A 72,089-nucleotide genomic window follows, 5' to 3' on the forward strand; every position below is an offset into this window, starting at 1 on the left:
AGAGGAGATAGGGGATGTACTCCATGGTTTAAGGGAAGATAGGGGATGGACTCCTAAACCGGATATTATTTGGGAGGAGATAGGGGATGGACTCCATTGATACAGCAAACATGTGTATCTATTGAATTATTGATACAGCAAATCTGTGTATCATTTGTGAAGTATGGAAGTGTTTTATGTGTTATTGATACAGCAAATATGTGTATCTATTGAGGCTTATGGAAGTGTTTTGATATGAGTTGTTATCTCATTTGCATTGTTGAAATGGAAGAATTATTTATATGAGATGTAATCTCATTTAAAGTATATGGCCAGGTTCTGAGCCAGGGTTATGAATTGAGAAATTGGATAAGAAAAGGAAAAATGGAATGAAACATGGACACCTTTGTCATGTAATTGAAATGGGTTATGAATTGTTTCATGTGAGTTAAACATTTATCAAATGTCAATGTTTTAGTTATTGCTCATATTATGTTTAGCATATCTTTACTGGGCGTTGGCTCACCCTATATGGGACATCATTTTCAGGTTCAGGTATTATGCCGCCTCCGAGATCATAGCTTGGATGGTTGTGAGAGTTAAAGACTCTTTTATTTATTTTTGTGTATTACACGTATATCAAGCCAAGGGCTTAATTTGTGTAGAGTTAGTACTCTCCTTTTTGTAACCAAGTGTTAACTTGGAAAGTTGTAAGCCTATAGGGCATTTACTTTTGTTGTCAACATGTAATACTTTTTGTAATGAATACTCTGATAAAATGAAATTATGCTTTATTCTCTTATGTCTAAGCATGTCAAGATTGTTTGATTTATGTGTTTATTTTGAGGGCGTTACACCCCATATCTCACTTACTTTAAAATCTACACTTTATATTCCACTTTCAAAATGAATTTCAAAATAAATTTTCATTCTTTGTAATATTTTTAAATCTTTATTACTACTTTTTAATGATAACCATGGAAAAATACACACGTTCTTGGTCGGCATCTCATCAATCATCATATTATGGCATTAGAAAAAGATGAGTTAATAGTAGCAATCCAAATGCAAATGAAATATAATATTAAATTTATTTAAACTAATAAGTATATTTCAATAACATGAATCATGCCTCAATTGCTACTCTCTTCCCTTCGTATTCTTTGCCAAGCCCACCAAACACCTTTACTTGAATAACATTACCATAACCTAACCAGTCCATTTCAATAGTGATGAATATGCGAAAATAATAAAAAATGAATAAATTGCAATATCTTCTCTCGTATACAAAAAATGAAATATAGCGAATGCCCATGGGCTTATATCAATGAACAACGATCAATTAAATAAATGAAAGGTATTAACCCTATTTACAACACATTGGCATTCCGTCTATAATCATAAGGCTCCCTGTCCAACAAATAAAAGACTTTAAGTCTTGGGCAAGTTTTCACTCCATACCTGAAAAATTATTAACAACGTGGGATGAACATAAATATCCAGTAGAGATCCCAATGATCCTAGACAATAAACATATAGACATCTATGATTATGAATGCTCCACGTATATACACACATAGGTAACGTGGCATTTCATATCCTAAAATATACTTACAGAATCATATTTTTCCCAAAAGATCTTCTTTAATAGTACAAGAAACAACCATTTCTTATTTTTCTATTCTTTCTGTTTTAATTCAAAAGAATCTTGCAATAACTTTTGTTTTTCAAAAATAAGTTTACGCATTCAAAACAGACTCTCATGCATACCAACGATTCCTATATTGAATCTCAACCGTTTATAACATTACCATAGTTTGATAAATCGATTAGGCAAGTGAACTCGTTATATCAAGATACTATAGTTACAAGGACAGCTACCATGTTCTATGGCCTTAAGCACAAGGGCAAATAGAGCTCTCATAACAATATATATATAGATATTTACATAAATGTAAACGATAGATACATCAATACTGTATTTTCATATTTTACCGGTCACAAGCATAGAAAGCCAGTGGTGCACTCTTTGCATCATAACACATATATGAAAGTAAACTAAACAAAACTATCACATAACACAACTCGGTTTCATCAAGTCATAACCACCACAACATGCTTTATCAGGTGTGAGTCAGAAGAGTGCGAAACATATCTCAAAGTGCTACGCTCTACCGAACCTCAAGCCGAAAGGGAGCCGAATCTCAGCACACTTTACCGGGTGCAAACTGGAAGGGAGTGAAACCTCTATCAATGTGCCACGCTTTACCAGGTGCTAACCAAAAGGAAACAGACCCTATTTATAGCACTTTCTTCATCCAACTCAATAAATAACAAATTATTCTAATTTACTTAATCAATTCAATAACACACAACATGCATACTCTATTCAACAATATCAACACCATCCTTCACCGATGACCAAGAACAAAACATCCAAAACAATAGAGACCCATTCTCATAATTGGTTTCACAATTTCCAATTAGCAATAATTACAACATGAGGCAATTCCATAAATACAATTTCGTCCTCTTGGTTTAGATTTTATTAACATTCATACGTTACATAACTTCTATCATTTAAATCTAATTAATTCAATTTCTAATTCATACCGTTTCCAAAAATCATACCTAAATTTCCTTCCATCTCCTTCCATTCCATTTTCATGATTTAGTTCAAAATGTTTAAATTGGGCTCAACAAATAGTAAATTTATCACAAGTATAATTATTCACTTATTTTAAAATCATCAACCCTTCTTACTTTCCATTTTCAATTATTATTTCACAAAAGTAAATAAATCTCTCATTTTGATTTCAAAATCAATTTTGTCCCTCCAATATACACAACATTCGCCAACACCCTTTTTATTTCTTTGAAAACTTGATTTCACAACAATTGCTACAACTCAACAATTTTAAAACCATTGACAATTATTAACTCAAATTAAATTTAAAATAGCCTTCTTTATTTTCTTTCGCACTCATTTTTTACATTTTTAATACACAATATTCAACATGGTTTAATAATTAACAAGTCTTCAATCCTCACCTTGTTCTCATGATCATTAAACAAACACTTAGGGATTTTTACTCTAATCCCCCTTACACATATTCCAGTAACATACACTCTCATAAATCCACAATAAAACACGAAATTAATTTCAATCATGAAATCTTAACTCTTATCATATGCTTTTTTAAAAACTCTTAACAAACTCAAGTTTTTAATGCAATAAAAACTACCACACGTCTATCCATAATGTGGTATTGAAAATGAGTAAAGAATCCCCTACCTCAAAGAGAGAAGATGAGAAAAGCCCCACAACTAATTTCATCAGAATTCGATCTCCACCGGTCAAAAAAAAGCCCTAAACACGCTCATCATTTTGGTATAAGGAACTAGTATCAAGAACTAGATAGATTTGCTTGGATTTGAAGAAGTGTGAGTTTGGTAGAGGTTTTCTAGAGAGAGGGAGAGAAAAGAGAAGAGAAGAGAGCTTAGAGAGAGAGAGAGAGTGACAAAAGAAATGAAAGGAAAGGGGAATTGATCAACCAAGAAGGAGAAGAGGCACATAAATTGAAATTTTGAGCATCTGGCCTCATGTGTGGCACCCCTTCTGCACATGCGGAAATCCCTTATTGTACATGCAATTAAAACAAGCCCCCTAAAACTCTTAGCTTTCCTTCTTCGCACGTGCAACCTCACTCATCTCACGTGTAGCTCCCATTCTGCACGTGAGGCTCTAGCTTCCCGTATGTATGGGATCACTTGTTCTAGTATAAGGCTTCTCGAGGTGATTATACACTTTTGTTTTTCGTCCTTACGCCCGAAACTCAAGAACTTTAACTCGACCTTACATTAAGAAGATTAAAGAAGTTCGAATTCCTAAACACCGATGCAACACAAATGCTCAAGGTTCTAAAAAAGAAAACTATAAGTCCAAAAGACACGTTCAAGGTAGGTTTGAGACTTGAGACATCACACTCAATCCCTGTTTGCACAAATACCCAACCTTTTCCCTCTCACCATACTCCTCCGACACCCTCTTTCTCCCTCACCCACCCACGTTTCACCCTTTGCACACTACCCCACCATAGTCATTCTTACATTCTTTTTCCTTCCTCACACCTAACCCTCCTACTAACTACCCTCTCTAGCCATCTTGTTATTGGTCTCACTTCCCTTCTCCAACTTGTACATCGTTGCTCACCAACCGCCTTCGCTCACCTTTTTCCAACTCTAAACTACATTTTCTTCACGACAACCTACATGTTGCCTTCTAGCCTGTTTTCAACATTCCGCCACTGCCTTACTTTTTACTCCACATCGACCCATTGAGAGAAATTCATAAAGCAAACAGAGGTAGAGTGAAGTTCAAAAAGTAAAGGATACATACAAGAGTTAGAGAGTTTTCGTCAGAGAGAGTAAACTGCTGAAGAGAGGCACTAAAGAAGAACTTTAGGGTTTGTGACTTATGAGTGTCTAATACGTAAGAGAAAAATGAGGGGAAGCTATTAGTTGAGTTTTAATGCAAAATTATGTAGTTTTGTCTAATAGAATAGTTATCATTCATCTGCAATAAAATAATTCGTATATGTATTATTAAATTAAGGGGGTTTTTTCAAACATAAATTATAGGATTTGTAATAAATGTCAAGAAAAAAAAAACACAGAGTTTAGTATAAAACACTGTGAATATTTTTAGCAATAGCGGGATTCATACAAAACACCAACAAAGAAACGCCGAGAAAACTCTATTTTCTTGTAGTGACTCCCTGTAGCTTGCTTTTCGTGCTCCTTTTGGATACGATAGCCCACATCATGATTAGTAGAGGCCAATCTTTGATCGGGTGCTCAATTCACATTCCCTTCTCATACCTAAGTTCCCGAGCTGAGACACTTTTGATGATGACGGATAAGTGGCCTTTGGCACAAGTCTCAGGTTTCCTAAATTTTCTAAAAACATTTGGGTGGCGACTCTATAATCTGGCAAAATAGTCCATTTTTGGCATTTTTTATTCAAAATTGATTTTCTAAAAGATTTGCCAGATTTGGACTTATTTGTGTTTATCTATTTCACATTGCACTTGTGGAATCAGATTCAGAACCATAGGAGTCTGAACTGTAGGGCTATCGCATCCGAAAGGAGCACGAAAATCAAGTTATAATTTTTGGTGACTCTGTTGGGGATTTAAAGAACTTGACTTAAACTTCATGATGTGAATTTTTATCTACACTTACATGTTCTTTGCATTACATCTGCATGGTTCTACAAGTCATTGTGTTTTCCATCTGCTATTCTTGGACGGTTTGTCGGAGGCTCGCCCAAAAAACTTGCCAAAAGGCTAACCGATCGTGGGCTTTGCCATGTTGAAAACACAACCCTTGGATCTGGACTACCGCTGTACCGCTTGATCCTCCTTTCATTTCTCGGTGTTAGGTGTAAGAGGTATATTAGGTGGTCTTGCTAAGGTACCCTTTTGACCAATAGGCCTAGCTGCATATAGTAAAGCCATAGTGACTGTTCCAAACTAGGACATGATGCTCACCAGTGTGCAGGATTTTTTGTGAAACCGCTTGAGGGAAGTAGTGAATCCTAATTTATGACAAAAACTAGGATAGGGTAACCCTACCCCCTCATAGGGTTGTTTTGGCTCTCTTTTAACTGGTATGCGCTTTACAATGAAACTATACAGGAATGTTCATATTAGTGGCAAGAGTTGGTATCTATTTTGGGGGCAGAATTCAGTGTGGAGTACAGTCCTACAGCTTTGATCATGTCTGTATTGATAACATCTTAGCTGAGATGCTATGCGGTTTTTGATTACTGTTTTCTTTTCTTTATTTCTTTTGCTAGGTAGTTTAAAACCATATCTTTAGAACGTTCTGATATCCCCAAGTACTCTGGACCCACATCAGAAGACTTTGCAAGGTTAGAGATCTTGTTCAGGGACAGCCTATGTTTGTCTCACTATCACCAGTTGCAAGGCGAAGGAGGATCAAACAAAATTCACTAGTCCAGTTCTTACAGCAATCATCTCTCAGCTCACCTATATTTAGTCCGATTCAAGAACAGTCATCTACTTCCAATCCAGCTCAAGAACAGTCACATATTCCAATGGCAGTATCCCTTGAAAAATATAAAGGAATTAATATTCCATCTGCAACAAACTGTTGAGACACTATAGCATGATGCGACCCGTCAAGATGAGGTCATAACTAGGTAATAACAACAGCAACCAGCTGCTGCCTTTGCATCTCATGTACCCGCTATGACTATTCTTGTGCCTGGTGCTATTGTTAACATTGCCACTGCTCTAAATCTACAAACCGAAGGTGTTCTGATTTTTCCAGTCCAAGCAGAACCCATCCCAACAAAAGCTTCCAGAGCCCCAGTCTATCAAACCGAGGCACTATTCGAAATTTGAGGTTAACCCGACTGCATTCAAAATCAACAAACTGGAGAAGTTGTTTTAAAATACGCAAGGGGTTAACTCTATTCCTAACATAGAGAATGGGTACACCGAATTTGCGATTACATTACCAGAGCGGTTTAAAATGCCGCACATTGATCACTTTGATGGTTCCAGGGATCCGATGGTTCACTTACGGCTGTTTTAAGATATCTTGCGACTGATGGGTTTGACTAGATTGCAAAAGCTATCTCTCTTTGGTCGCACTATGTCAGGTATAGCGGCCATCTGGTTTGCCAAGTTGGAAGATTCTACAAAGCAGAACTAGGAGGAATTAGTCGAGTCCTTCATTGCTCAGTACTCTTACAATACGCAAATCGAGGTCATAACTCATGATCTTAAGGTGACGCATTAAGAGCCAAATAAAGGTTTCTCTGAGTTAGTGGCAAGATGGAGGGCTAAAGTGTCCATGATGACTACTCGACCTTCAGAAAAGGACCAGATCAGAATGGTTGTCCAGAACCTGCATGGTAAGCTGTTGCAGAAAATGACTGTTCTCCCCCTATTTACCTTCAAAGAGCTTCATGAGATGGGGGTTCAAATTGAAGAAACCGTGAAACAAGAGATTATTACTAATAATAAGGAGCCAGCTAAGAGGCCATTTGTTTGTAGTTTCAATGCTGCCAGTGGTAACACAACTGCAAGGCCACCCGATGTAAATGTTATCACCACAACAAAAACTACCGGCCCTTTGCTAACATGGGAGCACAAACATGTTAGCGACCACAAACACCATCCAACCCTACCCGACCGCCGGGTAGCACTTACCACCCTCTATACACGACCCTATCCAAAGCCATGCAGGTGCTGCTCAAGAAAGGGCACCTAAGTATAGACTAATTTGCAAAATTTGAAATAGATAAACGTAAATAAGTGCAAATTTGGAAAATCTTTTGGAAAATCGATTTTGAATCAAAAATGCCAAAAATGGATTGCTTTGCCAGATTACAGAGTCACCACCTAAATGTTTTTGAGAAATTTAAGAAACCTGAGACTCGTGCCAAAGACCACTTATCCGTCATCACCAAAGTGTCTCGGCTCGGGAACTTAGGTATAAGAAGGGAAGATTATGAATTGAGCACCCCATTCACCCGATCAAAGATCGGCATCTACTAATCATGATGTGATTCTTATTTACATTATATGCTCTTGTTCTGATTATTAGACTAATTTTACTATGTGTTACACACCAGTATAAACTAATTTGGAAAATTTGGGACGCTTTAATTTCATGTGTTGGTTTGAAAAATGTTTTGAATATGTACCACTCGAAAAAGTGATCTCATATGTATATTAATCAAATCATCCCAACTTAAGCAATTAGCCTTCATCCACAGGAATCCAAATAGGTATATCACTTAAGCACTTAGCCTCATGGTATTTATACTCGATATGGCAACAATCATACGCATGCAATATGCTAAAGCAATAAATGCTCACTTAGTACTCTAAGGCAAGCCAAAAGAGATAAAACAATTAGAAAAATGTATGCTCTAATATGTAAGTGACTAATGCAACACATATAAAAATGCAACTAATAGGTTCGGTTGTCTAATATGTCATGTAAATCACTTTGATAGCATGCAGTGGCGCACGTATTCAAGGAAGTAATAAATGAAAATGCCGTTAGAATGATGAACCGAACCTTATGCATGTGAGACAAAAGGATACTTTGTACATGGAAAATGCTAATTAAAACATGATGCTCTATGCTATCCATCATAAACGATTAAATAAACGGGAGAAAGAAATTGAGGTTGAAAGACATACACATTATTATAAATTTGCCCTCGCGCAAGAGGATCCGAATAAATGCCATACTTTAAGCTAATTATTACAACACCGAAATAATTAGTTACACTAACTAATTACTACAATTTGAATAATCTAATTAATGAGTTACAACACGAAATTAACTAAGCTATTACAAGTTCAAAGGAATTAACTAATTAACTAAGAGCTATGTAAGCTAATTAAAAACGAGTAGGGGTTAAGGAACCACAAGTGCCAATGAGAACATCCTCCTGGAAACACCGCTGTTTTGCTGCCAGAACTGTTCTGTCTGCAGAAAATACTTCTATTTTTGCCTCAGCTTCTACTCTATTTTGCAGGAAAATGACACTGCCTGGCTGAAAAGAGGTAGCCAGCCGGCCAAAAAAAGTGGTCGGTCGGATTCAAATGGTGGCCAGTTGGCCACTATTGTTGGTACTGCCCTGATGCAGCAGAAAAGGAACAGAACAGAAACAGAGTGTTTCTAGGGGATGTTTATCCTCTCTACCTCTCCCTATCATGAAATTGATCAAAGGAGGGATATAATCGATTCACAAATCATCAATAGTTATAAAATTGTTGCATAATGATCCATGACTCAATTTGACAAAGGCTCAATAAGTGAAAATAAGAGACCAACCAAACCTCCTGCCTATCATGGAATTGATCAAGAGAAGTGGTTGACATTGATTTTTGAACCATTATCATCACAAAAGAGTATGAAGTGGCTCAAAACTCAATGGGTTCAATTAACGTCCGATTGAACCCAAACCATATTATCATCTTGTATTATGTTAGTTCCAATTTTATTGCCTCTTTTTCTTACCTTTCCATTATTTAGTCATTTTAGTTCAAAAATGAGAATTAAGTCCACTAATGGAGAGAAATGTCAAATAATAAGTTGTTTTAGGCATGAGAGAGATGTCATGCCTTGGTAATAAACCTTCGAAGAGATTAAACCATTAAGCATGGAAGAGTCTCTTTCTCAAGCTTAAACAACACATGGTTGAAACAACTCTCAAAATAAAATAAAAAAAAACCAAGAAATGAGGGAGGTTGCAGAGGTGATTATGTATGAGCACAAGTATGAAAAGCATGAAATAAATGCTATCAACTCAAATAGGTTGGCGGCTAAGGCCTAAACCACCAAAACCTTTGAGGACAATTACACTACAAGCATGCTATACAAAAGCATAAACCAAATGAACAACCTAAAACAGTCCTAAAATAGCTAAAAGTAGTGCTGGAAATAGCATGGAAAAGCTTTAAAAAGTTAGCTAAAATAATGGAGAAATTGAGCTAGTAAACAGGCATAAGGAGGGGTGGCTGTCACGACCCAAACCCGGTACCCAAAAGCTTGGCGTCGTAACAAGATAAAAAATGAAATAATTCAAGAAATTTTATAGTCGTAGCGCAAACGGAAAAATTAAATAAAATAAATGGGTACCAACTGTTTATTTAAAAGGAAACAAAACATAGTCATTTGAACTTCATTGTATTACAAGAGTCTGATAATAAAAAGATAGAAATCTTAAAAAAAACAAAACACAGTGATTCATTTCCCATCTTGATCCTGCTAAACCTCGTCATCTGAAAGGGGTAGCAGCTATAAGCACATAGCAGAGTGAGAAATATTATATTGTGAGTGTAGGGGCACAAAATGGCTATGGATATTTATTTAAGCTAAAACATTAACATAATTTGAGTTGAATACACAAATTAATTAAGTGCCAGAAACTGAAATAATTAACTATAACCACGGTACATAAACAGAACAGAACAGGGGTCACTAAGTGACAATCACTATAGGGGTCAATGGATCCATGACAAATAGGGGACCACAAAGTGGTCAAACAAGGGCCAATGGTTATTTAAGTCCCCCAAGGTGTGGGACTCCCATGGTGGTACTTACAAAACATAATTGTTTATAAGGTTATAGTCAAATATTCTTTAAAATATAAACAAACATATCCATGGATTTCCTTTTAAGCAAATAGGGTTCAGAAAATAATCCACGTAAGTGAAATATTAATATAGTTTATAATGCTTTATAAAACATAACTTGTATAAAATAACTATGGTAAGTCAAAACATAAGTAAAATACATTTTGGTGACTCAAGGTATAATATAACTCATCTTAAATTAATTTCTTTATTCTTTCTTTCCACCACTCAAGATCCTCACCCGTGCTGTCCTCTTTTCTACTTTTTATTTCTTTTTTTCCGTTGCCTTAAATATGCCATTCTTCCCTATTTATAGGAAAGTAATTCGTGGGTAACAAGTTACGGAAAGTTCCGTATATTTGACGCGTGTAAATCTTGCTGATCATCCTGATTCACTCCGGTCCACCCTTATCTATTTATTTATTAACTTGTTTGATTTTATCTCTTTACTTTGACCATTGACTATTCTGCTCTCTTAGGACTTAGGACTTATTTTGACCATTTTACTAATTCAAAAGTTATTACCTTCTTTGGTAATTCATGATGACTCCAAAAATTATATATGACTATAAGTTAGGTTCATGTCTAAAAACCTCACTACCCAACTATAAATCACCACTTATCACTTACTAAAATATTTAATGTGTAGTGTTTCACAACGTATTTCTTTAATAATAAAATTCCCAATTTCCTAAATTATGCATTTATTTATTATTATTTATTTAGTTATTATTATTGTCATTACATGTATATATATATATATATATATTTGTTTATTATTATTTATATATATTTTTATTTTTATTTTTGAGTTCTATTTATTGTAAGGTGTCACAGTGGCTAACCCCTCAATTTTTGGGACCTAAAAACAACATTTTTAGCCTTTGAAAACCTCTGAAAATCAATAGTAAAAAGTTGAGAAAAATATGGGAAACACAAGGGCAAAAGCTTGGAAAATAAGGTTCAAGAAGGGTGATTAACCCCTCTACATTTAATAGCTTTAAACCACAAGTTTCAGCCATAAAAAACAGTTGAAAAACAGTCTAAAAACAGCAAATAAAGATAGGAAAGAAGTGGTGTAAAGAGCTAGGAGTTATACCTCTTGAAGAGAAGTAACACTTTGAGTTTCAAACCAACAAATTCCCACCCTCAAGAGTTGAAATTCAAGCTCAATAACCTCAGCAAAGAGCCCTAAAAATTTGGTTTAGGGAGCCTAGGTAAGGTGTATATAGGTTGCAAGGTAGAGAGAGAGGAATATTTTTCAAGAATTTTGCTCCACAAAATTTTTCTAACCTAAATTCTAGAGGGGTGGTCAAGTATATATAGAAAAATATGTTACTATCTCAGAAATATCAGTATATAGATAGCTGGTGCAGTGTATGCACTTTTGGGGACAACTAGTATAGCTGGCAGCAAAAATATCTATTTTACCGGAACAACTGGTTGGCCGGCCACTAGGGAGATGGCCGACCACTCATTTCTGGCCAGCAAACCACTAGTTAGCCTGCAAGCCTCTAAGTGGTCAGGCTTGGAAAAATATTGTTTTGGTCCAAAAGTGGTGCAAGGTTTGTAGGGTTCAAAGACTCAAAATTAGGGTTTTCTATTGAGGAAATCAAGCGTTTGTCCAACGTACAAATTCATCATTGGGTGAGCAATTGAAGGTGTCCAAGTCGTAAGGGCTGTCAAAAATGGGGTGTCTACACTCCCTCGCATATCTTGCAACCTCCAACGCTTCATAGTGTACTTGGTTAAATATGCTAATCGAACTAAATGCACCAGCAAACAATGAAGAAAAGCTTTAAGGTCTGTTCATCATGCAATTCCATTAATCTCCAAGCCTATTGTAGCACATCAGAAATTGGCTTCACTTGAAGCACAAACAATAGTGGACATGCATTCCATACAAGAGCAGAAAAATCACAATTATGAAAGCAGTGGGCAGTCATTTCCGAACCCAACTGGCACCTAGGACACAAGTCGACCTCCACAACTTGAGAGATTGGACCTGACTAGCAAAATATTGAGGCATAGTTTCCACACAAAATTCTTGATCTTGTTAGGTAGATGAAGCTTCCAAAATCGAGACCAAAACCACTTTTTATTCAACCCACCATCAAAAGATTCCGAGTGAGAAGCTAACTCTATGGCAAGATGACATGTCAATTGAACAGTGAAGAACCCCATGATTGGTAAAATGCCATACTATCACATTTGGGGGTAAACTAGGGCAGAAAAGGATAGCTATAATAACTTCAGCATCCAATAGGGAAAATGTAGCACAAATGAGGTCTGCATGCCACCCTCTCTCCCCTCTTGATCACTATCAATTAGATTGCTAACCTTCAAAGTTATAAATAGTTTATAAAATTTACTATACAAAAAAGTTAGTTTCACTTGTTTATTTATTTATTTATTTTTCTTCCTCTTTCTCCAACCTTTTTTGCCTCCACGCATTACTCATCACTGTAGGTTACAATTCCCGATGACCTCATTCGCAAATCACCTCTAGACGCAACCTTCTTCGAATAACCACTTATCACTGACACCAACCATCTCCCACTGGCAATACCCATACCTTTTGTTGAAAACCACCTTAGGCAGCCGACCGACCACCATCTTCAATCATCGACAATCACTTTCGGCCATCACTTCATGTGGCTAGCAACCACCTCTAACACCATCTCTTGAGGTCGATGACCACCTTTGACCACGTTTCTCCAACCATTGATCATTTTTTTTTAAAATAATAATAATTAACATATTTGTGTATCAAATAAAATATGTTATTATTTTCATTTTTATAAAAAATATACATAAATATGTTTTGTATTTTTTAAAAATTAAAAATAGTAAATTGTGAACGTTGTCAAACATCACCTTAATGTACCAATTTTACCCTCTTCAATGTCAAAGAAGATCTTGAAGCTAGTTGAAAACTATGCCTTTTTTCGAAGGTGAGTGCATAATAAGATTTTGTTGAGGAGACTAGGGCAACTGCACCAAGGAAAAAAAAGAAAACAAAAAGTAAATTACATTTTTTAACTCCTAGTTTGATTTAAATTTTACTTGGGATTTTTATTTATAAATCCTATTGTGGGAACTTGTTTGTTGTGAGATCTTGTGGAATTTCTTATAGACTTAGAAGTCCTATTTAAATAGGAATGTATTCTATGGGATCCTATTAGGTGTAAATCAGTGTTAGTAGTGGACTATTGTACCCCTAGTTTGTTTCCATTTTCTACGTTAGATTGTGTGCCTATACATATGTTAAGATTTGTGGTTGTCATACTTTAATATGAATAAAGTCTAATGTTCCGCTTCCAAAGTGTCCATACAGGTGTGACATTGGGTAAACATCTAGTCACCAATACATGTGTTTAGATTTGTAGCTATCACATTTCAATATGAATAAAGTCCAATATTCCGCTTGCACAATGTGTCTATACAGGTGTTATAACATCTTGAATTCTGCAAGTTCGCTAGAGCGGTGGAGTTTATCGCTTGAGCGGTGAATTGAGGTTCTTAGTATTCTTGTTCGCAAATTGAGTGTTGAGGGAGACCGCTTAAGTGGTCTATTTATCGCTTGAGCGGAGATGCATAGCCACCAATACTTTTCATTTTAGACTTGCAATCTTCTGGAAGCTCAAGCTTACTGCTCGAGCGGTCTGTTCGGAGTAGCCAACTTAAAAATCAACTTTAACCCATTTCTTTTCCATTTTTTCATCTTCTCTCTCTCTCTCTCTCTTTATCACCCATTTCTGAAACCCTAGTCCCAAAAATATTTGATTTCTCTTATTTCTACTAAAGATTCATCTTAGATCTTTTAAGAAAAGTGAAGAGACTGGATTAAATGACTAAAGCTTGATGAAGAAGATGCTTCACTTTGAAGAGACCGAATGAAATTTTGAAAATTAGAATCCACTTTAATAATCTGATTAGTGCGTCATCAATTAATGGAATTTTTTTTTTATTATAAAATTTATTGAGTTAGAATTATCTCAAGTTTACATTTCAATTTGAGAGAATTTTAGGGATACATGCAACCTACCGCAGATATCATTTTGATAATTTAAATTATTCATTTTGTATGATCCTCAATGTATATCATTTATGCAAAAATTTAGGATCATAACATTTTTATTTTATTTTATTGTATTTATCTCTAAAAATATAGACAATAAATATATTTTTGAAAATAGAGTATTCATTTTTTGGAAAAGAAATATGATAGAATAAAAATATTACAATTATTGAATTGATACAAATTTTTTCATGAATAATATATGCGAAGAACTCTACAAAATGAATTATTGGAATTATCAAAACAGGACTCATAATAGCCCCATGATCCCTCAAATTCACTAAAATTAAGATGCAAAACTGGATTTATTAATGTATAATATTAATGTTAGGATAATAAAACAATTTTAATCCCTAAATTATGCATTATTTTTTATTTTGGTCCCTTAAGTTTCAATTTTAATATTTTGGTACTCAAAATTGTCAATTTGAATACATTTGATCTTAAGTTTAATGTCCATCTATATTGGTAACATGAATATGGATAAAATACAGTTTTGATTCTTAAAATATGCATTTATTATCATTTAGTCCCTCAAGTTTTAAATTTTGTCATTTTGACCCTCAAAATTGTCAATTTAATACAATTTAGTCCTAACTTAAATTGATAATTTTGAGAACTAACAATGACAAAATTTAAAAATTTGAGGGATTAAAATGACAAAAAATACATATTTTAAGATCAAAAACTATCTTTTATCTAAAGATAAAATGTATTTATGTTATCAATATAAACGGAAGTTAGAGATATAGCTAAATTGATAACATTAAAAATCAAAATAGTAAAATTAAAACTTGATAGACTAAAATAAAAATCAAAATAGTAAAATTAAAACTTGATAGACTAATCCTTAGGCCAAGTTTGACATATCTGAAAAAAGATAAAAAGTCAAAAAGTCACTATCCTATTTAAGTCACATCATCTTATTTAAATCATATCACGTCTTTATCACATCATTTCAAACACCGAATCTGCTACAGAGCTCGAATTACTCAGGCTCGAAGTTGGCTCGAATTTTAAACGGCGTCGTTTTTGTATTTATTTATTTTTTTTAGCAGAAGGAAGAAGACGAAGAAGGGGAGGGGGAGGGGGAGGGGGAGGGGAGGGGAGGAGGGGGAAGAAGGACTAGAGGGGGCCTAAAAAATGGAGGAGGAGGGGGTGGACGCGATCGGCGGAGGCGAGGGACGGACCTGCGACGACGACCTGCTGCCTACGACGACGAGCTGCCTGTGACGACGAGCTGCTGCCAGCGACGACAACGAGCTGCTGCCAGTGACGACGACGAGCTGCCTGCGACGACTCTCGCCTCTGTTTCTCGCCTCCTCTGTAACAGAAGAAGGAAGAAAAAGAATGAAAAAAAAAAAATCGATTTCGAGCCAGATTCGAGCCACACATTTCGAGCACTCAAACATTTTTGTTTCAAACACAATTTATATTTCATAAAAAGTTAAAAAGTACATTTATTTAAAACATTCCAGACAATGTTACAAATACCCGCGAGGTTATTTAAAAATAAATAAATAAATAAATAAATAATAAAATTGTAAAGTTCTATGTCATTTTCTTTTCCCAATGAATTTCAGGTAATTGGATTCCTTATCTCAGTTTCTTTCAGCTGTCCCTCCCCCGTTTATCCCTCCCTGGTCTTCTTCTTCAACTTCATCCAATTTCAAACCCTAGTCTCTCTCTCTCTCTCTCTCTCTCTCTCTCTTCTCAGATTTTCAACAGATGCGAACCTTGCCTATTGAATTCGTATAGCTATGGCGTTGTCTAAAGAAATGACTTGAATCGGAGTTTCTTCACTTTGATCTCTTCATATTTTCATTCCGTTCAAGGTAATTTATCTGCTGCATTAACATTTGTGCTTCGCTAATTTTCAAGTTTATAGTCTTGACCATCGATTTCGAGCTAGTTTGTTTGGTTGATCTGGAAACTTACCTGAACTCTGATTTTTCTTATGCATGGTTTTGTTTAATTGAAATTTGTTCGAGATTTTTAGCTGATTTATGTTTATTAAATGCTTAACGTCTGAACGTATGTATGAATGTATGTATGCATATTGGATTTGAATTGAAATCTGCTATGTTTAGCTGATGAGAAAATGTGGGGAAATTGAGGGGAACTTGTTTTAGATCTTGGATTATTGTAATTGAGATTTTTGAGAACCGGAATGTATATGGATTCTTGTTCATGAGCCGTTTGCTTACGGAGAAAGTGTGAGGACAGAGGTTAGGTTCTTCATAATTATTGATTTGAGCAATTGGGAATCTGTATTTACTGTCTGTTTGCTTCTTGAGAAAATGTAGGGATAAAAAAAAAAGAAAAGAAAATTGAAGAATGTGGATTTTATATATATATATATATATATATGCATATATTTTTAAATTTCTGTAGAGAATATGTGAGCCTACTAAACAATTGACTTACTTGCATTTAAGTTGAAGTTTTAGATTCACAGTGGTAGATTCAGCTTGTGTGACTTTGAGCCTGACAATAAACTATTGACAATTAAAAAGCTATAGGTCTAAAAAAAAAGGGTAATACTACAATACACACCTCTCAAAAAGGGTGTACCATATGCAAGTTATGACATTTTGTGGTGTTGATATCATGAAGTGTTATAACCAAATCACTATTTGTCATAACTTAAATGCATCATAACACAACACCTTTGAGGCATAACCAAAGACCTCTTTGATCATAATTAAAATTACAATCACAATAGGTTATAATTGAGTCATAACCTATGTTACCTAGAAGTAGATCGTTCCGGTACAGGGAACGGAAGTGGGAACATGGTACATCACATGTTCTAAAATGTGGTACGATACTGGTAGACTTGTGTATATTATACTTGCAAATTTAAGGTACTTTTAAAGTAATTTTCTTTTAACTAGTAAGCATCTAATAAAATTTAGTTTTTCTTCTTCATGTAGCAAAACATTTTTATGAGTACTATGACCCATTTTTATGTTTTGTTTTGTCAAAACTTAACTTACTTTAGATTTTAATTCATTATATTTTATTTTTTCCTCCTAAGGAAACATTTAAGGAAATTTATTGAAAAACCTTTTGGGATTGTTTCAGATCGCTAAATTTACCGTTTTGGAACGCAAGTGTATCATATTTTGGAACGTGTGTATCAATACATAACTCGCTAAGGTATTAGCGTTTTCTCGTAACATAAGTTATAACTAACATCACAATGTGTCATAACGGTTTATAACCAAATACTACTTGAGGCATAACCAAAGACCACTTTGGTCATAACCAAAATAACATCCACAAGAGGTCGTAGTTAAGTTATAACCAACACCACAATAAATCATAATTAACACTACAAAGAACACAAAGGTCATAATTGGAGGCATATGGTATATACTTTCTTTACGGTGTGTATTATGGAATTTCCCTCTAAAAAAATCACAAGTCCCAAATTAAGAAGCAAAATTCTTAAGAAATTATAGAAATAAAAGATGCTTGTAATGATTAGATTATGTTTTATGGCAATAATGATATAGAATTAATTCCAGATAAAAGACAGCTGCTATAGAATGCTCACTGTAAAATCAATGACAAAAGAGTTTTTATTGCTAATATGAATGAAATCTCATCCATATAGCAAAGTCTCCATTAAACCAAAAGCCCAATCAACAAAATCAATCAAAATCCACATAAACATTTACAAGGGACTTCAATCTAGATTAATTAATGGAGAAGAGGAAAGAGAGAGGGAAAAAAAAAAAAAACACCACCTCAATTTGATTTCCTCGTTTTTCCTAATTTTGTAAGCCCTAAATCTGAAGCACAATCCTAAAGAGACAAAAAGAGAGATAAAAGAGGGTTCCAAGATTGTAGTGTTCCAATGTAGCTTCAAGTGCTCTGCAGAAACATGGAGGCTAGTTTGGCAAAGATGCGACGATGATCTCCGGTTAAAAGAATAGGCAGTTTGGCCGAGGCTTAAGAGAGAGAATGAAAGTAACAAAAGAATGAAATTGTGGCTGACTATCAGCAGTAAAGAGCATATATCCAATGGTACAAGCTAAACTGCATATATCCAATGTTAAAAAACAAAAAATAAAAACAAAAAACAAAAAGAAAAAAATAGAAGTTATTTTTACCTACTATTTTGGCACAATCAAGTACCAAATCCAACTAATTTTCAACTATTGAAGTGATAGATGTAGTGAATTAAATTCATTACTCATAAAAGATGTAATAAATGATATTCCTATAGAGTTGTAGGTCTTGATATGATAAATTGTGAATAACTAACTTATGTAATTATAATTGTAACTTTTAATATTATTGAATTTTTGTAATTTCATAGATTTTCTATATTTTAAAATTTTGGGTAGTCTTAATTTATGTAAATTGTGAAAAAACAATTCAGTTTTGATAAATTAGTAGATTTGTTGCATACGTGATTTTGTCCTGAATTTGGGTTCTTCCATGCACTAACACCATTCGTGCTTTTACACTGTCACTCGAAGAGAGATGGCTGTGAGACCCCCTCAAGTTTTGTAATTTGAAGGAGGTTAGGGTTGGCAGCTCAATTCAATCTTTGACATCCTTTGTTGCATTTGGCACCAGGTGATTCAACTTGGCCACTAAAGAAAGCGAAGGCTGGGCTAGAGGCTTGGTCAACTTACTGCTTACTACCATGGCATAGAAAGGGGAAGGGCTTTTTCAGCAGGCTAATAAATGAATGTGAATAGCACCATGAGAAAAGAATCCGAAACGTAGAAGAAGAAAGAAAGGAAAATAAAATAGAAGTTACTAATTTGAAATCCAATAATGAAAGATTTCATTGCAATGCGAGAAAAGCCCTATATAATTGGATAGGGGTGGGGCATATTTGACTAGGAAGCAAGCAAAGCTAGTCCCTTACGGGAATTGAACCCGTGTCTTCGACATGAAAAGACGATGTTCTAACCACTGGGCTTGTTCTGGGATGAGACAGAACTAGACAGAACTAGTCTCAAAAAGTTAGGGGAATCTTTTAGATCATTAACATATCTGCTTGGGGAGCATAGGCATGATAGCGGAACCAAATGTTGAGGTTTCAAAGCAAAGGCGGGCTTCGGGCGGGCATATTTATGTGATCAAAGGCGGGGGCACAAGGGTCCTGGTACTATCCAAACCTATTTATGAGTTCTTGTCTTGCTCTCGCCAACCCCTGGTCGCTAATGTTGTCATTTCCTATGACAAGGCAGTATGGTACATGCTATGAAGCACGGGTACCTAAAAAATGTTACCATACTCATATCGGGTACTAGTACTCGTACCAATGGGATGTATGCTTTTCGGATACTCGAAATACGTACCGGGTACTTCTTGTACATTCTTTGACAGTTGGGTACTCCGTGGGGATTTCATGGGTACGGAATAGGTATATCGAGGGTACACCAAGCTATGGGACATTGGTAGAGATACGTTTAATATTAGAGAGTTCGGATTTACTTGAAATTACAAATCCTTTACTTGATGTGCCATAGATAAAAGATGTATTATTCAATAATGAAGTTGATGGAAGTGAAAATTGAAGTTTTAAGTTTTCAAATTTTACTTAGCTCACTTATGGAATGGAACTTTGTTTTGTAATTTCTTCTATTTGATGGCATTAAAACAACTTATAGACTTTGCTTTGGTATTGGTATTGTCGAACTATGATTTCTCTTTTGGTTTTATAATTTTTTCTTTTAGTTTTGATGTTGAACTTTGATTTGTAAATTGAATCTCAAACTATAAATTAAAAAAATAAAAAATTTATTGACATACTCCAGCTGTGCCTGTATCCTATTTTTTTAGATCTTGTATTATCGGCATACTCATAACGTACCAGTATCCGTACCCGCACCCGCACCCGCACCCGCACCCGTGCTTCACGGGGTACATGGAATGCCCCTAGTACGAGAGGACTGAGCTGGACCAACCTATGGTGTACAGGTTGTTATGCCAATAGTAGCACCAAGCAGCTAAGTTGGGATGGAAGAGCTGTTGAGCTGCGGGAAATCCTACGAAATATTTGTCACACGACGTGCCAACTTGATCCTCTTCCCCATGGTGCGAATGCCATGCATTAGTTTTACCTTCACATTGACAACAAGTCTATCTTATATGATCAAGGCTAGAAGCTGAAGTCGACTTGAATGATGCTTCACTTTGAAACATGCTCAACTAAGCCTAAAAATAAAATTACCGATTCAACCTTGGAGTGAATATGCCAATACAAAAACATAACCAAGGGGAACTAGACAAAGGACAATTTTCTGCACAAGTTCTAAACTTTCCTCCAATAACCAAATGGAGAACAAAAAAGTGAAGAAAATGTTTTTTTCCACTTCCTTTTCCTCTCCTTCCTTGCTATGGATGATACACCATGTTTTTGTCATAAATGCCAAGTTCTGGATTATGTTATTTAGATCAGGAATTGCTAGGAACCAGCGTCTATTGTTTAACAATGCTGATCAAAGATGCAATGCTCCTGATAGTTCTGTGCCATGTTAATATCCTACAGATGTTTTAATTGCTTTCTCTTGTCGAGTGTTCGAAGAAACTATTCAGAATTTTAATAATTAATTTTTAAAACTTTGTGAATCTCAGTGTGAATATCTATTTTTAAAAATTGAATCCATCTAAATTGGATTTAGTAAAGTATTGTTTATTCTTCTGGTACAGTGTGTTGATCAAGATGACGCCTGTTTGCCCCTTTGTCAAGGCTGCTCCTCCTGATGATGCCTCTTTGAAAAAGGTTGGTGACAACCAAAATAAAATTCAGTCAGGCCAAGAGGGCAAGGCTAAACAAGAGTCTGGGGAATCCACTAGCATTTCTCCGAAGTGCCCCTTTGGATATGATTCTCAAACATTTAAGCTAGGCCCCTTCAGCTGCATGATATGCCAAGCACTTCTCTTTGAAAGTTGCAAATGTGTGCCTTGTTCCCATGTATACTGCAAGTAAGTAAGCAGATAACGGAAATCAATTTTTATAATTTTTTTCCCTCATAATTCTGTTAGGCACATACTCTTTATTCTCCAGTGTTGCTGATACTGCAAATGGTTTGCTACTTTTTGAAAACCAGAGCATGTATATCACGCTTTAAAGATTGTCCTCTGTGTGGTGCTGATATTGAGAAGATCGAAGCTGACACAAATCTTCAGAATGTAGTTGATCGCTTCATTGAAGGTCATGCGAGGATAAAGAGGTCACAGGTTAATACAGATGAAGAGGAAGCTGTAGGTGAGAGGAAAACAGTGATATATGAGGATGTGTCTCTGGAGAGAGGTGCTTTCTTGGTGCAACAAGCCATGAGGGTAAGTATGTCGAACAATTGGTGATTGTTATGTACTTTCAGTGTACTTTCTTTGTGTGGCCGCACTAGTTTTGCTATTGCTTTCTTCTGTTTGGGCTGTCCAATTAGTAGTTGAATTTCCTCGACTATGTTACTTGATTGTTGGCTTGTTTCATGTAGGCATTTCGGGCCCATAATGTAGAAAGTGCCAAATCAAGACTCAGTCTATGTGCAGAAGACATTCGAGAACAGTTGGAAAGAATGGGAAACACATCAGAGTTGTGCTCACAGCTAGGTGCAGTTCTGGGTATGCTTGGTGACTGCTGGTCTGTCCTATTTCTTATTCCTTCTTCTTAGTAATGTAATATATATATATATATATAGGTATGCATTTGATTATTGAAAATTTGTGGTTTTTTTGATTGACATCAAGTGTATGAAAAATTAACTTGATACAGAAATGAAAAATGTACATGCTTTTGATAATATTTTGGTTTTGTCAAACAGAACTCAGCTGTGATAAAATTTGGCATGGTTTATAAAATTTCAGGAGCTACATAATCAGCTATCTTTGAAAGTTGTCAATTTATTTCTATCAAGAAATTTTATCTCTGAATGAGGCTTTTTTAAAACTCTTCGGTTGAATTGGCAAGGCTTAGGTAGTTCTTAAGGTGAAGCTAACTCAGGAAGTGTGTCCAAGAATATCAAAGATGAAATGCTGATGTTGGATGAATGTGAGGACTGTCCTACTAATACTTAGCTCAACTATGGTGTATTGAAGTGGAAATTTGGCCTTTGGTGGAGGTGGTGGTGGTGTCAAGGAACAGGTGTTAGGTGATGAGGACCCCCTCTCTATAATATCCACCGTTCTTGTGCGTGATATTAGACAATCGGTGAGCCCCTCCAACCTACTTCCTTCTGTCAATTTGGTCTACCATCAACTTGTCAATTTTTTTGGGGGGGGTCTAACCGTTACCTCTCAATTAGTGAGTATTGCATAGAGAGGGTTTGATGAAGAGAGTGAAATGGGGTAGAGAGAAAAAAAAAAAATGAGAAAGGGAGAGAAGGGTGAGAAAGGAAGAGAGGATGGCCACATGTAGAGAGTGAAAAGAAAACGGAGGAGAGAGAAAAGAGATGGAGGGTGTCGTCTAGTGTTGAAGGGCAACTTTGTCCGTATTGTGAAATTTGTGTGAATCCAACCTTTTTATTTGTGGCATTTGGAGCCACCCAAAAAAATTTAATCTTCGAACTTTAGTTGTACATAAGAACAATTTATGTTTGTTGTTGAACAAAATGATATAGCCTAGTGAATCCCACATCTGTTTGATATTAATGGGCCAAACCAAGAAAAAAATTTCATTAGAGAGAGAAAGTCCCAAAATGGGATACAAGAGCTCTCAAGTTCTGAAATATTCAATATCAAAATATCATAAACTAAATAGTAGATAGGCCTAACCACCTATTTATAAGATAAAGACCCAACAAACTCTAACTAACTCTTATGGTGCTAAACATATCAAGCATACTAGTTCTAACTGTATTAGACTTCCTCTCTAAAGAAGATAACTACAACACATTGACTCAAGACAACAAAATCAACAAATGGCTCAAAACAATTGACCTATGGAAGTATGATGGATATGCAATGGCAAACAAGACTAAGTAGTTGCAAGTCCTTATTGAAGATCATTCTAGCAAACGAGTTCTTGTTTATGGACATCAACCAACTAAAGCCATATTGAGGGGTGAATAGGCCACCCATGTAGCATGCCGTTTTGGAAGCAAGATGTCATCAAAATAACGCTTTTCGCATGGGCCTAAAATAAATGCAACCCTCCTCCACGAAGCCGGGCCGGGTACCAAATCAACACAGATTGGCATTTCTCAGAAGCAAAGTTCATTCAACACCCATGAAACTTCAATGCCATGACTCTCAACCATAATTTTCTTGGAATCTAGAAAAGGGATAGAAGGTGGGATTGCAACCACTTCTTTCATGGGAAGCAAAGTAAGAGCAAAACTTGCTTCATCTACAAAACTTTCTTTATCTTTAAAGACACCTTCACTCTCTACAAGAAAGTCATCTTCATCATTATTGTAGTCAAAAAATGGAACTCCTTCATATTCACAAACATCAACTTCCTCTTCATATTCACAAACATCAACTTCTTCATTAGCCAGCACTTCACTGTTGTCGTCAAAGACAGCAACATCTTTGATCATAGTCTTGTTCCACATCTTGATCAAAGATGGGAAATCTTCGTCACAAATGGAAAGAGCTTGAACACAATCTTGATTTGTGTCAAGTAGGGGTATGCTTGACCCTATAACTACTCGAGATGCATAACTTAAGGTGTTTAGGACCCCATGGCTATTCGAGGTGTTATCAAAATATGGAATCTTGCCAAGTTAGGGGCCTTCGCTAGCACATGGTTGGGCATGTGTGTAGTTGTGGAATCAATGGGCTTACGAGGGTGCTATGACTTGCATGAGTCATTTAATTGTTTATTGGGCAAAATCTATTTTACCCCCCTTGTGATTTTTCCTTGGAGCACTTTATTTTTAAAAATAACCATGTTCCCCTCATGTGATTTTGGACTAACGTGCAATACTAACACCATTAATGGAAAATGTAAAATGACCTTAATATTTCTTTGTTTTCCTCTTTGGTCTTTTAGCTTCACCTTCTCTCTCTTGTTATACAACTTAGTTTAACTTAAGCACATATTAACAAATTAAACTACATATAATCACCTAAATTCTCAAACTTAATTTCTAACTTTTTAACTTCATTTATAATTTAATTTCACACTACATTTTATACATATACACAAATATATATATATATATATATATTACACACCCCATTTTGGGGTGTATACCATATGTCCCAGTTATGATGTTTGTGGTATTTGGTTATGACCTATTGAGGTGTTTGTTACAATTTGTTTATGACTCACTATGGTGTTAGGTATGACTCTTTATGATGTTAATTATGACTTATTGTGATTATTATTTTGGTTATAATCCAAAGGGTCTTTAGTTATACATTATGTGGTGGTTGGTTATGACTCATTATTATTTTTAGTTATGGCTGAAAATGATTTAGTTATGACATTCGTGTTAATCAACACTACAAATGTCATAACTTGCATATGGTACACATGGTGTGTACCCTAGAATTTCCCTACATACATACATACATTATATATATATATAGCCAGAGAGGAATCAAAGAATTTTTAGGAATATGGTGAAAATTGAAGAATAAAATTCTACAGAAATCACAATGAGAGGAATCAAATGGGGTTTTCTAGAGCAATGGCATTGTGGAATTCCATCCAACTGGAAGTGTTATCCAATGTTACTTGGTCCATCAGTCTTTACCTCTGGATCATCTTGAATTTCCGAAGAAATCATCTTGCTTTGTCCATTGACGAAGCACTCTTTCTATCACATATACCATGCTTTCCTCTTCTTTGTTCTGTTGTTCAAAAGTAGTACTGCAAGAAATATGGCTTCTATGAGATGATACCAGTAGTCACAAATGATGTTGCTTTCTCTGCAAATGATGGTACATGTAGTTTCTACAAGATGATACCGTGAGAAATATTGCAATTCACAATTGTTTCTGCTGTGTGGTTAGCTATTGTAGTTTGTGTGTTCATAGGGAGTGGTGGGTGAGGTGAGAACAATGGTGGGATGGAGAAGGAGGGGTGGTGGTAGAGGAGGCAAGTAGCTGCAGGTAGTGGTGGGGAGGTGGCTCGTGGTGGGAGGTGGTGGCTGCTTTTAGAGTATTTTAGGACTACGGTTACTTTTTTTGAAAGAAGATAGTTAGGGTTAGGGTTTCTGGAAAGAAGATGAAGACAAGGGTGTGTTTGTCCTTTCATCGTATTTTGACTTTTAACTAATTTTTTCCCCACCATATCAAGTCTCATTGTAGGCGTGTGTGGTGGCCCAAATTCTGTCAACTTGGATGGAATTAACAGCATAGAGGTAAAATGCAAAATAGACAACCACACGATGGGTAAATGGCTATTTTTAAAAGATAAAGCGGATAAAATGGATTTTTCCCTTATTTATTCTTTTATGTTCTTTCTACCTGGCTACTTCTAGTTGGCCAAATTTTACGGAGATCCGCTCAGTCAAAATACAATGCTAATTTCCCTGGTGCCAGATCAATTCTTTGTATACTCATTCCCACTTTCATGAAATTTCATGTCTTATGACCTCTTATATCTGCGGGATAATGTTTTTCTTGGCATACAAGTTGCAACTACCTTATTGATGTTTTCAAAACATGAAAGATCTTTATTTTTTACGTTATTTTTGAGAAAAGCCTGTTTATTGCAGTCGAGCACTGGGAGATGCTGGCTCTGCTGTTACTTATTTTGAAGAGAGTGCTGACTTCCTTAAGAAAGTTCCAACTGACGATTTGGAGGTAATTGCCTCACCTCCTATAAAATTTATAATGAACATCGACTGCTACATTTCTTTATTTGGAGTCTATTATTCTACGACGTTTATGATGTTGTGTTATAAGTATGGCATATAAGCATGCTTTTATATAATATTCCTGTCCTTAATCTCGTGGAACTTTTGCAGATCATACATACACTTTCTGTTTCACTTAATAAAGTTGGAGATCTTAAATATTATGATGGAGATTTGCAAGCTGCAAGATCTTACTATTTTCAGTCTTTGAATGTTCGTCGTGATGCAATCAAGAATCATACCAGTTCACCATCTCAGGTCAGTAGCCATCTTTTGGCCAGGGGATACATATTGTTTATATATTGTTCAATAAGTATGAAGATTATTTAGATCCTTTTCTGTAACCACTTAATGACTTTGATATATGTATCATTATACTAAACTAGTATGTAGGCATGCATGATTAAGGGCTTTGATTAATTTGTATTCCCATTCGCATACTTCTTTCTTTCACTGAGTTGTTACTGAGAATCTTTATATCTATACTATACTACTATAGAAAAGTCAGAAGCCTTTTAGATCAATTCAAACTTCTATAAACAAGTACCATTGCACATTACTTAAATATCCATCCTACGTGAATATGGGTACGGGTGTCAAGTGTAGTATGCATCTATCTGTTAGATAGAGTCGAGTGTAGTGAATAGACATATGAATCTCCTTAATTTGACTAACTAAATGGCCGTTGAAGAGTCGAGTGGAGAAGAAGGAATCATGTAGCCAACCCTATTTGATGGGACTTAAGGCTTGGTTTAGTTTAGTTTGGTTTGGTTTGGTTATTATTATCTTTTATTTTCTCGGGTAAAATGGTGTTTACAAGGTGACAGAGCATTTCATGCATAATATTGGAGTTTAGTGCATAATCATATGAAAAGCTTGAACTACAAGATATGCTTGCTGGGTGAATATTTAACTACTCAATACAGAAACATATTTCATATCCTTGCCCAAGTGTGAGTGTTATGTTAGATATAGTTACCCCGCACATTTAGAAGAGTTGACGTATAATAGTTGAAAAGTGTTGGGAATTAATACACCTAACTTGGATCAGTAAGACATGAAACGCAAATAGGAATAAAACAAGAATCTAAAATAAGCACACAAGAACACAAATATTTATATCCTTCATCCCAGAATAGGCTACGTCCATGGTCATAGTTTCACTTTGATTTGGAAAGAGTTACAATACAATATAGGGAGATGTGACACTTCAACTATAAATACATAATTAGGGTAGCATGGAAGAACTGTGAAATACCAAAAATACACTTGCATATAGTTGTAACTGCAGTCAGGTGGTTAATGTTCAGTACTGTCCATGCTACCTAACAAAAAGGAAGCTTTCAATCATTCAATGATTATTATTTAGGCTTTGATGTAATTTTATGGCCACTAGTAAGGAGGCTTTTAAGAAGTGTAAAATCTTACAGAACAATTGATGGAGAGGTTTGGGGAAGGGAAGGGGAAGGGAAGGTTGAGGAAGGGCTTAACTCCAAGTACAACTCCCCTTCCTGCTCATTTGAATGTTCAATGAATAGGAGTGAAAGTTCTTGGAGGGGTTGTGGAAGCCCTTAAAATTGCGAAACTACCATTGACTGCCAATCTTCCTATATATATATATATATACAATATGAAATATGAATGTATTTGTTCAATAGCATGCCAGATCTAATAGACACAACAGAGACACAATATTAACCCAAAACTTGATTAAAAAATATCCAAGTTACGCCACTTGTGATATTGCTATTTTGTTGTTAGATTATCAGCCATGCTTTTGGTGAAAAATATTTGGGTAGTTTGATAAGCAACTTCGATGTGGTTGAAGTTTATCAGTGAATTCTTAGTTTATTTTTATCAATGACATTTGTATTAATACCACTAAGTGGAAAAATCAACATTGAAATTGGTGCAATAGTGGTTTAGTATCTAGTTGCAAGTGACTAAATGATGATTTCCTAGTGTTTTGTTTCACCCGTTTTTTAAAAGCATTGGAAGATAGAATTATATATGGATAGATAGATAGATACATAGATTTAGGAGTGGATGACATGTATAATACTTAAAATGTCCTGTTTTTCTGTGTAAAGCAAAGTCTTTAAAGGCGAAAGCGCAAGGCGTTTTATATAAAATGTAGCATAGAAAAACTATAAAAAATAAGGACTAACAAATAAAATTTATAAAAATTATTCTAGGCATAAATACAAAAAGTAAACAAAAAAAGAAGAGTAATAGTAGTACACACTGTATGGCACACAATAGTAGTACACTAGTACTGTTGTACAGAAAGAAAAAAAAAAGTAGTACCGTGATAAAGAAATAGAAGAAAAAAGAACAGGGATAGAACGATAAAGAGAGAATGAGACAGTCGACATTCAGTCAAAGGCCCAAAATTGAGAAAGAGAGACAAGAGAGATCGAGAGAGAAGAAGAAAAAGAGATCGAGAGTGAGAACCACCCGAAAACCCTAGATTGTTGAAGAAGACAACCATCGTCTCAGTTGAACTCGAAGCAGCAATACTTTGGAGAAGGTCAATCGTCAAGCAGAGATACTTACGTCTCTGTCGACTATGCATGAAAAGCGCAGTAAGTGCACCTGATGCGAACACCTCAAACTTGGGGCTTGCGCTTCATTGGTGCTGTGCCTGAAAAACAAAGCACTGGTGCATTTTTGTCTTGCCTCGCCCCAATGCGCTCCTCAGGTATGCCTTTAAAAACACTGAACATGAAAATTATCATGGGAATAGCTTTCCTTTCGTTTTATGCTAACTGTAGCCCATTTTCTGATTTCTTCGCATATTTTTTCTAAAGAAACCAAGAGAAATGAGATCTTATAAATTTTCTCTATGGCTCAGTATGCCTTCCTTGTGGTTTTTCCCAGGTTATCCATAGAAACACCATGTAATGTCATGAGTACTGATCAATAACTTTACAAATGCAAATTTATTTATTTATTTTTATTTTTTTGTGTTACAAAAAAAACTTCTAGATTCACACTTTTATTTCATCTAATAGTGTCCTGTTACTTGTGATTCCAGATTCTTGATATGGCTGTTTCTCTTGCCAAAGTTGCTGATGTGGATCGGAATATTGGAAATGAGGATGTGGCAATTGATGGATTTCAAGAAGCCATTAAATTGTTGGATTCTTTGATATTAAAATCTGAAGAAGTTGGTCTTGAACAACGGGTAAGATTTTTGAATGGTTGCCCTCATTTTTATAACTATTGTTGACCTTGAGAAAGTGTTTTGACACATTGTTTCGGCATGCAGCGCCTTTCTGTGTTGGAATTCCTCAAGAACCAACTTGCTGAGAAACAACCTGATTCAACTCCCCGAGATCATGTTTCTTCCTAGATAAATAAAAGTTCCAAGTAAAAATAACAGTCTTCCTGTACCTATTGGAGCACATTCATGTATTAGGCTCAAGTTTACTGAAGGCGATTTTCCCACAACGAAGTAACACTTGTATACGGATAAAGAATAAGTGTTGGCGCTAATTTTTATTCATGTTCTGTCACATATGACCATCTTGGTGCTGCCATATGTACCTATGCATTACCTTCATGAGACATGAAGCAAGTGGTGGGAACACGAATGGTTTCATGTTCCTGGATGTGTGGTGTTGTTTACTTCAGCGGAGGTACTACTACTGGCTACTGCATCTTTAAGACTGTAAATTCTTCCTTGTGCTTCTTATCGATAAATTCAGGATCCATCTTTTGATGTTGCCTTTTAGTCAAAACGATATATAATGGAGATTGTAAATATGTTGCATGGAAAATTACACTTTTAAACCACAGGTACAATGTTTGCTGATAGATTTCAGTAAATGGGGGAGTTAAGTTCATGCTGCAGCCATGTGGAATCTGGTGGTCTTCCTAGTTGTTTTAGAGAAGCCATCTTTTTCAGCAAAGATCCTTACAGATTTCAATTACAACAATGATACATCCCACTAATTTGGGACCACTAATAGACCACTAATGAGGTGGAAATTCAAAAAAAAAAAAAAAAAAAAATTTAAGGCCAAAACATCACATCAGTCAGTAGGATCCACTCTCTAGAGCTCATTTAGTGTTCCCAATTTAGAGCTCTCAAACATTTTTCTTTCAATTAATGTTTAGACTTAAGTGAATAACTCTTCTGGGTTTTGAATGAACTTAGGTGCATATATGTTGCAGTCATCGGTACTTGGTGGTGATCGGGCAATTTTGTTGGGAAATAACTTCATAGGATCTTGTTAGGTTAAGCTTGGGTACATTACACTTTGTAGCCCTACACTTCATGCTTAATCTCACGTTGCTTCTCTCTCTCTCCCTCTCTCTCTCTCTCTCTACATTACAAAATTTTGATGGAAAATAATCATTGTGTGACAAGTGTCCTAAGTTTGACATTGTCACGTGACAATTTTGGTGAATTTCTTTAACAGATCTGGAGGGAGGTACAAAGAGACTAGTGTAAGAATTTACCTGTTACAATTGAAAGGCAACAAAGCAAAGTAGAATTGGTATAAAGTGTAATTTAAATTTTGGAAGTCAGAAAATAGGGAGTTTCAAAATTTATCCCCCAAAAAAATGTTGGGCACCCTAACTTTTATTTTCCTTTTTTAATATTATATTTATTTTAATTTCATTTTCTCTAGTTAAACTACCGAAAGTGATAAGATCTAGTTTTTGTTTTTGTTTTTTGGTGTTTGGAACTTAAAATATTTTCTACAACAAAAATTTTAATAAATCTTAATAAAGAACCAATTATAGAGTAATTTTAAAAAATAAAAAGAATAAAACAAAATGATATTCGTACATAATTTTCATGCAAAATTGAACGCGCTTTTATTTTTTATTTTTAAATTCTGAAGTGGGATATAAATTCATTTCACTTTACAATTATTTTGTTTCTTTCAATCAGTAAGAATGTGACACATTATTACATATAAATTTTTGGTATACAAATTTTTTATTTTTATTTTTATCATTATTAAATAATAAAATAAGATAAGGATTGAATATAACAAAATAATAATTTCTAAACCTAATTCTGATAAATTGCTCAATCACAATATATATATATATATATATGTAGAGAGAGAGAGAGAGAGAGAGAGAGAAAAAAAAAAAACGTTCAATGTATATGTAAGTAGTACAACTTGATATGTACTTTGAACAATATTAACTATGATGAGAAACAAAAAAAAATAATAACTTCAAAAATTTTAAAATGTAAATCATTTTGCGTTTTATAATGAAAAATATTTTACTTACTTTTTTGGTCAACCAAACAATATAAAATAGAGCCTAAGTGTAGAATATTGTAAAACATTTCATATTCAATACAAGCAAAATTAGGAAAATTTACTTATAAATCCCGTCTCGAGGAATGGTGATCCATTTAGTTCTAAGGATTTTTTTATAAACCAATTAATTCTATTGATTTTGAAAAACTAGATTTAATATAATATTTGAAAATTAGATTTACAATTATACTCTTATTTCTATTTTTTATTTTTATTTTTATTTTTTTGCACTAGAAAGTGTACACAATCTATGGAAATCGAATTTGGGATAAATTTTTATATGAGAATCTTTTTTATTTAAAAAATATTTTAAAAAGAGTACAAAAATGACTTAAAATATAGAATTTTTCAAACATTCCAAAAGGATGTGAGATTCTTTAAACATTTCAAAAGAAGTGCAAAAACTCATTAGCAAGTTTTGGACAAATGTACAATTTCAAACTGTAGTACTCAAATGTAACACTTTAAAAAAATTCTTATTGTATTTTTTTCAAACGTAACACTTCAACATAAAATTTCAAAAAAAACTCCTTAGTATAACACTCTAATGTAACACAGAAAAAAAAAAACTTCTTAGTATATTTTTTACAAACATAACACTCAAACAGAAATGATGTGGGATTCTTCAAACTATTCCAAAAGGATGTTGAATTCCTCAAACCATTCCAAAAGGAGTATAAAAATTCTTTAGTAAGTTTTGGATAAATGTATAATTTCAAACTGTAAGTGTTACGTTTGGAAAAAAATATGCCAATGAATTTTTTAGTGTTTTTTGTATATGTTACATTGGAGTGTTACGTTTGGGATTACATTGATTGAAGTGTTACGTTTAGAAAAGGTACATTAAAAGTTTTTTTTTTTTTTTTTGTGTGCATATGTGTGTGTTTGTTACATTGGAATATTACATTTTGAAAAAGTACCCTAAGAAATTTTTTTTAGTGTTACGTTATTATATTTGAGAAAAATACACTAATGAACTTTTTAGTGTTACATTAGAGTATTACGTTTTGTTCGTAATGTGAGATTTGTTCTAGAAGTTAGGAAAATTCAAAACTTTTATAGTGTGAATTGTCTAAATGTGTAATTTTACATTTGGAGAAACCCACTTTTATCCTTAAGAAATTAAACTCAAACATGTAAGTGATTACCTTTTTGTGTAATTTTCACTTTAATGGGACATTTGGATTCATAAAAATAAAATAAAAATAAAAATAAAATTTAAATAATTCACAAAATTATATTTTGAGATTTATTAGTGTTTCACCTGCAAAACTAATGCATAATTTAAGAGAATCTTTGCTAGTGTTCGAGAAATAAGATTCCAAAGGTAGCATTAAAATAAGGAAGCATTGTTTTTTCATTCACTTCCAAAACCATAATTCTTAATAGCACAACCCTTCATAGAAGAATGAGTCGCATAAACAACCCTAAACAAAATAGATTGATATTAATTTCTCACATGGACAATTTTATGTAAAGAATATTTCTATTTTAATTGATATTGAATGAAAGAAAACATTTCTCCAACTCATGCAGAATATCAAAATCATTGTTAAAAGAATATATTCAAAGAAATGTAAGTATTCATCATCTGGTGTATCATGTAAGGATAAATCATTCTAGAATTCATATAACAATTTTCGTGGGATTCTATCTCCATTCTACTTTTTTGTAACTCTCGAATTTGTTTTCTCCTTTCGGACTATCGAATCAGTATCCATAGTCAGAGGATTTTAACCACCAGGCCAAGGATAACAAAAAAAAGTCACGCTCTGAATTTACAAGATCTCACCTCATAAGAAGAGGACATAACTAGAATGATGGAATCAAAGTACATAAAAGAGAATCCAAAAGGGAATGGTTTACTCAAGATGTGATATGACTACAAAGAAAGGAATTATAAATCCACTCTCCACCTATGTACATGGCACTCAATACATGAGATTATAATATTTATATGCACCCTATATTCATCTACTACATGGCATGAATATATAATATGAGATTTTATCTGAGTAAAATGAAATTTATACAAAAAAAAAAAAAAAAATACCCCATGAGCTTGTTGGAACAATCTTCTGTGCAAATAAAATAAATTGAAACTAAATCAAACAAAATAAAATAAAAACTTACAAATTTTATTTTGTCGAACCGAAAGAAAATAAAAGACAAAGTCAAGTGTGTGACACTTTGTCCTTAAGACAGATTCGCCCCGCTATGGTGCTTACGGTTGAGTGGCGTCTATCTCCCAAGATACAATGATCTTCACAAATTTGTAGTAGCACTCCAAACAAATTTGTTTGGCGAACTAGAACATTGTGTTCTAATACTCTCTTTAATTTTCTCTAAAACTAGAATGTAGATTATAAATGCAAAGGAGAGAAATAGGACAGCAGATATATAATTTGCAGACTGATTTTTGGATGCTATAACACTGCTGGAATGTTGGTATTTATAGGCACAACAAGTCCTGTTCGAACAGGTGTGAATCTGTCCAACAGATTCAGTTTTGAAAGTGAACAGATGCAACCTATTTTGAATTCAAACAGATTCTGTCTGTTGCTTCTTGGAACAGTTTTTTCAAACAGTTTGAAAATATATCCGTTGCTAGACATGTTTTAAACTATTGAAACATTTTTAAAAACTGTTGGAATAGTTTTGGAAGAGGTACAACTTTAGGAAAACAAAAAAAAAATTGAATTTAAATTTCAAAATTTCAAATAAATTTTTGTCCAAAAAATTAATATTAGAACTATTCTGACCTGTGGTTTGGCCCAATATTCACATTGTCCGTAACTCCTTCCTTCTACAAACTTGGAGTGCCCCTTGGGACCCAACCCAAATGTTGTAGGCTAGAACTTATATACTCAACAAAACTCTCTTAAAGTTTCAATGTGGGACAAGCCACACAAGGAAACCCACATTTTAAAACTTAAATGTTCAATTCCACGAACCCGAAAACGACGTTAAGTTTCCATTCACTCATAAATGATTTTGACGAACTATCTTCACCGTGTGACTTGTCACGCGGCAATGAACACTTCAACTCTTCGGACCTACCCCAAAAGACGTTTGGGGCCCACTCAATTTTGGGCTCAAAGCTGACCCAAAATATGCATATATTAAACCATCACAAAAGAGGGTGTAAACTTTTACAACATGATGCTCTCGACCAACAAAATAAAGCCCATAGAACAGAAAACAACAAGGAGCTCTCCTTGCTCATCAATAACACAATCACCATTGAGGCGATGACACGCCATACAAACCTGAAAAGATTTTTCAACAAAGGGATGAACGAAAACTTCCAATAGAAAATTTTTTAACTTAAGAAATATGTATCCACAATGGATATGATCATGAATGTGGATTTCGTGCATGGATATAAGTTGTGGAAAACACCAACACTTCCCAAAAACTCATACATGAGTAATGTCACATCCCAAAATAGGGGACATGACCGGCTGTGAAGGTCTTGGCCCATAAAGTACCAAAGCCGTACAATATATTCACATTGTTAAAGGATTAGAATAAAAACTAATACCAAATTTATATAAAATTTTTGGACAAATTATGTTAAACCCCCTCAAACTATCGACCGTTTACATTTTACCTCCCTAATATTTTAAACCCAACAATTATGTGCACAATACTTGATAATTTTTCATTCAAATATCTAACAAATGATTAACAAAATGACTTAATGCTCTGTGCAGGAAATCTCACATCGGTCTGTGAGGGATTACTTTCCTACCTTATAAGCATTCCGACCGCACGGTTTTGTTTCTCCCCCACTGGGGGAAAAGGCCTATGCAAGGTAAGAGGAGCCAGCCTGCTTATAAGGTGGGAAAGTAGTCCCTCAAAGACCTATGTGGGATTTCTCGCACATTAGCCCCCAACCGCGCTGGCTCCGATCACCCCGGAGGGAGTTCTCACAGACGACGCCAAATAAAGCCACCGGTCCCCGTGCCTTGCACATATTGTCCGCTTTGGCATTCCGACTGCATGATTTTGTTCCTCTCCCACTGGGGGAAAAGGCCTATGCAAGGTAAGAGGAGCCAGCCTGCTTATAAGGTGGGAAAGTAGTCCCTCATAGACCGATGTGGGATTTCTCGCACATGCTTCAATTCAAATAGTTTGAGAGGGTAGCTGTTGGGTTTAAAATATTAGGAGGATGAATTGTAAATAATCGATAGTTTAAGGGGATTTAATATAATTTGTCCAAAATTTTTAATCACGGGCCACGAAAAAATCATTGAATAAGAAACCACAACTAAATAAAATAGTACAACAACATGTACATGAGCTTCATTATTCAACACCGGATTTGATTAAGAGATTTGGGAAGAGATTCAGAAAGGGAAAGAGAAAATGTAGATGAAACATGAATAAAATATACCTATATTTTACCTAGTTTCACACTTTTTTTTCTTTATTTTTTCAAATCCCTTTTCAAATCTTTCAATCAAACACAGCGTAAATGTTTATTCAATAGTAAATAATGATACAATTTGAATGAATGCATAAATATCCTAAGGAGATTACGACGCAGCTGTGACATCCTAAAAATTGGATAATAACAAAGAAACATAGGATTATATTAAGGTTTCACATCCAATGGTCAATAATTAGAATATATCAGAGTTAAATATTGTTAGGTTTTTATTCTTGGTAATCCCGTTTGACAAAACTCCGTTCAGTTGTAATTGTATTCGATCTTTTATTTCAGTAAGGTTTTGAGTTTTAAGCTTGGTTTGGGAAGTGGGTTGACTTTTTGACTTTTTGGCTTTTTTTACTATTTTAACTTGGGTTAAAAAGCTTGGTTTGGGAAGGACTTTTTGGTTTTTTTTTTGTGATAGAAGACTATAATGATTATGGGTTGGATGTGATGTTTTGTTTGTTGTGGCTAAAATAGCCTATTTTGTCTTTTATGGATAAAATAGCCAAAAAAACCTCAAATCTTGCTTCCCAAACAGTGCCTAAATACGAATCCAATCCGAATTGTGCCTTGCAGAGATGTTCCAGAAATTAATTCTTTCATGTTTGCCACTTCGTTGACTATGTCGGGGATTGAGCTGCCCGGTCAACCCACGGGGGTCCAGGGAGCAGCGTCCCTTGGCAAGTCTGGGGCAGCACCCAGGCAGGGTCAAGGGAAAGCGCCCCCAAAGCAAAAAGCAAAATTGCAGTCGAAGTTGTTTGTCTGCTTGAGCGGCCACTCTTGCACTTAAGCGGATATCGCGACCTTTCAGAAGTTTCACTCGTTTGCAAAAATATTGGGAATTGTTTTTTTTTCCGCTCGAGCAGAAATCGCGGATATGTGTTCTATAAATATGTCTTTCAGTTCGATTTTAGGGTACGACTTCCAGATCTTCTTTTTGGGTATTAGGGTTTTCATCTAGAGTTTCTTTGTTTATTTCCTTTGATATCTGTGAGAGTTTAATCATGAATTGAATGGATTATATCAAATGGTCTATTTATTTTATTTATTCAATATAAAAGAGAGAGTTGTTCTTCGATGGATTCCGTAGAATTTGGCCCTGAAACTTTGGTAGATTCTAGAGTGGCTCATCGGTGTGGATTCGACATTGACGTTGTGGATTCAACGTTGGGCAAGACAATTCTGAGGTGAAAACCGTGGTGGAAGAGGCATATAGGGGTCGGTTCAATATGGGCGTGGATTCGCTAGATAGTTAAGAGTACACTTGTGTAATTCCTTTTGTCTTCTTAGTGGATTGTTTTGTGGCTTTAGCCTGTGATTTTTTATCACAATTGGAGACGCTCTAATTGTGATTTTTTCACGATAAAATCGTTGTGTCAATTTTTCTTCATTGTTTGATTGGAATTGTTATTTATTACTTAAAATTTATACATAATTACAAATCAATATTTAAGGGATTTCTAGATTTTTCAAATATATTACAACAACGTTGTCCTAATTCTATAAATTACAAATAAAAAACAAAATGTTACAAGAGATGAGAAATCCAACATCCAGTCCACATTTGTTGCAACTGCCCGAGCTCTTTGTCGATGAAAATTCTCAGTACCAGCCATTGAATGTCAGGGCAATAAAAAGTTGTGAGTTGTAAAGATTAGTAAAAACACAACCCACACCCCCCCCCCCCCCCGGCGCGACGCCCGAAACCCCTACTATCTACATTCCCTAAGTAAAATGAATGAGTACAAACAATATGAACAAGTAGAGGTACAACAAGTAATTTAAATTGATAAAGTTACAGTAAGAAATATGAACAATTATAATAATGCACAGTTATAAACAACAATGATAAGTAACAATCGGTTAGTAACACTTATATAACAAAAGTTAGATGCAACAGTGAAATAAAAGGCCACTAGAGTCCCGCAAAGAGGCTTGTCCTCTTAACCGCTAAGATTGGATATCGAACTATCCGGAACTCCCCGTTTTTGTTACGGATACCTACAATGACTATATACCATGTAGCATTATCAGTGGACTTCAAAAGAGACGGCAAAAACTCTGGAAGTATCACGCCCTAAAGTCACTTATTGGTCCCAACCTTATCTCCCGTCAGGGGTATACCTTCTGGTTGTCACCTAACCTGAGACCTAGCCTTGTCCCTCTAAAATATCACATAGAGTCCGAATATATTCGTGCCATCCCAAGGTTAACATCAAAACTAGTTGCTCAAGACTTGGCTAAAAAAGGGAACACATCACACCATCAATTTCATTACCGACTACAATAAATTCTATTAAGTTTCCAAAATATTGTAAGTGAACGTGAAGCCCATTACCACCCTAAGTTTCTCCTTTTCATTAGGTTCATTGTGAAACATGGTTAGCAATAAAAGATAAATAGTGATACAAGTCAACTAATACATGAATAAATAGAGCTATCAAAGAGGCACTAGTGATATCATAATAGCCAAATAAATTCGAGCTAAGTCACAACCACAGTACACTTCAAGAGTGCACAAGTACACTAGAATTTCAAAATTTTTAGATTCATAGAGACAAGAAATTTAATTCGGTAAAAATACTTTCGAGAATTAGATGGGGCTAAATTTTGGTTGGGTTATAAAATATACTATAAATATTTAGTTAGACCGATTAACAAAAACATTAGAACCCTTTCTAAAAAAATATACCTTTTCTTTATAAAAATATATATATATATATATATATTCTTAGAGCATCTCCAACCTTTTACCCATCTAATTTGAGTAAAAAACTTGATTGGATATCAAAATCTTTTTAAAAGTTCCCCACTTATCCCAAATTTTCCTTTTCATCAAATTTGAGGAGGAAAAAAAAATCATCTCCAATGCTTCATTTTTTTAAATTTTTATCAAATTTAAATTTGATGAATGATTGATAAGTTCTCAATTTGATGAAAAAAATAACTATCCGTTGATTTGATATGGATTTGACGAAATGGTTAGAACTAGTGGCAGAAACAGGAAACTAAATTAAAAGGGACACTTATTGATTACAATTTTAATTTTTTTGTTTGTTTGCATAACCAACGATAAGAAGATAATAATAATTTTTGAATTAATATTAAGTACAAAAACTTAAATAAATTATTATAAAAGTATTTCATATAAAATTTTACAATTAATTTGGAGTAAGATCGAAAAGAAAGCATTGCGTGTAATTAGTGTGTCATGGACAATATAAAAAATTCATATATTTAAGTCTTAAAATAAATTATATAATTTTTTTTTTGGTGATAAAATAATTTTTTTTTTGGTGATAAAATATGAGATTAAAAAAAAAAACCTGGTATATTTGGGATAACTTTTTAATTTTTTTACAAAAAACAAATGCAAAAAGTAGGGAGGAAATGAATATTTGACTTTTCGGTATAATTTTTTAGTTTTTTGACTTTTTTTAAGTATCTTTTTGATTTTTTTTTTCCTAAAATAATGTATTGATTTTTGGTATAACTTTTTTGAGTTTCGATATAGCTTTTTTGACTAAAATAATGTTTTTTTGACTTTCCATATAACTTTTTGACTTTCAAACTTTAGAATTTGTAGAATTTAATACTGGATGGTGACCCATGGACAAAAAATCCTGGAATTGCCTCTGGTTCTAGTATAAATGTCATGGCAAATTTAGCATTGTTGGGTTGTGTTTGTTTTGTTGGAGGCATTTGTATCTGGTTTACTTTTATGGTATCTAAAGCCGGTTAGGTTAGCATTGTTCATGTTCTTGTCTGATGTAACTGTCGTCAATGTGCATTGCTTTGTTCTTCCTCATGTGTTTTGGTAACTGTATGTATGCAAAAGTAAACAAGCTGAGAATTAAAATAATTGTAGCTCTCCTAAATATGGAACTCAAGCTGAAAAGGTTACCTTGGTGATTAGAACCCTCATACAATGTTGTTTGGGTTGGAGGATATCTGATATGCTTAATCCTACTTTTACATTAAAAAATAAATAAATAAATATGCCAAACTTGGCTTGAACTCAACTTGAAAAACTACCAGCAATGCTCAAGACAAAAGGGGTCTTTAACTACTGAACTTGGCATGCACTACAAGGGTTTGCTTGGTGAGAGGCTCATCTAAAATTGGTCCAAAACATAACTAACAAAGTTTATATAGTAGTTTTGAGGCTTGCCAATATCTTCTAATTTGGCTCAACTTTATTCAATTCCATCTTTTTATATTTTTGCAAGTTTTTAAAACAATGTTTCACCATTTACACTCCTAAGGTTGTAGGTAGAATCATTTTGCTCTGTTTATTGCTTTTTGATAAGATATCATTAGTCTCTCCAAGTTTCCAACTTTGATTTAGTTGTCAATCCAACCTTTAAACTTTTTATTGTGAAATACAAGCTGTTAATTTTCTATTTAAGCCTTTCAATTTTTATAATTAAGTCAATATAGTCCAATGCATTATTAGATGTGAAAAAGACTATAATGTTATTATTATGTGCTACTTAATTGGCCTAATTTTAGAATTTAAACTATAAAAAAAAGAAAAAAAAGATTAACAAATGAGTAAAAAAAAAAAGGAAAAAGAAATCAGAGATAGGTGCCCATTTTGAATAAATTATCATTTTATCCATTTAAAACTAATATTAATTTTCACTCTCCATGTTCTTTTTTCATATTTAAACTATTATTCTCTTAATTTAATCTTAAAATTAGATAAATTAAAAGGCACACAATAGTTTTTCTCATATTTATTAATAAACTAAGCTACATTGACTAAATTTTTAAATTTGGACATAAAATAGAAAACCTTAAAATTTTAAACTCTACGTTAAAACCAAAAAGAAAGAAAGAAGATTTATATAATTAAAAAAAAAAAAGTTCCAATATGACATTGAAAATTAAAGTAAAATTGGAGTGACTAATTCAAAATATACCCATAAGAAATTTTTAACGCAAGATGCCTTCACATTCAGAGTTAATTATTCAAATATTAAGTCGGACTAGACTTTATTAATCTTAAATGCCTTTCCAATATCTACTCTTTCAATCTAAACCAAACCAAATCAAACCAAACAAAGCCTTAAGGTCGGCTACATGAATCCTTCTTCTCCACGCGGCCTTATCAGATGCTATTTCTTTAGTCAAATTAAGTAGATCCATATCTCTATTTACAATGCTAGCCAATGTTCATCTAGGCTTACCCCGTCCCCTAACACTTTCATCTACTGTTACAGCATCACATCTCATCACTACTGCCTCTGTTGGTCTCCGTTGAATTTGACCAAATCATCTCAATCGATTCTCTCTCAACTTATCTTCTATCGATGCTACTCCTACCCATTCCCGAATACACTCATTCCTAATTATGTCTTGTTTAGTCTTGCCATACATCCACCTTAGTATGCTCATCTCAGTCACACTCATCTTATCTACACATTGTTTCTTGGTTGCCCAACACTCCACACCATATAACATCATTGGTTTAATAGCCGTTCTATAGAATTTCCCTTTTAGTCTAGTGGATATTCGTTTATCGCACGTGGATATTCGTTTATCGCACGATACCCCAGACGCACTTCTCCACTTACACCATCCCGCCTTAATCCTATGGGCTACATCCTCATCAATCTCCCCCACTGTTGTGATAATCGACCCTAAATAACGAAAATGTTCAATCTTAGGCACTTTTTAGTTCTCAATCTTCACTTCTCCTCTGCTTTCATTGCTATTGTTTCTAAATTTACACTCCATGTACTCTGTCTTAGTTCTGCTTATCCGAAATCCTTTATGTTGTGTTTGGCTGGGGAATTTGGGAAGGGATTTGGAATGGAAAAGTAAGGTGAAATGTGAATAAAACATACCTATATTTCGCCTAGTTTCACACACCTTTTCCCTTTTCCTTTCCAAATCTCTCCTCAAATCCCCCAACCAAACATAGCATTAGATTCAAGAATTTTTCTCCAAATCTCCAATTTCGTGTTGACTCCTTCTCTAGTTTCATCCACTAGCACGATATCGTCTGCAAAAAGCACACACCATGGCACGTCATCCTGAATATTTCTCGTCAACTTATCCATAACTAAAGCAAAAATATAAGGACTTAAGGTAGATCCTTGGTGTAACCCTTCAGTGATAGGAAATTCATTTGTCTCTTTAGTTGACAATCTAATAGTGGTCACTACCCTTCATACATGTCCCTAATCACATCAATGTAACATTTTGTCACCCCTATATTATATCCCGGGGCACTCTATCATATGTTTTCTCAAGGTTGATAAACACCATATGAATGTCTCTTTTCTTTTCTCTATACTTTTCTATTACTCTCCTCAAAAGATATATCGCTTCCATTGTTGACCTGCCAAGCATAAACCCAAATTGATTCTCTGACACCTATGTTATATCTCGCAATCGACATTCCATCACCCTCTCCCGCACTTTCATTAGATGACACATTAGCTTGATTCCTCTATAGTAGTTACAATTCTGGACATCTCCTTTATTCTTATATATTGGCACTAAAATACTCTTCCTCCACTCATCTGGCATATTCCTAATCAACAAAATTTTGCTAAGTAACTTAGTCAACCAAGCAACCTTTTTTTTTACCCAAACACTTCCAAGCTTCAATAGGGATATCGTCGAGTCCTAAAACCTTATTTGATTTCATTTTCTTAAATGCAATCTCCACTTCAAAGTTCTTAATTCTACGATAGAACCTATAATCTTAGTTTATCGTATTACAGGCTATTTCTTTCCCTATTGTCGTATCTCCATGTTCCTCATTTAATAGTTTCTCAAAATAATTCTTCTATCTTTCCTTAATCTCTTCATCCTTCACCAATACCTTAGAATCCTCACTCTTGATGCATTTAACTTGATTAAAATCTCGTGTTTTCCTCTTCCATATCCTAGCAAGTTTGTATACCCTTTTCTCTCCCTCTTTACTATCTAGTCTAGTGTATAGGTCATCATAAGCTTTCAACCTAACCTCTCTCACTACTTTCTTGACCTCCTTATTAGTCAATCAATAGCTCTTAAGGTTTTTCTCAGTCCTATTCTTCTACCACTTTTTAAAACACTTTTTTTGCATTAACTACTACTTGAACCTCTTCCCTCCACCACCAAGTTTCCCTAGAGTTGGATCCCGTTCCTTTCGACTCTCTAAGCACTTCCCTTGAGATTTTCCTCATACAATTGGTCATCGAGTTTCACATAGTGTTAGCATCATCTCCCAAATCCCAAGTACCTTCCTTATCCATTCTATTCTTAAATATTTCTATTTTATCCCCTTTTAGGTCCCACCATCTTGTCCTACGACGCCCACCATCATTCCTAGCTTGGTATTGCCCTCTAAAACATAAATCTAATACCAAAATCCTATGTTGAGAGGCCAAACTCTCTTCGAGAATCATCTTACAATCATTGCATTTTAGGCGGTCCACTTTTCTCACTAAGAAGTAATCTATTTGGCTCTTAACTGACCCACTCTTAAAGGTTATCAAATGCTTCTCCCTTTTCTTATACATAGTATTGGCCACCACCAGGTCAGAAGCCAACGCAAAATTTAAGATACTCTCTCCAACCTCATTTATGTCACCAAAACCATATCCACCATGCACCCTTTCATAGCCTAGTTTATCTATGCCTACATGACCATTAAAATCTCCACCTATAACCAAGTTCTCTCCTACGGGTATCTTCTGTAAGATCTCATCCATTTGTTCCCAAAAATCCCTTTTAGTTTGATCATCTAAACCTACTTGAGTGGCTTATGCACTAATAACATTCACTATATTCCCTCCAATAACTAGTTTAACTAACATAATCCTATCCTCTTTCAATCTATGCTCGAGAAATACAAATATCATGAAACTGGAAACATGTAACTTATGAAATTGCGACATTGTGTTACCAACTACTTGTCCAAATAAAAAAACAAATCTAAAGAATATTTGAGAGCCTAAACAAATCAATTAGTCAGCACAAAACCACTGTGCTGAAGGTAAGGAAAATTTCACACATTACATAAATATATGAATTTTGATAAACAAAGAATACAGAAAATAAATTTAGTTAAATAGCAAACTTGTCACAGGAAACTATGACAATCAACTTGGAAACCTAAAAAAACCCCAAAAACATGCAATCTGGACAAAAACCTCTAACTGGCCAGAATTACCAGAAAGCTTCACTAATACAGCAGCTTGTTGATTAATGCATACTTCAGCATTACTGCCTATCCAAATGAGGCTTCCGAGCCAAGAAGAAATACATTGGTGTGAAGATCTCCTTCCTGAGATAATACACGAGTCAGAAAAGTAATGAGTTATCCAGACTCAGAAATTCAAAAATGGTCGATTTTCTACACTGCGCAAGAGATCTATGCTCAATTCAAAATCAAAAGGGTTAAGCACTAGTTCTCTAAGGTGTGATGTTCACGAACACAATACTCTTACTAAAATATTACTAATTAATTACAATTAGCCCATAAGGTAAAAGAAAATGTGAAAAGAAAGATGGTAAATATAAGTGGGAATAATTCTCACCTTGCACCATCAACTAGCCCTTCTGCAGCTTTCTCCAAGAAAGCTTGAACCCTTTGACTTCCCTTAGGGGCAAGTCCAGTATATTCTAGAGCCATGACCTCCAGAGACAAAAATAAAAAAAACACTAATTACTTAATTGCAATAACATGGTAACAAAAAGAACATAAAAAAATGTTCATATTAATTGATGCCATACACAACCAAACAAAGGGAATTTTTCAAAATGGCATGTTATTATTATGTTACAAATGTTCTTAGTACAACCTAAATAGAAACTAACCCTAATAGAAACAAAAATACAGTAGTACCCAAAAATAAAATAACACTAATGCCAAAGTTACATATTCACAGTTCATACCATGTTTCTGGTAACAAAACGTCCGACGGCTGTTAGACGGAAGCTACTCAGTGAGAAGTGACTTTTATCCAAAGGCAAGTACCAAGGGATTGGTGAGTCTGCAGCAAGATCTTTATCCCATATGACCTAGAAAAAATAAAATAAAATAAAAACAAGTGTCCAGCATTCTCGTCATTTTGTCCGATTTTACAATAAGATAAGAGAGATTTAGTGGACCCCTAATTTGCTACTCACTTCAAAGCCTGCTTGCTTCAGAGCATCAAGGCATTGTCCTGTAGCCCTGACATCAGGGAGACCATTACCAAGCTCTATTTCTGCCTGTGTAAATGAAAATTTTAATATGAAAAACAAGCATCTATATCAACTCAGTCAAATTAATTCAGATTTGGTGGTGCTTCTAGAAAACCTTGATTTTTTGGTGTTCTTTGTTACGGATATCAAAGGCATTGGTCATGCACCACTCATACGCAGCAAAACACTGACCAGGCTTCAATACTCTATAAATCTCTTTATAGCAGCCAACCTTCAGACCATAAGATTAAGAAATAAAGATCAATAAATAAATAAATGAAATGTCAAACCAATAACTTTGTAATCACTAGACAAAAGCTAATGTTTTTATCCTAACCAAAGCATCTGCTGAAAACTTTTAACACAAAATTACATATTTTAGATATCTACCGGATCTGGAGCATGGCAGGTAGCCTCAATTGCATATATTGCATCAAAACTATTGTCAGGAAATGGCATTTTCATGAAATCTGCCTGCATCATTATTATGCAACAATAATCAAAAAATGGAAAATGAAACCTCAGAACAAAACCGTGAAACTTTGTATTTAAAATTAAACTGCTTACCTTCACAAAATTGCAAGTCTTGTCCAGTCCTGTATTGCGGTTCAGTACCTGCAGAATATCAGCAGCACTTAAGTGCTATGCTCAGAATTCCAGTGATTACATGAAATAATTTAACAAACAGAAATGAAATGCTATCGCTGTCTTTGATTATGAAGTCAAGTTCAAATATGAATATGATTTCAACATATTCAATAAAAGGATCAACAAGGGAAAAGCATTAACAAAATGCATTAGGTTAGGAGAAATCAATTCAAAAAAATCTTAATTAGTGGTCCTTATTGAAAAACCTTGTTACTATATGTAATTATCATCACATTGTAAGACAAAAAAATGTACCTGTCCTCTTGCTATCTGATATTCATTGTTGTTCAGACCTGTAACAGATGTCATGCTGCCAGACATCAGCAAACAAACAGATTCTCAGAGCCAACTCTTGAAAACAGCAAAATAAATTTACTACTATTCAGTATCATTCTGAAAAAAGACTGAAATCAGCATAAGATATAAATACTAATACTGGCATGGCCACCTAGGGATGTTATTATAGTCATGAAAAAAATTTAAGACAACATTAATATCCATATTTGTCATAGTTGTTTAGCATCCTTGCATGCACTGGTTATTTGTATAAAATTCAGACATAGATTCAAGAAAATAGATCCTAAAAAACATTAAACCATTAATGCCCCAAATTATTATCAGCCTCTCCACAAAAAACAAAAACTAAAAAAGGGAGAAGGCCAGTTACCAAATACGTCTCCCAGACCTTACTGTAAACAGGATCACAGTAACACTAGGTACGATTGCTTGTTTGGTTTGTATCTCAAGATACAATTTTTGAGAAAAAATTTCAAAATTTTGGTTGGTTCAAATTTTTTGAAAAAAATTTCCAAAATCACTCTCTCTCCTACACATCAATCAATCACTTTTTCTTTCTCCTTTCTCCTTTTCAATCACTTTTTCTCTCACACACATCTACTCAACTACAACAAAATATCAAATCAACCCAAACTCCCAAACTATTTTCAAAATATACAACCAAACAAACCAAAAAAATTTCTAAACTCTCCCTAAATTTTTTTTTGAAAATTTATCTCAAAACACAAACCAAACACACATATTTTTTTTATTATTATTGATAGAACTCCGGAAAGAATTTGGTATTCTACCATAAACCATAAAATTGAAAGGATAAATTTTACTAAACCGCTTGGAAAGAGGCAATTTCCCCCTTGTGTTTCGAAATCAATCACTTGCCTCCCTTATCATCAATGGTTATACAATTAATTGCATATTGAAAAATAATAATAATAAGAAAAAAAGAACAAGTAACACAAACTATTCGCACCTTTTTATGATTCTCTCTGTCTACAAGCAACTGATTTTAAACCATTTAGAGAAAAGAAGCCATGCAAGATAGTTGTGACAGCAATAGTGGCAATATTGAGGTTGATTGTTGCAAATGGTGATGATGGTCGAATGGGCGGCAGCAGGAGGTGGTGATTTATGGATTTTGTTTCAAAGAGAGAAAAATTAAGTGTTTCAGTTCTATTGGAGAAAAAATTTGGTGGGTTTCTGGTTCCGTTAAAGCCTAGAGGTAAAAAGGAAATGGTCTGATACGGGGCAGATTATGAGGGAGGGTGTTTATATGGTAATGGTGGTCATCCGTTGTCAGCAGCAATTGTTGTTTGGAGGTGATGACGAGAGTGACATTACATATAACATTACACACATATTACTATATTAATGTACAGAGTGAGAGAGAGAGAGATTCAAGATCAAAAAAGTACAAGGCCTATGGTGGAGTGAATGCGTGAATGGTGGTGATGGTGAAGAAAGAAAGTGAAGTTAGTTGTGCATTGATGGTTTTACTGGTTTTAAGTAAGATGACCATAGGATTTTTTTTTATTATTATTATTTTATTTTTTTTTGATAAATAAAGTTAGATGGCCATAAGTTATATCCACTTTATTCAAGTTCAATATTTTCATTGTAAAAGGTTAGCACAGACACTAAATTAACCACAACAGATAAAAGTTTTTGTTTGGGCTGGCTAACACCAGGGAGGTAAGAGACTAATTCCAAAACAAAAGGGGGAAGTGCCTTTTCCCAAAACCTTGAGGAGTGCAAGTGAAATTTACCCTAAAGTAAGCCTTGTCAAGCATTAGCAAATTTGAAATACAACTAGGAGTCTAGGATATGCTATGCAAACGCTTTAAAAATATCAACTCAGATTATTGGTAAACGATAGTGCAAAAAAGAAAACCAACAGACACAAAATAATAGCAATACCCACAACACAAATTAGGTTCATTCATGAATAAGCATTTACCTGAACTGGGCAATTTCCCTTAATGGTCCGCCAATTCCACATCCAACATCCAACACCTACAACAACAATTTAAAGTTAAAACCATCAATCTCACACAATCACTGAATAGGAGTTAGTTCATCATGATTTTGACGTTCTACTGCACAGTAAAATAAAACAAGAAAGACCTTCTGTCCAGCTTTTAGGCCTAACTGTAAGGCAAGGAAGTGCTCATGCCGCTTAATGCTCTCTTTAAGAGACTCCCCTTTCCATCTGCAGGCAGAGGTATCATGATTGTTTAGTCTTTTATTATCAACTCAAAATATATATAATATTTTCCAGGCATGAAATAGAAAAGTGATGAAGATGGAAAAGGAGCACTGTAAAGAGCAAAAATATTAACCTGGGCGCAAAATGGAACGACTCTCCCCAGCCATATTCATAAAAGCTGGTAACAAGATCATAATACTTATTCACCTGAAAATCACATGAGACAATATTTACAGATTACACGATGCTATTTGGTAAATCCAAGAAACATTTTCAGCCAAATAGTAAATTTAAAAACTACTTATTTGAACGGAGTGCATCACATGAGATTGGTGTAAGAGATTTCATGCTTCAAAAAAGGTTGTTTCTTTCTAGGAAACTGTAGACCACAAATTGGCTAGACTGTTCTAAAACAATTTCCACCCCAAGGGATTGATAAGCTAGTATATCAGGGAATTAGAATCATGAATGCATGGAACGAAGAAAAAATGATGGCAGGCGTATCTACATTGAGTTCTTAACATGATGGGTTTTCCTAGCTTATCACATACTTCCAATGAAGCAGCATTTACAAAATTTGATATTTTAAACAGGAACTGAGCCAAATATACAGCTGGCAGGTAAAAAAGATGTATTGTGTGTAAAGAATGATAACCATGTCAGTGTAGTTGGCCTTTCTCTCTTTCTCTTCGCCTCCATAGTAGCCGTGATACTGCTCATACCTGAACCATTAGACAGATACTTTTACACAGGATTCAGACATACACCAAATATCAAGCACAGCATGCATATTATATACACACAGTAATCTGAAAATAATATCATATACTCACATTTGTGCCCTACCAAAAAAAAAAGATTGGCACCTAATCAATGATAAAATATCTCTAGATTTCTAATTCTTGAGCGTGCTTTTGCTAGAAATATACTGGTTATACATGCACCATGCATCTTTCTTTCTATAGTAAGTGCTCAACACATGCGTTTTACATGTAGAATAAAGTGGTAGTTCAACATCAATGTGCTCAAGCCAGACAGTAGTTCTGTTATTCGGGTATATAAATAATTTTGGAACAATTTCCAATATCTTGTTTTCAATTGATACAAAAGGCGGACACCTCTATATATCTACCCAGACAACCAATGCAAATCAGAATGAAGAAACAAATTAGATAAAAATCACAACCATTCAGACCCCTAATGAGAGTATAGGGTTGAAAGATACCGATTTATTTTCCTTCCCTACTGTTTCCAGTATGCAAACACTGTATCCCAGATCAAAGTACATTTGTTTAACAAATCTAATATTGTGATTCCACAACAAATATAATCTCCTAACAGTGGTTGATTGATTATTGGATTTGTTAAAGCAAAAATGGAAAGGGAAATGAAAGAAACTGCGCATTTGGCATCGTTTTTGTCTTCTGTTCTAGGAAAAAAATGATATGGAAGGCTTGTTTGACAAACTCTTTACAAAAACTATTTCTGTGTTTTTCGAACTTTTCATTGTTTTTATTTGCAATTGAAAACCATACCAAACAGGGCCTAAATTTCTTTATTTTGTTTGGTTAGGTTGAAAAATAAGAAGGAAAATAGTCTTTTTTTTCTTTTTTTCTTTTTTTTTTTCCCAATAATCTTGTTTTAATTGATTACTCGAAAACAATTAATAGGAAATATCATTTTACCTCTCTTTTCCTTACTCTCAACAAATTTAAGATACAAACATAGCTAATATCAAGTAGTTCACACATTAGGGACCACACAAAGTCATTTTCCAAGATCAATACTGATGATGTGATGTAACCCACCAAACCCCTACATTAAATGTGAAAAACAGACAAAAAACAATGCAGTAACTTTCACCAAATTCACATCATATGTTTTTACAATATGATGATCAAATTTTTTTTTTTTAAATAAAACCATCCAATTGACTCACAAATTTGTAGATACAACATAGTATTCAAGTCCAAAACAAGAAAAAAAAAAAAAATTTGTAGAGAGATAGAGATAAAAATACTTCTGGACAGCGGAGAGAACGTCGTCTTTCTCGATCTTTCCGCCGACGCCAGTGGCGAGATCCAAGGCTCCGGCTTTCGACATCACTCTCCCCAAATAGTCAATAGCAATACACCACCTAGATCTTAAATAAAATAAAAAATTTTAAAAAAAAATCAACAAAATCAAAGTAATTCAATTTTGATTCAGTTACGAAAAAAAGCAGATCAAAAACAGTATCAGTATCAGTATCAGCACAATGTAGATTCATGTGTAAAGTCATCGAAACCAGAGTGAGAGACAGCTTACAAGGAAAGTAGATCCGGAGCACCCTAGAGAGAGAGAGTGAGTGAGAGAGAGAGATAATGGGAAAGACAAAAGGGTGGGATTCATGAATATCCAAGCTTCTCGTTTTTTTATGGTGTGGAGCGAGATCAAGAAGCAGAGGGTACAGAGTGTAAGACGACAATCACAGAACGATTCCTTGTGTTCGCCAGGTCATCAACTGCACGTGCGGGACCACTGAACATGTTGTTGGGTTTAGGGCAGTACAAAATATCGTTCAATCCGTTAAAATTGCATCCATCTGTTTAAATCTTAAAATTTATAATCCGTGAGCCGAACTATTCCGCTCCGTTATAATTCATATATATATATTTTTTAATTTTTAATGAAATATCAATGTAAAAATGAGTGTAAAAGAAATTTAAGATATAAAATTTATTACAAATTAGTGGTTATATATATTAAACATATTATGTAAAATATTTTGGATTATATATCTAAAAAATATTATACAAATTAGTGTTATATATTATATAAATGTATGATAATTAGTTAATTCCTCTGTTCCAAAATAATAGCCCCTTCGGGAGAATCTAATTTTTTTGGATAGTACAATTAGGGTGGGTTTGATTGAACTGACTGGATAAATAATGATTAAAATCTGTCGGACTTGAATCCTAAGACTGTGAATCCCTCGGACTATTTGGTTGAATTGGATGTGTATCCCATGTTTGTTTTCTCATGAGATTAGATATTTGAAAAAAAACTATTTTTAATGAATTTAATATTTGGTTGAACGGACTGGATATGATAAATGAGTAAAATACTATTTTACCATTTTTCAATTGTTTACTAAGTAATAGAATATTAAACATATCTTTAATATTTTAATTATTTTTAGCTAGATTAAATAAAAATTTATTTATTTTATTTTTTACACAATTAAATAAATTTATTTTTTTAAAAAAAATAAATAAAATATCAATAAAAATATATGTTATTTTTTAATTAAAATTTTAAATAAATTTATTTTAAAAAACAATAATAATTAAATAATAAAATTAAATAAAACATCTATTAAAATTTAAATAATGAAATTAAATAAAATATAAACAAAATGTTAAAATAAAACGTCAATAAAATATTTATAAAAAATTATTTTCAAAAATTAAATAAATAAAACATCAATAAAAAGTTAAATAAAATTATTTTATTTTTAAATTGAGACATTTAAATTTTATTGAATTTTACTAAATATAATACATAATTAAATAGTAGAAAGTCAAAATGGTTATTTCATCATCTAATCCCAATAATAAATAATTCCACCCCCCTAGGATACAATAGTCTCTCATACGAGGGATATGGAGTTCGGCTGAACTCTATGTTCGACGGACTAAAAAAAAAACAAACGATAGATATCTCCCTCCTTCAGATAAACAATGCGAGCAGTGAATAATCCCCCCTAATCCCCCCCTAATCAAACACACCCTTATTGTACTTTAAAAAAAATAATTTTTCAAAATTACCCTTTGGTAGTATATTTTTTTGGGAAATATCAATATCATAATTGTACTTTTTATGTTATTAATGAATTTAAAATAAGGGCAAAATAGAAAATTTATATTATTTTTGTACTTGATTTTTGAAAATGAACTAATATTTTGGGACAATGAAAAATGGAATAAGGAACTAATATTTTGGGACGGAGGGAGTAGAATATTCTTCAATTCTCCAATTTGCTAAAAGCTGTCCAAATCGCAATTTGTGAATCCGCTAATCCGCTAACTTACTATTCGATTTGTAATTTTACTCTCAAATTGTCCGAATCACACTGCGCACACCCCTAGTTGTGTTGATCAAAAATGGTTGAGATTCCAAATTTTGTGACCCTTATGACTCTCAATTGATTGGTGATCACTCATTATTTTTAGGGCAAATTACAAACACCCCCACATTCATTGGATCACACCAGATCAAATATTTTAAAACCCCTTGCCAGTTATAGCTCATAAACATGATTGACCTTAACACTATATCTGTACTCATAATTATGTCATGATCTCAAATCCGACACAATCGCCCAGGCAATGAGCTACAACACAAGGGTATGCTTTCCAACAATCTTCCATGGCCACACATGTCAATTTACTCAAATTTGACTCCTTTCCTAGACATGGTCCTCTGGGTCATATTCATCGTGACCCTTAAATGACATGCTAAAGTAATGACATCAAGTCATCACTTCATGACATAGTTTCAAGTTCAAGGGCATAGTGTAGGCCTATTATTGGCCTAACAGGGCTCAGACAGTGCTAGAGTAGGGAACCATCTGGCCACTTCCTTAAGTGGTCGACGGTAATACATACAGTATGATATGTATGCAACGACGAAGCTTCCACTAGATTGGATCTATCACACTCTAACACCATATGAATCTTAGTCTAGTCACTATGTGTCACGATCCAAACCCGCCCCTATAGGTTTAGCATCGTAACCGACTAGTAATCCTAAGATTACTGAAGGCCTCTGAAACAGATTAACAAATTAAGGGGCTAGCGGAAACAAATATCAAAATCCATAGAACTATGCAAACTTACATGGGACAAAAAATTTCAAACTTTATATTTACATATATTGTGACGTCATACTTGCGTCATCACTAACACAGATAATCGAAAGGGAACTTAGTCCTACATACAGAATAAACATGAACTTGTCCAACAAAAGAAAAGAAAATAAAACTTAAATTGATCACAAACACTTCCATAAAACTTGACCACAAAAGACTTCTGGAACCTCCTCGGGAGGTGCCCAGGTTGGCTGATAAAACAGAATCCAAACTGAAAGTTTAAAGCCTGGTCACGCGCCTGATTACCTACATACATAATATAAACGATGAGCTGGAACCCAGTTGTTAGACTTATTTATTTTGATGATTTATTTAATTATGTTTTAATTTATTTGAAAGAGAAAAATAGAATCCAAAATTTATTTTGATGATTTATTAAATTATATTTTAATTTATTTGAAAAAGAAAAATAGAATCCAAAATTTATTTTGATGATTTATTTAATTATGTTTTAATTTATTTGAAAGATAAAAATAGAATCAAAATATATTTTGTCCTATTATTTCTCAGCTAAAACTTTATCTTAAATGTTGTTAGAATGTATTTAACTTTTGATTAAATCAAAAGGTTCAAATAGCCCAGCACAGCAGTAGGCCAAAAGGTTCAAACAGCCCAGCACAATAGCATGTCAAAAGGTTCAAGTGGAAGATATTCAAATTAATAATGATGGAGTACAACGGCTATAAATTCAAATGAATATAACGGCTATAAATTCAAATAAATACAACGGCTATAAACGACTATAAGTTTCATTATATATACCAAAGCCTCTAATGTAAACAAGTTACAAAAGAAAATCAGAAAAATATTCTTTGATCTATAATCACTCACATCTATTATCTGAAAAATTCTCTGAGAAGTGTTCTTCAATTTTTGTTTACATCATCTTTCAGAAATTATACACTAAGACGTATAGCTTTAAGCCCATCTTTCTTGTGTGAGGTTTACAGAAAAATCAGAGCTTCATTTTTATATCTATCTTTGAGGGATAATTCTTGTAGCTTTTTGTGAAAGCAAAAACACATTCTTTTCAACCTTGTAAGAGTATTGTACACTTAGTGTTCTTAACTTAGAAAGTCTGTGTAAAATTCGTGGAGGATTTCTCCATCTGTGAAAAGGTTGCTAGCACCCTGTGAAGCTAGAAGATACTGAAAAATCTCAAGTGAAACTTGAGGAGTGGATGTAGGCTTGATTGAAGCCGAACCAATATAAATCTGTTTGTCTCATCTTCCCTAATCTCTTTACTTTCCTACTACTGTTATATCTATCTAATATTCATGTGCTAATTATTTGATTTACCCTGTACGTTAGTTATACTTCATTGTTATTTTGCTTGGTCATTTACTGCTAAGTTCATCATTATGCTTGTTAATAATTTGTTGTACTAGTAGTTAATTTTATTGGGGCACTATTAATTTTAATTTGTTTTTGGGTAACAATTGGTATCAGAGCCTGGGGCTCTTGTTTAGTTTTAACAATCTTGAGTTTTTTATCCATAGCAACCATGTATTCTACTTACTCTGCTGTAGGACAAGCTAGCAATAGGCCACATCTCTTTGATGGTAGAAATTACATTCGTTGGAAAGAAAAAATGACTTTTTATCTTCAAGCTACCAATTATGCTTTGTGGCTCATTATCACTAAAGGTCCTAAAATCCCTACCAAGGTGGTAGACCATATCGGTGTGCTTAAACTTGAGGATGAATTTGATGAGCGTGATTATAAAGTCCTTCAAGCTAATGATAAGGCCAAACTTATTCTTGTGTGTGGATTAGATGCAAATGAGTACAATAGAATTTCTGGGTGTATTATTGCTAAAGAAATTTGGGATAAACTTGAAATCACCTATGAAGGAACTAGCCAAATAAAAAAGTCTTGGATTGACATGTTTATTCATGATTATGAACTCTTTATTATGAAATCATTTGAATCTATTTCTGAGATATTTTATAAATTTACCAATATTATTAATGCTCTAAAATCTCTTGGTAAATCTTATATTAATTGTGAGTTTGTGAGAAAAATACTTAGGTCTTTGCCAAATGAATGAAAAGCTAAGGTTACAACTATCCAAGAAGCTTAGGCATTGAAGAACTCCTAGGCTCACTCATAGCTCATGAACTTTCAATGATGAATGACAGCAAAAAGGAAGCCATTTGGGGAGAAAATAATGGAGTAGCCAACATGTGTCTCGTGGCTCTTGGAGAAGAAGAATCCACTCAAGATAAGGTAATTTCTAACTATGTAGAACTTGAAAGTGATTTCAATGAATTGCATGACATATTTAGAAATGTTTGTGTTGAGAATTCTAAATTAAAGAAATTAGTTACTTCTCTTTCAAATGATGTGGATGTTTTAATAATCCCACATTCGAAGCCATACCTGGTACCAGGGGGTACAATAATCCTGTATTCGAATTTATACCCGGGGGGTTAGAAGGTTTTCCTACAAGTGGAAGGGATACAATACCTGTTCCAGCACCTTTCGTGGGTCCTTTCGCAGGACAGGCTCAAAGAGGTTACCTACACCCCCAACAACACCCTCTACCACAGGGACAGCCAGTCCCAAATGTACCACCTTATGGACCAAGAGGACCACAAGCACAAGTTTGTCCACCAAATCCTGTGTTTGTTCCCCCAGTGGTGGTTCAGCAGGCACAAAATATGGTCCCTAGGGACCGGATCACTGAGATAGTTAGGGAGTTGTGTGGACCAATGGCTCGGGGGGTCCAGACCCCTGTGTATAGAAAACCATACCCAGAATGGGTCGATAGGGTACATGAATATCCAAGAGGTTTCAGGATACCAGATTTTGTCCTCTTTCATGGGAACGGAAACCAATCCACAGTAGAACATATTGCTAGGTTTGCCGCTCAATGTGGTGAATTTACCAATCATGACTATATAAAGTTGAGACTATTCCCAAATTCTCTAACCGGAGGAGCATTTGTATGGTATATTAACCTTCCACTTGGCTCCATCCAGACTTGGCAACAAATGGAAGAGGCATTTCATGCCCAGTTCTTCCAATCAGAGCCAGAAGTTTCCATGGCAGACTTGGCCAGATTGAGTCAAAGGCCTGAAGAGAAGGCTACTCAGTTTATTTCCAGATTTAAGAGGGCTCAAAATAAATGTAGAGTAATCTTGCCAGAAACTGAATTTGTAAGATTGGCCCAAAATGGCCTAGAGTTCAGGCTTTGAAAGAAGTTTGATTCAACAGAGTTTAGAGATTTAGTGGAACTGACTTATAAAGTATCTAGATATGAAGCATTACTAGAAGAGGAACAGGATCGAAATAATGCATCATATAGGACATACTACAAAGATCCTAATTATGAGATTGATGCAGCAGAGATTGTGGGAAAAGAGCCTATGATCTGTGAAGCATTAATCCATAAAGATACAACAATTGACCAGCAGTTTAAAAAGAAAGATCTCCACAGGAAATATTCTTTCGATTTAACTAAGGCAGATGACATTTTTGATCATTTGCTTGCGGCCAACTTCCTTAAGTTACCAAAGGGTGTTAAAATTCCATCTCTTGATGAACTTAAAGGGAAAATATATTGCAAATGACATAATTCTTGGTCTCACTCGACTAAAAACTGTGTTGTTTTTCGAGACAGGATCCAAGAACAAATTCGGAAGGGGAGTTTGAAGTTCCCAGCCAAAGCTGAAAAAGCCATGGGGATCGATAGCAATCCATTTCCAAAAATTGGAGAGGTGGCAGCCAATGTCATTATGTCAGACTTTCAGAACTTGTCTCTGAAAGAATTGGAGGAAGTCAATGTACAGATGCATGTGGCCAACCAGACAGCAACCAAAAAAGACCTTAGAAGTCCACCAGCCATGGGACGAGAGTTCCCACATCAGAAGGAAGACTCTGATGAAGAAGCACTGGATGATGACTCCCTAGAAGCAGCCGTGATGCAACGAATGTGTCCCAGGTGCAGACTGAGTTATAAGTGGTTGAAGGGCCTTCCAGTCGATGGGAAGCAGTATTACAGGGATGTGCAGAGGCGTCCCAAACCAACCAATGCTTATAACAAAAGGCCGTATCCGGCTAATGTCAGGCAGCAGCCATTAGTGGTTGAACCTGCAGTTGGTAGAATGTATGCTAAAGGCAAGAGGCCTTTTTATGAGTCCAGATCTCCTAACTATTACAGGTTGGAGAGTAGTCATTCTGAAAGAAGGCTGGAGAAGAGTTCAGGTTTTGGTATCAAAGCCAGGAATTGGCCCCTTGGGCCAGCTTCACGAAGGACAGAAAATGATCACCATCACCGAGAACCTGAATCAGGCTTAAAGCTTGGAGAAAGGGCCAAACAATTGTCTTCACAGCCAGCCTCGAAGGTGACCTCGAAAGAAGAAAGAGGCGGTTCAACGTCTGGGTCAGGAAGTTCGTGGGTACCTGGAGTCCCAGATTGGTTTGTGATGCAAAACAAACCTAGGGAAATGCCTTCCCAAAGGAATTTTGGAAATCAAAGTAGGATGGTTAAGCCTCCTTTGGTGGCCCCCAATAACTAGGTATTGCTGAAACACCCAAGAACGAAGGAACCAGATATGGTCCCCGCTATTTCCAAATCACAAAGGAGAAAAATTCAGCGTAGGTACACCCAATACCAGAGAGACCTGAAAGAAAGTGGAGAGAGTTCTTTGATGATCCAGATAGGGGAAAAGAAGAATCGAAAGTCAGACCATAATTCAAAACTAGTTATACAAAACGAGGTGGACCGTAGCAGAGAACAGTTGGCCAAGGCTCATTCTGAACTAAAGGCCAGAGAGAAGGAAAGTCTAGCAGGGATGGAGAAAGCTCTGATGGAGAGTGGTAGCGAAACGGAAGGAGATAGTGGCGTAAGCCAGAAGAAAGAAATGGTGGAAGAAGAAATGTTCGAAGCCTTCATGGCTGAGCAAACATTTTTGGTTGGAAAGCCAGCTGAGGAAAATCATTCGAAGGGACCCGTTAGCAATGAAATACCAGAATGCATCATGCAGGATGTTTCTGAAGAAATTGACCAAGGTGACCAAGAAGGAAAACAGGCACAGCCAGCCATCCAGTTTGGCTCGTTTCCCCCGGTATCAGTAAACATGATACACATACTACCACAGGAATTCCAAGCTGGAGATGAGAATCAAGAGGGGCAGGAAGCTGATCTAATTTCGATCTCTAGTGAAGATTCACAAGCGAGTATGGTGCAAGATAATTTCGAAATGGTTACCCCAATGGAAGCTGAATATGAGAGCGAGGAAGTGGTAAGCATTAACCTCTCGTATCCATTCGAATATCCCTCGAATTCCATGACGCAGCATGTTAAGCCTTTGTACATTAAGGCCTTCTTCGATGGGGTTCAGTTAAACCGAGTCTTGGTGGATAATGGAGCGGCGGTGAACTTATTACCAAAATCCTCCTTGAAGAAATTAGGAAAGAGGAATCCCAGGTTGATCCCAACCAGTACAACCATTGCTGGTTTTGCCGGAGACAAGCAGATGGCCCAGGGAATTTTACCCATCAACCTCAGTGTGGGAACCAAGGACTGCATGACGGCGTTTTTCGTCATCGATAGCAATGCAAAGTACAATGCCTTACTTGGTAGAGATTGGATCCACACTAATAAATGCATGCCTTCCTCTCTGCATCAAAAAATGATAATAGCTCTAGGTAATGGGAGGACGGAGGAAATTAATGCAGATCCTCAACCTTTCGTGGCATGTGCTGATTTCGCAGAAGCCAAGTTGTATATTGACGGCGTGGCACCGCTCAGTATACTGATGGAATTCGATGGTTCAGCCGAAGAAACGGCCGATAAGGAAGTAGCACACCTGAAGCATTTAGTCCAGGAGAGTGCTGGTGAAGAATTAGAGGTTAAAGATGACAATGATGCCTGGTTATAGGCAGCAAGATGAAGCACCAGAAGCCAGGCCTTTGGCTTTAATCAAATTTTCAATATTGGATATAAAGTCAATAGTCCAGAAAGTTCGAGAGTAGGAGGAAGAGGTCATGATGTTTGGCTGCAAGCGGGAGCAGCAACAAGCAGAGTTTTAACTCTTGATAAATACTGTGCATTGGACATAGAAACAAAAGTCCAAGAAATACAGGAAGAAGAATCCTTTTGGACAGATTTTGTCCATGAGGAGGAAAATAAGGAGGAGGAATCAAAGAGCCTGGAAGCAAAACACAGCAAGGAGATTCCTGCGGAGTCAGAGAAGATCAAAGAAGGGGTTCCAGTAGGTACTCAGATACAAGACCCCGTAGAAGAGATAAATTTGGGGGAAGATTCTGTACAACAACCCATTTATATAAGTGCTTGGTTGAGTTCTCCCGATAAGGACCAGTTGTTGGTTATTCTAAGAAGATATAAAGATTGTTTTGCATGGTCATACAATGAACTACCAGGATTGGATAGGTCATTAGTGGAACATAGGCTTCCCATGAAGCCTAACTTCAAGCCATATAAACAAAAACCAAGAAGAATGGGTTCAAAGGTGATCCAGAAAGTCAAGGAAGAAATTCTTAGACTACTCAAGGCAGGCTTTATCAGAACAGCCAGGTATGTTGAGTGGCTATCTAATATTGTACCTGTAGTCAAGAAAAATGGCAAAATGAGAGTATGCATTGATTTTAGAAACTTAAATCTGGCAACTCCAAAAGATGAATATCCTATGCCTATAGTAGATTTGTTGGTAGATAGCTCAGCAGGACATCACATTTTATCAATGATGGATGGACACTCAGGCTATAACCAGATCTGCATTGCGGAGGAAGATGTTCATAAGACAGCATTTAGATGCCCTGGGAATATTGGGACCTTCGAATGGGTCAAAATGCCGTTTGGTCTGAAGAATGCTGGGGCCACATATCAGAGGGCTATGAACACTATCTTTCATGACCTTATTGGTGGGTATTTAGAATGTTATATTGACGACATTGTGGTTAAATCCCAGTCCATGGAGGAACATTTGTTTCACCTAGAGGCAGCCTTTGAAAGAATGAGAAGGTTCAAATTGAAGCTTAATCCTCTTAAGTGTGCTTTTGGCGTATCATCTGGAAACTTCTTGGGCTATGTAGTACACAAGAAAGGAATACAAATCGACCAGAATAAAGCCAAAGCCATCATTGAAGCCAGACCACCATCAAGTAAGAAAGAATTACAAAAGTTTCTTGGTCAGGTTAATTTTCTTCGAAAATTCATTTCTAACACTGCAGGGAAAACTAAAATTTTTTCTTCTTTATTAAGGCTAAAAGATGAAGAGGAATTTGTGTGGACAACGGAGCATCAAAGTGCTTTCGATGGAATCAAAGCCTACTTGGCCAATCCTCCAGTACTGATGCCACCAAATGGCGTTAAGCCTTTAAAGCTGTACATAGCTGCAGCAGAAGACTCATTGGGAGCTTTCTTGGCCCAAGACAATGAGGAAGGCAAGGAGCAAGCTGTTTATTACCTTAGTAGGTTTTTAAATTCTTGTGAATGTAAATATTCAGCCGTAGAAAAGCTTTGCCTTGCACTGTATTTTTCTGTAATGAAATTAAGATATTACCTTTTGCCTACAACTGTCTTGGTAATTGCAACCACAGATTTGGTTAAATACATGTTATCCAGACCTATGTTGAGGGGAAGAATTGGCAAATGGGTATTAGCTCTGTCAGAATTTCACTTAGAATATGTGCCCCAAAGAGCAGTGAAAGGACAAGTTTTAGCCAGTTTTTTGGCAGACCATCCATCTCAAATAGAGAGTCAAGAAATAATGGAACTCAGTATGGCTAGTGTCGAGCCATGGCAAATGTGGTTCGATGGGTCGAAAGCCAATGGCCTAATTGGAATCGGTATAGTAATCAAGTCACCACAAGGAATAGAGACCACACATGGTTTCAGAATAGATGAAACTGCTTGTTCTAATAATCAAGCTGAATATGAAGCTTTGATAGTAGGATTGGAAATTCTTATTGGATTACAAGTACATGCAGTTGACATATTTGGAGATTCCCAATTGGTTGTTAACCAAGTAAACGGGATTTTCAAGTATCAAAGTATAAGTATGCTGCCATATTATGTTGTCGCATTACATTTGCTCTCTCAATTTGAAATAGTAAATGTAACTTATGTCCCGAGATTCTTGAATAATAGAGCTAACGATGTGGCACAGAAAGCTTCGAATTTCAAGAATAAAGATGGTACCCATTGGGATGTAAGCCAAACGACATACCAAAAACCTATACCACCTCTAAGTAAGAGGAACATGGTTCTAGAAATCAATTATAATGATTTGCAGGAACAGGATTGGAGACATCCAATAATACAATACTTGGCTGGCCCATCCTCGAAAGCCAGCAGAAGAGTTAAATTGCAATCTATGCAATATATCATATACAACAATGATCTCTACAAAAGAGGGGGAGATGGTCTATTGTTAGAATGTTTAGGGCCAAAAGAAGCATTAATAGCTATGGCTGAAGTTCACGAAGGTATCTGTGGTGCATATCAGCCTGGTGTAAAAATGAGATGGCTGTTTCGAAGACATTCCTATTATTGGCCGACTATCCTTAAAGATTGCATAGAATATGCAAAGGGCTGCCATGCATGTCAAAAGCATAGTACAATAAGGCATGTGCCCATAACTGATCTACATGCAGTAGTAAAGCCTTGGCCATTTAGAGGATGGGCCATGGATATGATGGGGAAAATACACCCTCCCTCGTCGAAGCATCATTGTTTTATTTTGGTGGCTACTGATTATTTCACCAAATGGGTCGAAGCCAAACCATATAAAGCTGTAGATCAGACGGAGGTTATTGGGTTTATTAAAGATTTGATCCATAGATTTGGCATCCCACAAACGATAATGGTCGATAATGGGACTGTTTTTGATGGGAAAATGGTGAAGTCTTTTGTGGCTGAGTTCGGGATTAGCCTTGTGAATTCCACTCCATACTACGCACAAGCCAATGGTCAAGCTGAGTCATCTAACAAGTCCTTAAAAAAGGGAATACAAAAAGTTGTGGAAGATAATCCGAGAGATTGGCAGAACTTATTGTTAGATGTATTGTGGGCTTATAGAACTTCCCCGAGGTCAAGCACAGGAGTCACTCCTTATGCCTTAGTTTATGGACATGATGCAGTGTTACCAGTGGAGATCAATGTTAAATCCTTAAGGGTAAGATGCCAAGACCAGTTGGATCCTGAGCAGTACTATCAAAGTATGTGCTTGGAATTAGAAGATATAGATGAAGCTAGAATTTTGGCATTAAATAGCATTCTCTTTCAGAAGAAGAAAGCAGCCAAAAATTATAACAAGAAAGTCAAACACATTGGCTTTGATGAAGGTGATTTGGTGTGGAAGACAATACTCCCAGTAGGGATTAGAAGCCATAGATTTGGCAAATGGTCACCTAACTGGGAAGGACCATATCAAATTCATAGAGCTTTGCCTTTTGGGGCATACCATTTGAAAGATCTGAGTGGTCATGTGCATCCCAAAAAGATTAATAACAGATATTTAAAACCGCATTTTCCAACTATTTGGGAAACACAGGGAATAAAATAAACAGTGAATACAAGAACATAAACAAGGAAATGCTTTATAAAGAGTCAAGTACATTGTGCCACAAGTTGGCCCAAAAATCATTACAATGTTTTAGCTGTTTTTGTACAACAGATTTCCTATTGGTAAACGATGCAAACAGTTGAATAGCTGCAGTCATATCTTTCTTTTGATCAGCCAGTCCTTGATTGGTGATTTGCAGTTTGAGGTCAGTTCGGAGTAAGGCTTGATTCACTGCAGAAAGCTCCTCTTCGAGTTGAGCTTTCCTCTCCAGCAATTGAGTTCGGAAGTGAGAGGCAGAGGAGTGTTGTTCCTTAAGCGTTGATACTTCAGTATGCACTTGAGAAACAAAACTTTGATCTCTGACCAATTTCTCATCTGCGGCCTTGGCAGCATGACAGATGCTGATGTAAAAATCAATGGTAGCTGCTGCCTGGGATAGATGGTTAGAGACATCCATACCAGACTGCTCAGCAAGTTTGCAACATTGAAGAAACCCGTTTTTTATTATAGGCCTTTGTAGAGCTTCGAAGGGAATCCTCGAAAAAGAAATTAGCAGGTCTAGACAGGTGTCCAAGTCTATCGAAGGCACAGAAGGTTGGCTGCTGGAGGAAGGAGAGCTCTCAAAGATTTCCAGCAAAGAATCAGCTAAAACTAATGGCTCAGTCTCCTCATCGAATGTCGGAGAAGTAGAAGTGATGTCAAAAAGACTAGCTAATCTTGCTTCAAAAATATCAATCTCATTAGTAGACATGAGGGGAGCAGAAAGAGTTGCCTTAGGAGACACAGAAGATTGCATAGCAATAGGAGAAATGGGTGGAGCATCTTTGATGGTCTCCATGGTCCTGGTCACCAATGAATCAAGAGAAGGAGGGCTGGAGCTAGGTAAAGATGGTGAGTCACGAATTGGAGAGCTGTCAGCACTCATCAAAGACAAGGTAGCACTTGGAGCCTCCTTGGAAGGGGAGAGAGGAGCAAGACTCAGTAAAGAAGTAGATTGGGGAAAGTCAAGAGTCAAGTAAGAAAGATAGGGAGCTAGGCCAAGAGGAAAAGGTACAAGAATGCTTGGCCTCAGGAAAAGTGTAGAAAATCTAAACCCCAAAAATGGAAGTATGGTCTGAGTAGTCCCTACATCCTGTGTCTGATCTGCCTCGAATGAAACTGAGAGAGGTTCCATCGGAAAGATGAGTTCAGAAGTTGCTGCTGCATGAGGAAGAAATGTAAGGCAATGTCAAACCTTGATACCAAAGGCTAACAGAGGAAAAATCGCAAAAGCGTAAAATTACCTGCTCCAGAAGTATCGGCGATAATGGGGGAACTGCGAAGGGTGTAATCTCTGGCAGTCTGTTGTCTTCTTACAGTTTCCCTTTGCAGTATGTCAGCAGCAGCAAGTTCATCTCTCAGAAACTGTTGCTGCCGTCTCTTCTCAGCTCTTTCAAAGACAATCATGGCTTTAGGATGTTCTTGCTCCATTGTCCTGACGGCTGCTTGATGGATGGTATCTTCGACTGAGATAGGAGCGGAAGCAGACACCTTTTTTCTCTTCTCTATGGCTTTGGCGATTGTCTCAGAATCAGAGTCTTCGACCATATCGGAAGGAGAAACAGTCATCTTTCTTTTCCTTTTCCTCTGTATTGGCAGGGTCTGTTTTTTCTCAATTTCTTTCTCAACTTTTCCCTCAAGTTCTTCAAGCTGCGATCTAGATTCCAGAGAAATGAATTCATCTTCTGACTCTCTGGCAGTTACCGAGTCTGATGAAAAGACGATCGCTTTCTTCTTTCTTTTTAAAAATAACTCTTCCTCTTCATCTGATTCTTCCTTTTCTTCTCCTTGAATATTGGATGTTCCCTTCTCGAGTTCAAAGAGGCTCCTTTTCTTTTGTGATTGGCCACCTCCACAAAAGAAGAATTAAAGATAAGGCAAAATGCATTATGAAAGACAAAAGGAGAAGAGACAAGGGTATACCTTTCTTCGAGGCAGCCCGAGTGACTCTGGGAGGAATTGAAGCAGCAGGAGCAGCATGTGCCAATTCTGAAACAGTGGAAGAAGTGACCTCCCCGGTTTCTTTGGGCTTGGTCACATCTAACACTGTTAGTAGGCTTAAAGGTGGAATGGCCAGATAAATCTCCATGTTAGTCACCCACAAGTTTTGGTACCTCTTCAACACGGTACCTTGAGGAATGAAAGGGGTGTATTCAAAGTTGGCCAAGTCATCTACAAATTTCAAAGTTGCCTCTTCTAGCCTGGATTTCCGGACTTTCAAGTCCATTCTGGTGAGGCTGAGATTTGTGTTGCTACAGAGGGGTATTGGGACCCCCTGTGAAAGGCCAAATTGTCTAGCAAACTGAGCTGGATAGTAAGGTTCAACAATACATTTATATGCCTTCGAGTTTAAAGTCCCGATAAATAGCTCTCTGGGAATCAGAATGGAAGCCCATATATCCTGGTGAATAAGTGAAGTACAGGACTGGTCACTTAGAAAATTCCTCAACCAAGATGGACCAATGGAAGGTTCGAAGGGACGAAAGCGGTAAGTAGGAAGGGAGGCTGGAAGCTGATGAAAGAAAGAAAAGTAAAAAGCAAAGGTAGAAGGGTAAAGTGAAGCATTGGCTATCCTTATGCCATGAGTAAGAGGGTTTGGCTCGGAAAATTTAAGGCATTTGGATTGTAATTCGGTAAAATAGGCGAAAAGCCAAAACTGAAGGATCCAGAATGGCCCCCCTTGATTAGCATCTAAGGGTTTCTCACAAAAAAGGGGAGCAGACTCTATATACATGCCCTAGAACATGTGGGGCTAAGGCCACCTTTTTCTGTAAAACAAAGGCTTTGGCAAGAGGGGCAAATTCAGGCATAATTCTCTGAGAGGAAGTGCAAAAAAGGAATTTACAAAGCCAATACAATAAGAAAGAAAAAATTCCCTATCAATCACAGGGCCCTGTCTTTTATTCTCAGCCCTAGCGAAATCACTATAAGATGAGTTAAGGGAGGGGAGAGAGAAAGGGACTGCTAAATCAGGATAATCTGGTCCAAAAGGAGTGCCAATAGGAGATAGTCCCAATAAATGGCAAATATCAAGAACAGTAGGGGCCATCATCCCACATCTAAATTGGAAAAAGTTAAAGACAGGATTCCAAAAACATAGAGCAGCGGGAACAAGGAAAGGGTCTTCTGAAATAGTTACCCTAGACAGTCTGAGAGCATCGAGAAGGCAGAGTTCTTGAAGGTCCAGGGTCCTAACAGGGATAACCCGATCATACCACTCTTGCCACTCTGGTCTCACCGTGGGCCAGCATCGGTGGGGGCGATTCATCCTCCAGTTCCTCCAGTCAAGACCACCTTCATAGAGAAGACATTGGTTTTCCAGTCGGGGATACAGGGCTGGGAGTTCAGTGAGGACTTCTTTGAATATGGGCCCGAGCACATAGTCTGACTGCACATGGCGACGAGGGACAAAGATGCGTCCATCAATAGCGCTCTTCTCCCCAGCTTTGTACTTTTCGCATTCCGCGTCAATAATTCTTTTCAAGGCCACAGATGGGCTCATACGCTCTACGACTGATACTGAAGGAGAAGCCATTGACGGTATGTTTTTCTTCGGGAAAGGAAGTAGAGAGAAGTCGACGATTGGTAATAAAGGGGTTTGTGCGATTAGAAGAGCAGGTGATTTCAGAACACAAAACAAAAGGGTTTTTAAAGCCCTCGTATTTGAAAATATATTACATGAGTTGTTAAGTATTAAAAGTACGAGTACAAAAGCTTCCTTCAACATTGATACTTTTGGAGGGAAAAACAAAGCCCAATTGTTAAGGCTAGCTTCGAAGTAAGATATTTTGCTTCGAAGCCGAGTCAAACGACTTCGAAAACAGAGAAGCCAGCTTCGAAGTGGGTTGCCCTACCCAAGAAATAAAAATACTCGAGTATTTATTTTAAAAAGGGCTTAAAGACCTATTTTTAGAGTTTTTTTAACAAAGGTAATGTCCTTCGAAGCAAAACTTGAGTTTCTTTAACAAAGGTAATGTCCTTCGAAGCAAAACTTGAGTTTCTTTAAGGATGGGATTTGGTGTTCGAAACATCAAAAGCAATAATGACAATGACTAGATGTTGACTGTGGCCAAAACAGGTTTTGAATGAAAGATTGTTAGATTCGAGGCACTGTTTCCAATTGAAAATCAGCCAAAACTCAACTCCACAAATTGGAAAGGTTACAATTGGCTCATTTAGTGTTTTATTTAAAACAATTAAGTCCAAATTTAAAGGATGAAATTGTTCGAAGTTCGAAGCTCTGAGTTGACTTTTAAAACACAAGTAAAAATACAAGTGAAGACAGAGTCAAACAAAGACAAATTTTGTTTATATTAAGATCAGAGTGATTACATCAGCTGACCCTATCTCGGTATGAACTCGAGCTCATAAAAATAAGGAATGGAATAAATAACAAGATCATGAAATTTGGTCCAACAATGATCAATGAACTTTTGTTCCTTCCTTATTCTATCTTCTAAATTTTCTACCATCGGCTGCATAAGTTGATGTGCTCTCACTTCATAGTAGAGCTCTTCAGCCTTTATTTCGAAGGTCACTTCTCTTAACCCTTGTTCCAATTCATCAATGTCTAAATCATCCCAATAGGCAGAATCTTTATTCTTGAAATCATTGAATTCTTCAATAAAGTTCTCTGCTTCGTATTGAGCATGAATTCGAAGGGACGAAAGCTGGTCTAACGATTGTGTAGTAGCCATAGAATTGCGATGCCAGTGAAGAAGCAATGGAAGTTGGTCCAGAAACATATGAAGTTCTACCTGAGCAAGGGGATTAAGGACATGGCCCCTAGTCATGATGTCACAAGCCCATCGAAGGTTCTTGAGAGGGCCTTCGTCCTCAATAACATTAAAGGGCAAGTGAGAGAAGGCTGCAAGCAGAAGTTGAGCCTGTTTCCGCTCAGCTGAGGTAGGCGAAGGCAGAGGTTTATAAGGTGGAAAGGCATTCTCCGTGGATAGGGCAATATTCAATTTTTCTATCCAGGAAAGAATTGGTAGGGGAGAATCAATTTCGGGAGACGAAGAAGAAGGTGTAGACGCTTCTGTTTTCGAGGATGATACGGGAGCAGAAGGAACAAAGGCATTAATATAATCAAGCCAGTCAGAAGAACAGATCTTCGCCTTCTGGGCTAAGAATGATGGGTTATACCCTTGTGTTTCTTCTGGGCGAGGAACAGAGTGCACTATCTTTGTAGGCATGGAAGATGTGTACCATGCTACAAGAAGATTCTCCTCTAGACTACGCCGATGGTCAATGGGCACATAAGGGTAAACAACTGAACTTCGAGCATAGGAGGGAAGCTCTAAAGGGTCAGTGAACTCAACAAAATGGTGGTTGATTCGCTCCTTTAAATCAGAAGTCTCAGGTACTGACCAGTTTGTCCAGTAAGAACCTCCAGAAGAGCCAGAGGAGGAAGCAGCTGCAGCTTTATCCCATACAGAAATTTGCGAAGAAGAGTTGCTCAAATCCATGTTTGCAATTTTACGAATCAGAGGTTTGAGAGCAGATTGTTCGAACTGTAAAGGTAGGTCAGAAGGGAAAATTCTTATGTCTTTGTTTGTAGCCTTCTGAATCGAAGGATTAAGAGCAATGTGTTCGTAATCCAAAGGTCGGTAATTTGCAAAGGCGTCCATGACCTGAATATAGGAAGGTGGGTAAAGGTGGCTAATAAATGCATGCTTTCGACGAGGAATAGCATCGACATATGACTCTTCGTATGCTTCATCATTGGAAGAAAGAATTAATTTGGCCATGAAATGTATCAGTCTGTTCGAATAATAAGACAGTGAAAGTACTTAAGGATCAAGACGAGAGTATTAATACAGATGGTGTGTGACAGTTGCATTTCTAGGAAGATGCAAAACCCATGCACGTTCTAAGACGTGGGAAAAGGGACACTGATCCACTAATATCACTAAGTCTTGGGTATATTAGTGCGGGGGGTAATGTTGGCTACACATTTTGTACTAAGCCAGTGACAATCCGACGCGTGGCGAAGTGAGGGTAATATGGGGAGACCAGGTAGGTCTCCGATCTTGATCATACACGTGGCAATTAATATTGGTTGTTATAAGATCTGAGTAGTAGCAGATCAACAAAGAGACGTACAGTGACGTGGCTTCAACGGTTGCTCACATTTCAAATTCAAATATAAGGGGGAAGCCTAACTGCAAGTGAAGGTGTAGTGGAACTACTTATAAGGTAGCATGATCAGCGACTATGGAGGAGCAGTTCGACGGTTTGAAGTACAATTCGATGGTTATCTTCGGAGAGTATAAATAGCAGGAAGGACTTCAGAGAAAGGGACGGCAAAAGATCTAAAGAATTACTTTAGATAGTCCAGTGTTATTTCCTGTCCTTTATATTTCTGTACTTTAAGTTTCTGCGCCGTACTTCATTTATAGGAGTAGTTTTCGAGTATATTGCCGCTGTAATTCTCTACGGAACTAAGATCATTGTAAGTTTTTCATACTAATGAAATATTTCAGTTTATTTAATTGTTCTTATGTTCAAGTTTTCTGAAGTCAAATTACCAGTAAGCCACCAGTAAAAGTCCTCTTTATTGAGGCCGAAAGAACCATAACATAATCGTCTGAATAATTGTTTGGCAATTACAATTCTGTAAGGACTGATTGATCCTTGCTGGCACGCTCATAATTACGAAAGTAACCTTCGAAAGCCAAAAAAGCCAACATATAGCCACCAGTAAAAGTCCTCTTTATTGAGACCGAAAGAACCATAACACAATCGTCTGAATAATTGTTTGGCAATTACAATTCTGTAAGGACTGATTGATCCTTGCTGGCACGCTCATAATTACGAAAGTAACCTTCGAAAGCCAAAAAAGCCAACAGTAGGCATTGGTTTTGATCCTCCTAAACCTTTTATGAGATTAAATGTTCTTGAGATTAATCCCCATGGACCCAAGAAAGTATGGGTACCAAGAAAGAAATCAAGATATTTTGTAGGTGGAATCTCAAAGAACACCAAGGACTTGGAGAGAAAATGCACAACAAGAGTGTTCAATCTAAAGAGCAAAATTAGCCACTATAAGAAGAAGAATGATGAACTGAAAATCGCCATGATGAACAAAAGAGGTAATGTATGGGTAAAGATTCCAAAGAGGTAAATGAAGGTATAACTCCTAACACACCTTTAAGCTTAAAGTTCTATATTCTTTAAGGTGTGATTTGTATATAATAGGTTGTGTCTAATCATTACTTCCATGTAACCTAATTGTACTAAGATTGGATTAGCCATATTCTATTTCAAACCATCATTGAACTCATATTTGAGATTTATATTATCTTTGATGATTGCCTATTAGAATATGAATAATTCTTGTATACATTGATTATCCTATATCTTGTCATCCATTGTCATGAAAAATAAAAATAAAATGATTTTTCACTTGTAAGCAAACCAGCATATTCTCATACTTTTCACATCATTCATATGACTTCATACTAATATATTAATTCCTTTTCGAGTCATATCTTTGTAGAATCAATTTTGATGTCATAATATGTTTTGAGATGTATACTATCTATATTTTGAATTGTACATCTGCGATCTCAAGAATATGCTCAATATGAAAATTTCATGCTTATATACTTTACATTGGAATATTTGAATGAGTTATGAAATTCCTTGATAATGATCCATCAACAATGTCTAAATGAAATGAAGTATCATATGTTTGTAGAGACATTGCATCTATCCTATTGAATATCTTTTGAATATGGATTATATTGACATATATCTCATGCAATTCTTTTGAGTGATAAATTGTTGAATTAATTGTTTATAGCATTCATGTTGTGTTCCATATTGAGTAAAATGTTTTATCACACTTGAGTATGTGGATTGAATTGCTGAAAATGCCTCTTGATAATGTTATGTGATTAAATGAGATTGTTGCATCATTTCTTAATAAAACAAAGAGCATAAAACTATTTTCTTATGCATATTATCACTACAAGAAAAATCATCTTTGGTGACTAAATATTTAGTCGCCAAAAGTCCACTTTTAGTCTCCAAAACCTTGTTTTTAGTTTCCCCGACTAAATTTTTTAGTCGCCGGTTTTGTCGTGAAAACATGGTCGCCGGAGGTTTTGGCGACCAAAAAGGTTTTAGTCGGCAAAAACACAGGTCTTTAGCGACCAAAGTTTTGGTCGCCAATAGTCAATTCCACTTTTTAAAATTATACATTTAGCGACTAATGTTTTAGTCGCCAATAGTCAATGAACGCCGACCAAATTGTTTAGTCGCCAAAAGAAACACTTTTGGTGACCAATAGTTTTAGTCGCCAAAAGTTGTTCGGTGGAAAAAAAAAAAAAAAAACTAACTTTTCTGTTTTTCCTGAGATTCGAACCACGGACCTTCTACCTTCTACACCTTTAACAACACACTCCCTATACCATGCCACTACAACACCACATGAATATATATGTAATATATATTATTTATATAGTATATTGACCCGTATTAATATAAAACTATATATATAAATATAATTATTTTTATTCAATATAATTTATGTAAAAAATAAATTATTTACTAAAAAAAATTCAGGCGACTTTTGGCGACTAAATCTATTTTTTAGTCGCTAAAAAAATAAGTTCCGCCTAAAAATAACCACTTTTGGCGACTAAACTGAATTTTAGTCACCAATTGTAGACTTTTAGCTACTAAATTTTTTTTAGTAGCCAAAAAGCTTCACTTTTGGCTACAAACTTTATTTTTGTCGGTAAAACACGTATAATCGGCAACCAAACTATTTTTTAGTCGCCAAAACCTATACTTTTGGCTACTAAACTATTTTAGTCACCAAAAACCTTCACTTTTGGCTACTAAAAAACCTTTAGTCGCTAAAACCCATATAATCGGCGACTGAATTGGTTTTTAGTCGCCAATAACTATACATTTGGCTACTAAACTGTTTTAGTCGCCTGGCTACTAATTCCATTTTAGTCGCCAATTGTGCTACTTTCAGCGACGAAAAATTGAATTTTAGTCGCCAAAACTGATTTTTCTTGTAGTGTATGCTATGCGTTATAACTTAAAATTCTAAAAAATAGCATTCCAAACTCTTGTTTGATCATTGAATTATTTTTCACCTTTTTAGTTTGTGATAAGAAGTGATTTGTGTTGTATTTTTATTGAGTAATAGTGATTGTTCTATGAATGCTATATTTACACAAAATAGAAAAGGGTAGCACTAACTTAGGGGGATAAATCATTTTGCTAACATACTTGTTAAACCCTTTTGAGATGAACTCCTTATGAAGAAAATTGAAGATTGAAAAGCTTCTATCTCTTAAACCTAAGGCATGCCTCATATACTCTCTTAAGCTTTTGAGGTAAAAATTATATCTTATATCCCTTGAGCTAATACTGTTATTACTTTGATATGAAAAAGATTGACTATGCTTCATATGATTTGCAATGTATACTCTTTGATGATGCTCTTACCTAAAAATCATGCCTATGCTTAAATG

At 35.5% G+C, this 72,089-nt stretch overlaps 2 protein-coding genes across 5 annotated transcripts; one reads left to right on the top strand and one right to left on the bottom strand.

The window, feature by feature from the left end:
• The first annotated feature begins 15,793 nt into the window (after nt 1-15,793).
• On the top strand, nt 15,794-29,834 carry LOC114312088 (zinc ion binding protein). Of its 4 annotated transcripts, none has more exons than XM_082915852.1 (9): nt 15,804-16,085; nt 18,844-20,316; nt 20,932-21,207; nt 21,333-21,564; nt 21,723-21,868; nt 25,896-25,983; nt 26,148-26,294; nt 29,074-29,223; nt 29,308-29,834. In XM_082915852.1, exons 3-9 carry the CDS (start codon nt 20,945-20,947, stop codon nt 29,389-29,391), a joined length of 1,110 nt encoding a protein of 369 aa, XP_082771978.1. In that variant the 5' UTR covers nt 15,804-16,085; nt 18,844-20,316; nt 20,932-20,944; the 3' UTR covers nt 29,392-29,834. The 4 variants fall into 4 exon arrangements, with proteins under 4 accessions (XP_028114062.2, XP_082771978.1, XP_082771980.1 ...); XM_082915854.1 differs by having other exon boundaries at nt 18,844-19,642; XM_082915853.1 differs by having other exon boundaries at nt 18,844-19,381.
• A 13,876-nt stretch (nt 29,835-43,710) lies between these two features.
• SMT1 (sterol methyltransferase 1) lies at nt 43,711-50,669 on the bottom strand. The gene is made up of 14 exons (XM_028258259.2): nt 50,410-50,669; nt 50,123-50,245; nt 48,758-48,824; nt 48,236-48,309; nt 48,021-48,105; nt 47,854-47,909; nt 45,858-45,912; nt 45,522-45,569; nt 45,345-45,428; nt 45,070-45,186; nt 44,898-44,981; nt 44,664-44,789; nt 44,306-44,403; nt 43,711-44,052 (listed from the first exon to the last, which is right to left on the bottom strand). The coding sequence occupies exons 2-14, from the start codon at nt 50,203-50,205 to the stop codon at nt 43,989-43,991; spliced, it is 1,041 nt and encodes a 346-aa protein (XP_028114060.1). The 5' UTR covers nt 50,206-50,245; nt 50,410-50,669; the 3' UTR covers nt 43,711-43,988.
• Nucleotides 50,670-72,089: the final 21,420 nt, after the last annotated feature.

Source organism: Camellia sinensis, chromosome 2 (genome assembly GCF_055761805.1).
Source record: "Camellia sinensis isolate YWXY chromosome 2, ASM5576180v1, whole genome shotgun sequence".
Taxonomy (NCBI): domain Eukaryota; kingdom Viridiplantae; phylum Streptophyta; class Magnoliopsida; order Ericales; family Theaceae; genus Camellia; species Camellia sinensis.

Bases quoted from the DNA above. Each gene is read 5' to 3' on its own strand.
- LOC114312088 (XM_028258261.2), top strand. From the start codon at position 20,945: ATGACGCCTGTTTGCCCCTTTGTCAAGGCTGCTCCTCCTGATGATGCC. The intron at 21,208-21,332 runs GTAAGTAAGCAG...TTTGAAAACCAG, and splicing joins TGTTCCCATGTATACTGCAA to AGCATGTATATCACGCTTTA. The intron at 21,869-25,895 runs GTCTGTCCTATT...TGTTTATTGCAG, and splicing joins GGTATGCTTGGTGACTGCTG to TCGAGCACTGGGAGATGCTG.
- SMT1 (XM_028258259.2), bottom strand. From the start codon at position 50,205: ATGTCGAAAGCCGGAGCCTTGGATCTCGCCACTGGCGTCGGCGGAAAG. The intron at 48,310-48,757 runs GTTATCATTCTT...TGTGATTTTCAG, and splicing joins AGGCCAACTACACTGACATG to GTGAATAAGTATTATGATCT. The intron at 45,187-45,344 runs GTAGATATCTAA...TATGGTCTGAAG, and splicing joins CCTGCCATGCTCCAGATCCG to GTTGGCTGCTATAAAGAGAT.